Source organism: Vicugna pacos, chromosome 12 (assembly GCF_048564905.1).
Source record: "Vicugna pacos chromosome 12, VicPac4, whole genome shotgun sequence".
NCBI classification, from domain to species: Eukaryota; Metazoa; Chordata; class Mammalia; order Artiodactyla; family Camelidae; genus Vicugna; species Vicugna pacos.
Genome location: NC_132998.1, coordinates 10,688,761 through 10,750,366, shown reverse-complemented (window position 1 = coordinate 10,750,366; position 61,606 = coordinate 10,688,761). Strand labels below are relative to the sequence as shown.

The 61,606-nt window shown below is 45.7% G+C and overlaps 3 protein-coding genes and 1 pseudogene across 3 annotated transcripts; all 4 read right to left on the bottom strand.

Moving 5' to 3' along the window:
* Window positions 1-1,204: 1,204 nt before the first annotated feature.
* Window positions 1,205-11,246, bottom strand: LOC102533079 (keratin, type II cytoskeletal 75). The gene is made up of 9 exons (XM_072972756.1): window positions 10,690-11,246; window positions 9,946-10,160; window positions 8,963-9,023; window positions 8,521-8,616; window positions 7,717-7,881; window positions 5,574-5,699; window positions 5,212-5,432; window positions 3,826-3,860; window positions 1,205-1,898 (listed from the first exon to the last, which is right to left on the bottom strand). Exons 1-9 carry the CDS (start codon window positions 11,161-11,163, stop codon window positions 1,660-1,662), a joined length of 1,632 nt encoding a protein of 543 aa, XP_072828857.1. The 5' UTR covers window positions 11,164-11,246; the 3' UTR covers window positions 1,205-1,659.
* A 12,777-nt stretch (window positions 11,247-24,023) lies between these two features.
* Window positions 24,024-27,402, bottom strand: LOC102525024 (keratin, type II cytoskeletal 6A-like; annotated as a pseudogene).
* Window positions 27,403-32,214: 4,812 nt separating this feature from the next.
* On the bottom strand, window positions 32,215-37,331 carry LOC140685405 (keratin, type II cytoskeletal 6A-like). The gene is made up of 9 exons (XM_072972755.1): window positions 36,746-37,331; window positions 35,588-35,802; window positions 35,186-35,246; window positions 34,943-35,038; window positions 34,653-34,817; window positions 34,038-34,163; window positions 33,221-33,441; window positions 32,967-33,001; window positions 32,215-32,854 (listed from the first exon to the last, which is right to left on the bottom strand). The coding sequence occupies exons 1-9, from the start codon at window positions 37,250-37,252 to the stop codon at window positions 32,619-32,621; spliced, it is 1,662 nt and encodes a 553-aa protein (XP_072828856.1). The 5' UTR covers window positions 37,253-37,331; the 3' UTR covers window positions 32,215-32,618.
* A 14,041-nt stretch (window positions 37,332-51,372) lies between these two features.
* LOC107035370 (keratin, type II cytoskeletal 6A-like) lies at window positions 51,373-56,731 on the bottom strand. Its single transcript, XM_072972754.1, has 9 exons — window positions 56,145-56,731; window positions 54,981-55,195; window positions 54,580-54,640; window positions 54,328-54,423; window positions 54,038-54,202; window positions 53,424-53,549; window positions 52,379-52,599; window positions 52,125-52,159; window positions 51,373-52,012 (listed from the first exon to the last, which is right to left on the bottom strand). The coding sequence occupies exons 1-9, from the start codon at window positions 56,655-56,657 to the stop codon at window positions 51,777-51,779; spliced, it is 1,668 nt and encodes a 555-aa protein (XP_072828855.1). The 5' UTR covers window positions 56,658-56,731; the 3' UTR covers window positions 51,373-51,776.
* Window positions 56,732-61,606: the final 4,875 nt, after the last annotated feature.

Sequence of the window (61,606 nt, the reverse complement as noted above, 5' to 3'; positions counted from 1 at the left end):
GACCAAAATAATAATTGCCCACATTTATTGAGCAGCTGCTGTAAGTAACTGCTTTACACCCATCTTCTCATTGAAACCTCACACAGCAGCACAGGGTAGCTGTTATTAGCTGTTATTATTATTCCTGTTTTGCCCATGAAGCACTTGAGACAGATGTAGGGTAGTGAAGAAACTTGATGGAGATCACATGACTAGTGAGCAATGAAGCCCATTTAGGACCCAGGGGTGTGACAGCAGGGTACTGACTGTAGATCGCAGTACCTGACACCGATGGAGGGGAGGTGGCTTGTCCCCGGGAAGGAGAAAATTCAGGATTTCATTCTCAATTCCTTTCCGCTCTACCCTTCATCCCCGGGTCTTTAACAACTGTTCTCAGTGTCATTTCTTTCCTTCCTGCCATCCTCTCCCTCCCAGCCCTTCCAAATTTTAGCTCCTTGTTTTACATTCATCTTCTCTCATCCTGGTTCATGGCCTCTCCCTTCCCTGCCGCTTAACCTCCTGCTCCTTCACCCTGGACTGCTCTGTTTCAGATTCCTGGTTTCTGCATGTGGTTCTGAGTCCTGACCCCACGCCCTCCAAGCCCACACGGGCTGGCCCCACTCTGGACAATGCCAGGGGCTCACGCCCTATGGGAGGGGTCCGGAGACAGTAAACTCAGGAATGTGGGAGCTTCTTGGGTGTCTCACGCTGCCTGCAATTATGGGCCTAAATGGCCCGTCTGCTGGGCGGAAGCGTTTCCCCCAGGGCTGACTTTTAATTCCTCTTCTGGCCTGTTATTTCCCTGCTCAGGTCTGCAAGTTGGAAGCTGTCAGGGAACAATCGACCCTTCTCTGGCAAAGGGCTGGGCTGCCCACCTTACGTCAGTGGCCTCAGAACACAGTCTGGTTTTGGGAGGGGACGGCACTGCCCTGCATGACAAACAGACTGGGGAGGCTGGGAAGAGCTTCTGCCCAGGGGCTTGGGCTTCTCAAAGGAGGCACCCTTACAAGAGGTAGGAGGATGTGGGCGGAAGCCTGGGGAGGAAGTCTGGCCAGTGCTCTGCCCTCCTGTCCCTCCCATCTCCCCAGTCAGCCTTCTTAGCTCTGAGGGGAAGGGGGAAGTTCTGGTGTGCTCTGAGCCCTCCCTGTCCTGGGAAGAGGTCTGGAGGAGGAGGGGAACTGCTCTGCGCTCCATCACCATTCCAAAGAGAGGGCTGGATACCAAACACATTACACATGCATTTAATAGACACATTCCTGGAGGGGGAAGAGAGGGAGCCCTCACTCCCAGCAGGCAGCTTTTAAGCATCGTGAGATGGGTGGACTGACATGGAGATGGCCTGGGAGAGACAGACTACCCATCTCTGCATCTGGAGGGAGGGAGGGAGTGAGGTGGAGCTGACGGGGAGCCTCCGAAAGATGAGCTGTGAGTTTTGAAAGTGAGCAGGCTTTGGCACAGAGTGGATGCCAGGAGCAGTCTGGGGACTGTCAAGAGGGCAGAGACTGGCTTAGGCTGGGGAATGGGGTTTAGCCAGGATGCCAGGCTTCCTGAGAGCACAGCTGAGCCTCGTGGAAGCGAGGCAGGGAGCAGCACCTAGGAGAGTGGGGACCAGTGCAGGCAGGCCGGGTGAGCTGGCGGAGCGGGCTTTGGGGCAGGGGTGAGGGAACGGCCTGCCTGCCCTTAGTGCTTGTAGCTTTTCCGGCTGGAGGACGTGGTGGAGACAAGCTTGACGCTGGAGCCACTGCCCCCGACGCCCCGGTTGCTACAGGCACTGAAGCCAGCGCCCCCCAGGCCCGCCCCCAGGCTGTGCCCGCCACTGGTGCTGAAGGAGAAGCTGCTGCCCCCACCAAGGCCCAGGCTTCCGCTTCCAATGCCGCTGCCACCGCCGTAGCCACTGGAGACGGTGGAGGTGACCACAGCTGCCGGAAGAGAGGAGACGTGGTCAGGATCAAGGGCAGGAGAAAGGACACTTGGGGCATCAGGGCCAGTGACCCAAAGTCCGCTGGGGTGCGGGCGGGTGGTTTCCCTTCTTCCCGCTCTCCCGCCCACTTGGTGAGGTCACTGCCCTGCGTCCCAGCCCGAACTCCCCTGTGCCCCAGCGCCCCGCATTCTCCCAGCCCAGAACGGCTTCCTGCCTCCTCTCTGCTTCTTGGGCCTCTCTTTTCCTCCCAGAACCTACTGGGGACGTCTCTCCTCTGGGAAGCTGTCCACCTGCCTTCTCCTTTGGTTCCCCCGCACTCTCCCCTGCTGCTCTGTCCTCGCTTGCCTCTGTGGGCCTGGCTCTGGTGTCTCCCCTCCTTCTGGAAGCTCATAGTAGGGCCGGCCTAGGTTTCCCTTTGTGTCCCCTGGTCTATGCTCTGAATCCCAGAGCGGGGCTGGAATATTTTTGACCGACCCATTGACAGGTGACCTGCTGGCCAGCCAGCCAGCTCTGCCCCTTTCCTCCCGCCAACCCGCTCTTTTCCTAACTTTCATAACCACCCATCACCTTAAACATCTAGTACCCTCCCTCCGGCTCTTCAGAAGGAAAGTTAAAACGAAAAATGGGCTCTGTTATGGGATGAACTGTGTCCTCCCAAAGGGTGGGTTGAAGTCCTGATCCTCACTACCTGTCATGTGACCTTATTTGGAAATAAGACCACGGAGATGTAATCAGGTTAAGATAAAATTATTAGGGTGGGCCCCAATCCAGTGTGACCAGCGTCCTTATTAGAAGAGGGATGATGTCCATGAAGACAGAGGCAGGGGAATGGCCACATGATCACAGAGACAGAGATTGGAGTGATGGAGGAACTGGCAGCACCACCAGACGCTGGGAAGAAGCAAGGAAGGGTTCTCCGTACAGGTTTAGAGAGAGCAGGGCCCTGTTGACACCCCAGTTTTGGATTTCTGGCCTCCAGAACTGTGAGACAATACATTTCTGTTGGTTTAAGCCACCCAGTTTGCGGTACTGTGTTGTGGTGACCTTATGAAATACAGACTTTTAGGTACTGTCAAGACAGAGGAAACTTTAGAGGTTATGTCCTCCATTCCCAAAATTAGCTTTGAGGGTCTCTGGAGCCACTAGACAAAGACCTCAGGGAAGCAGGACCCCTGGGTGGTTCAGAGGGATCTGCCTTCTAGAGTCTAGGGTTAATATAATCAATGGCTTTGGTGAATCACGCATAAAGAGAAATGAACTCACTTGCAGAGTGTGAGCTGGAAGAGTCCTCTCTTGGCCTCATGGTGCCAGCACTGAGCTCTGTAAGCGATGACTGGTGCTCTTACCAGCCTGCAAACTAATGCTTCTCCTGTGTCTGAGTAGCTACACCCAACTGCCAGGTTTTACGAAGCTCCCACTGCCTGGAAATCCTTGGTAACTACAGTTACACTCTGTCAAATTAAGCTGAGCAGCAGGGCTTCTCCAGGAAGGGGCGCCTAATTGACAGTGCTCTAGTGCCCAGTGCGAAGGCTCCCTCCAAAGGCTGAGGGCAGATGGCAGTTTTCATAAATCCTGCCTGCAGCGAGCACTCATCTCTGAGCTAGACTTGCAACCCCTGCAAGAAAGGTGTGGAATTCTGGGAGGTGAGGTGCAGCCAGGGTCCTTCCAAACCAGTGCAGAGGTGTTACAGCAACCTTACCATTGCTCCCTCTGTGGCATCGTCTCATTTGCAGAGAGGTAAGAATTGTGACATTAAAGATTCTCTCCTAATGCAGTTCTTTTTAACCAATTCAGAGCCTCGAAAGTGCTCAAAATGAACTCCATCGGTGGGATGCCCTCCAATGGCCCACGCATCCCCACCACCCTCCAGCATGCCCACCACCTCGGCAGCCCCCAGGCACGTACACTCCAAATGTCATACTCACAGATGTTAACTGGAGAAACACCCTCTCCACTCAGCCTGATTGGGAGGAGGGGAAGAAGGAAGGTTACTGTAGCATCCAGCAGCTTGTGGGCATTTGAAAAGACATTTTGGCAATTGTTTTAAATGCACTAAAAAAAAACCCCTTAATTATTGTTACTGTGGAAGTCATGGGTTTGAAATTATTTAAATACCGGTAGTAGTAAAAATTACAAACTAATGAATGAAATCATGCGGAGTTTGAGGTTCATAGGAGTAAAACTTGTAATTTCAGAAACACATTTTTGGTGTAAACTGGGTAGTCACCTTAAGAAAATTAAAACTAAGCGTACACTAGTGTCAGTTGGAAAGGCAGGGCTGTCATCGAACAAGATCTCTTTTTCAACAATGGGCTATTGTCACGCACTGAGGTTATTAACAGGTGTGGAGACGAGTCTGAGTCATACGTGTAACAATAGCAATAATCAGTCTATCATTGTTGAAGCAACTAGAGTAATTTTGCTTTAGCATCTTGAGGACAGAAGTGGCATTCATTCATAATCATACACTTAGGATCTTAAAGAGAGCTGCCTACCTGTTACCGACATTATGGCACTTAATTCTCTCAACAACACCATTAAGGAGGTATTATTATCTTGGTTTTACAGATGGAGAAATTGGAGGTCAGAGATTAATTAACTTGCTCGTGATCACAAAGCTGGATTTGAAGTCAAATGCATTGGACTCCAAAGCCCACGTCTTTGGCCACAAAATCGAAAGATAGCTAACATTTATTGACCATTTGTTGTGTCCCGTGCATTTTCTCAGAGCTTCATGTGTAGTCCCTCACTTTAACCTTCTTAGTGACATGAGATAGAAACGATGGTCATCCCCACTTTACAGGTGAGGAATGGAGAGGTCAAGTAATTTGTCCTTGGTCACACAGCTGGTAATTGGCAGAGCACAAGGTTCTCATTGAGCTTTGGGGATCATGTGACCTGGCCTCTCTATTCCATCACTGAAGAAATTGAAGGCCAGAGAGGAGACACTGACTTTCCTAAGCTTACGTGGCTGGTTAGTGGTAGACCTCAAAGCCCAAAGCCTAGTTTATCTTCAGTCCAGTCTTTCATACCATACATCCAGACCTGCCATGTGACCAGATTTCTCCTTTGATAGAATTTGATTGTTTAGATCAGATCAGGGTCTAGATTTCTATGTGGTGCTAAAAGTAGTTTGTACCTCAAATATGGGAATTTGATAATGATTTACTACCTGGAAAGAAATTGCACCTGTATTCTTTCTCACAGCCCAATTCCACCTACATTTTCCTCCTTTTTCCAGGCAAGGAGGGGCCTGCAGTAACCTCGGAATGCCGAGACAGCGGGGGTGGAGTTGGTGCGTCTGCCCTCACCTGCACTCCTCGCCCTCCAGTAGTTTGCAGTAGGTGGCGATCTCCACGTCCAGGGCCAGCTTGACGTTCATCAGCTCCTGGTACTCCCTCAGCAGCCTCGCCATGTCCTGTTTGGCCTTCTGCAGGGCCTCCTCCAGGTCCATCAGCTTGGCCCGAGCATCCTTGAGGGCCAGTTCTCCGCGCTGTTCTGCATCGGCGATGGCTGTTTGCAGGCTGGAGCACTGTAAAGAAAGGAGAAAGCCATGAGCCTTACTGATAGCCCCTGGAGGTGTGGTGCTTCTTGGGTAGGAGTCCTGTAAGGGTGGCAAATTGACCTGGAAAAAATGAGTGTGTGGGGAGCGCTCGGTCCTGCCAGAATTTACCTGCTTCTTGACGCTGTCGATCTCGGCTCTCAGCCTCTGGATCATCCGGTTCATCTCGGAGATCTCATGCTTGGTGTTGCGGAGATCATCGTCGTGCCGGCCCGCTGTGACCTGCAGCTCCTCGTACTGACAGAACCAGAACCAGAACAGAGTCAGTCACCCCGTACAGTGCTGACGTGGGCACTTCCTGTGTGCACAGCCTGGCCCTCAGTGCCCCGAGCGGGCCATCCATTCACTCATCATCCACACATTCCCTTGCTCATTTCTTTTCTTTTCTTTTTTTCAGGGGCAGGGGAGTATTTATTATTTTAAATGTAGGTACTGGGGATTGAACCCAGCACTTCATGCATGTTAAGCACGCGCTCTACCACTGAGCTATCCCCTCCCCTCGCTCATTTCTTGAGTCCATCTACTTGCCAGCCATGTCCCAGGCTCTGGGAATATCACAAGAGCATAATCAGACCCCTGCTTTTCTTGTTTTATAGTTTATTGGGAGAGATAAACAATAGTCAAGTCAGCATATTATCGAATTTATAGTTCCAGACTGAGACAAGTGTCCCTTAGGAAGTTAGCTGGGGCCTATGAGAGTGTGATAAAGGAATCTGACCTAGATATGGAAGTAGGGGGCAATGGTCAGGGAAGTCCTTTCAGGGGTGGAGATGCTCGAGCCATGTGCTGAAGGAGTGACCTAAGTGATTGGCTTAGGGGAGACTATTCCAGACAAGGGAAATGGCCTGTGTGTGAAGCCCCCTGGGACAGGAAGGAGTGTGGAAAGCTCTAGGGATCAGGGGTGGCTTGGTAACTGTCCTTGGGGAGTTCTTGGTCATGAGGTGTACATCCAGACCAGTTGCGACCAAGAATTTTCCCCCAGGCGCCAGTACTGGGGAAATAGGGAGATGGAGGGTGATGGTGTTGGATGGAGCCCAGGCTATAGAGGACCTCGTCCTGAAGACTTTGTAACAGAATCCTCCATCTCAGTGGCTCTCTGTCTAATGGTGCGGATCCAGGACATACTCATTCAGGAGGAATAAATGCATCCTGTCTCCTCAGACTGGAGAAAACCACCTTTCTCAAAGGAAGAGGAACCCCTGCCTGAGTGAAGATCTGTCCAGTTTTGAAAGTGCTGAATAGCTCAGCTTCTTAGTTTCTAGATATGCACAGTTAAAGGGAACAAGGGCCTCGTCAACAAAAGGAATCATTTACCCTGTGGTAAAGCGCATCCCACCTCCACTCACTGTCAAGGGGCTGCCTCTGCCTCTGCCTCTGCCCTGTGCACCCCTGGCTCCTGACACCCTGCTTCCTTTCTAGGAGGTTGCAGTGGTAGGGACTAAGGCAGTGCCCAGAGCAAGGCAAGGAAGGGAGCCAGCTTGTAGGCGAGCAGCTGCCCTGGAAAATCATCTACATTTGGCAGAGAACTGATCTCATGGGTTAGACCATCCAGGCTACTCCACCCCTCCAAAGTCTAAACCTTCTGGCCATTTGCACCTCTGGACAGTGGCTCTCTATGGGCATCCCAACCTCCCTCTTCTCACTACAAATTCTCTTGCTCAGCAAAGTGCTCATGTCTACCTTCCAGCCCCACAGGGCTGCTGGCTCAGCCTTAAACCTCTCCCTAGTCCTTGACAATCTTTCGTCCCTTGCTGCTTCCAAGACAGACTGAAAGTCCACCCTTTCTTGGAAGCGTTTTATTAATGCTGTCTTTTTCCCGTCTGTGACTGTTCATTCACTTCATGGCCTCCCAGACCTTGGGTTTCTTTGGCAGTTTATTCATTCAGAACTCTGGAACCCTGCTTAGCATGTTGCAAGAGTTCTGTAAATATATACTGAATAAACACGCCCGTTAGAAACAGCTTTATGACTGTTTCTTGGTTGTTTCAGAGTCTCACCCAGCCCCCAACCACTTAGTAAGGGGGTGGTGTCCATTTGAGCACCCAGCATGGACTGACCACATATCAGTGTGCATGTGTATCCAGGTTTCCATGCGCATTTCAAGCTAAGTTTTCATAGCATCAAAGACTCTTCTGCCAAGTTGAAAGAAACGGAAATGGTCACGCTTCCCGGGGCTTATGGCTAGTGGTTAGATGATGATCTGGGGCTTCAGAGAACTAGCCTTGGAGCCTCTCACGGAGGTGCTCATACTCACCTTGGTTTGGTACCAAGACTCAGCCTCTGCCCGGCTGCGGTTGGCGATGTCCTCGTACTGCGCTTTGACCTCGGCGATGATGCTGTCCAGGTCCAGGCTGCGGTTGTTGTCCATGGACAGGACCACAGATGTATCGCTGATGTGGGTCTGGATCTGGGACAGCTCCTGCAGAGCCAGTAAACTCAGTGTCACCCCAGCATAAAAAAGAAGGGGTCCTGAAATCAGGCAGTTGACCACCCATCTAAGCCAGGAATCCCTTCCTTGGCATCCCTGGCAGGGATTCTTCTAGTTCTCATGCCAGCCATTTAGGGGTTCCCATGCCAAACCCTGAGGAGACTCTGAGTCATAGATCAGTGTGATGGGAGTGTGTCCCAGCGTCCCTTCTCAAAGCTCCCCTCTGTGTTTTTACCCTGAGTATGGAAGGTAGGTAAATGTTCTGTGAATCCAAATTATATCAAGTTGAATATGAAATATGTGATTCATATGCCAGCATTAAAGTTTTCTTCAGGGTGATTTTTAGGACCCTGCTGCCCCAGCTCACAGTGTGACTTCATCACTCCCTGCCCCTCGTCCTCTTCCACAGACCCAGGTCTCTGTCTCAGAGTGGCAGTGCCCAGAATGAGACATCTTCAAAGGCCAAGAAGCACCTGACTAATGAACTGAGAGGCAGCTTGCTTTTTGAACTTTCCTGAGATGGGAAGGGAGAGATGGGTCTTGAGCCTTTGGGAATGTTACCCAATAGCCTGGGATTCTGGAACCAGCACTCCCTCCTTGCTACCCTCCAAAACACTTGTAGGCTCTTACTGCCTCAAAGAGCATCCGGAAGAAGTGGATCTCATCAGTCAGACAGTTGACCTTGGACTCCAGCTCCACCTTGTTCATGTAGGAGGCATCCACGTCCTGGAATGATAGCACAGGATGCCCCTCTGAGACCCTGGCCCCAGGCAGCATGTCCAAAAGAAGCTGGGCAGGCTCCTTCCCGGCCCTTCTAGATTAGATCTGAGCAACTCTGGGGTTTGGAATTGGGGGTGGGTGATTGCTGGGAACTGCTGGCTTGAGTTCCCTGGGCTAACAGAAACCCAAACAGGGTCACTGAGGCCATAAATATGAAGGGAGCGTTTTGGCAGATTTGATTTTTCCAGCTATTCTCAAGGTTGCTGTCCCTGTTTTTGGGTGGCCCAAGGGTAGGTCATCTCACACTTCAAGATTCAGCTTTGAATCTTCTTTGGGAGACGTTTCCACCCACCTTCTTCAGAGACACAAACTCATTCTCGGCGGCCGTGCGCTTGTTAATTTCATCCTCATACCTGTGAGCACAGAGAGGGGGCGTGTCGTTGAGCAAGGGCTTGACTGAACCTTAGCAAGAGTTAAGACACCTCAAATCCTCCCCAGCTCTTCTGCTGACCTGCATGTGATTTTGGGTGATTCACCTAACCACTATTCCTTCCTCTATAAAAGGGGAATAATTTCTTCCGCCAGAGTTTTTTTTTTTTTTTTCTTTTGTGAGACTAGAAGGTGAGCCTGGAGCTGATGGGAAGAGAAAGAAGTACTTGGGCAACTCCATCTTCTTAGAGAGGCATACCTCCAATCTTTAAAAACTTTTGCTGCCTCAGGTGCCTGCTGGACCGTGGGGGTAGACTGTGTCTGTTTAGGACGCTGTTCCAGTTGATTTTGATATGTTTTTGCTAAACCTCAGGGCAACCATTTAAATAGTGTGCTTTCAGTAAGCAGGGGTTGCTCTAACTCAGAAACTCAGGGCGAGCCGGCTAAGGGATCGGCGAGGACCATCCTTTCTGTTGGATACCTCACCTACTGCAGCCTGGATGACAGCCAGTCAAATTTGCCTCCTTGAGGAGGATCAGACTGCCTGGTTTATACTCTCAGGTGCATCTCAGAAATGTAAGCATCTCAGTAACAGAACTCATGGCCAATGGAGTTAAATAATATGCTAACTGTAAACTAACACATTGCTTTGCAGAGTAGCAATGTTTTGTTAGATGACACAGATATCCCTTCTCGGTCCTGCAGAGAGTTAAGAATGGGCTTCTTGTTAATAGTGATGCATGAGATGAGAGTCCCCTTGTTATCCCACACCATGCTGTCTTCATCTCTTGGGATAATGACGGCAAGTTCCAAACCTCCCTGACGTGGGCATTTCCTCCTTTGTACCCCTCTGGTCCTAATGAAGAGGGATCCTGGGACGACTGAACAGAAGGGACTCACACTCACCTGACTTTGAAATCTTCCACGACATCCTGCATGTTCCTCAGCTCAGCATCCAGCCTGCCCCTCTCAGTGGTGATGCTGTCCAGCTGCCGCCGGAGGTCGTTGATGTAGGCCTCAAAGAAAGGCTCCAGGTTCTGCCTCACGGTCTTGGAGGCCTGCTCCTGCAGGAGGCTCCACTTGGTCTCCAAGACCTTGTTCTGTTGCTCCAGGAACCGCACCTGGATGGGGAAGGAAGAGAAGAAAGTCTTGAGAAACCAGGGAGGCAGAGCCAGCCATCCCCAATTAAGACGGGAGAGAAGAAAAGTACGCTTTTCATCTGATACTCATCTGCCAATGATGTAATTGCCAACTCCAAGTTAAAGTGGGAAAGCCCTCGAGGTTCCCCTGATGTTCTCTGGGGCTCCATAGAGCTAGTGCAGCGGGGCTTGGAGGCCTTGATAGGGACCTCCATCCCTGGATGAGCATGTCTGCGCTGTCTGCTCTGGGTTAGGCTGGTTTGCCCAGTGGACTCAACAACTCCACTCTTCCCTTGGTGTTGACTGAACCAGCCAGCAACAGTCCCCAGGGGGATGAGGGGAAATTCCCACAGGTCCTGTGGGGCAGGCTGCCCCTACCCCCGCAAATGCCTCTGCCCTCAGGAGATGTTTGTTGAGCGGATGCACTTTTCCCACAGGAAGGATGGGCCATCGGGACTCCGAGAGTTCCAGCCACCCCACCCCCACGGACCAGATGCAGCCCCCGGCTCACCTTGTCGATGAAGGAGGCGAACTTGTTGTTGAGGGTCTTGATCTGTTCACGCTCCTCTTTCCGCACCCGCTGGATGGTGGGGTCAATTTCCAGGTTCAGAGGCATGAGGAGACTCTGGTTGACAGTGACCCCTTGGATGCCTCCAGAGGGGCAGACGGAGAAGCCAGGGCCCCCACAGCCAAATCCACCGCCCACCCCGAACCCGCCGCTTGCTCGGCCACCAAAGCCACTTCGGAAGCTGCTGCCACACCCACCAATGGAGACCCGCTTTGTCCCCCCAAGGTTATAGAGGCTGCGACTCCCAAAGCCAGCCCTCGCGCTGCTGGTCCTTCCCAGCCCCCCGCTGGTCCCCGGGGAGCGGGCCACAGAGACAGAGCTGAAGCGGGCATGCCCGGTGGCTGGGGTGGTGGCCGAGGCTGTGCTGAAACTCCTGCGGCTGCTGGCCTGGAAGGTGATGGAGGACTGCCTGGACATGGTGGCTGCGAGAGGTTGGCGAGGAGGGCTCCTGATGCGGGTTCGTGTTGAGTGGGAGAGAGAAGACAGGGCAGCTGGGGAGCCCCCTGGGCTTTTATGGGCCTCCAGGAGGGGTGGGGCATGTTTGTGCAGGCCTCTGATGGCATCCCCTCGGCGTCTGCCAGCCCTGAACCCACACTCAGCTCCCCTCTGGAAGTAGTGTAAAAGCCGCTGGTTGGTTCCCTGGCATCCCTCCCCTACGTGGAAATGCTTTTCCAGTCACAACTTGATCAGCAGATGAATGAGAGGCACATTAATTGCTGGCAGTCATGTCCTAATTACGCATCTTGTAATGGACTCAGAAAACACTGCCTCATTTCTAAACCACTTTCTTAGGCCTGGGACCAGCTCCCTCCTGTGCAAACATCTTGTGTCAACCCCAGTGACTGCGGCTCACTCTCCCTGTTCCTTCCTGTTCCTTAGGTGCGCATCTTACTCCCGAGCACTTTCCCAGCAATTATTCCCCATTCCTCCCACCACCCCTCTGCCGATCCCACCCCCTCTTGCCCAACATGTCCCTCTGGATCTTGAAAATCCTGCTCAATACCCATCTGTCTTAGGAATCCACTCTGTTTTGATTGCCTCTTTATTTTATTCGGAAGCTGCCATCTCTATTGTGTGGGTCACACATGACATTATGGGTGTGTTTGTGCCCACACATATGTCCTATCTACTCTAGTACAGCGTGACTATCAAGACCAGGCCCCCTGCTCACATGGGGAAAAGTCGTGAGAGTGGGAAGATGAGCTTGTGGGGTTTTTTTTTAATTTTTAAATAATTTTGGGGGGGTGGTAACAGGTTTATGTATTTATTTTTGGAGTAGGTACTGGGGTTAAGATCGAACCCAGGACCTCATGCATACTAAGCATGTGCTCTGCCACCTGAGCTATACCCTCCCCCTGGGAAGATGGGATGGAATCCCAGTCCTGCTGCTTCCTAGTGGTGAACCACGAGCCCAGTCATGAAAGTTCTCTGGGCCTTGATTGGGGTGTCTGGAAAGTGGGGTTTGTGATGATTGCTTGAGTGGGGAAACAAATTTTGCAATGCAGAGGATGCATAAATGCTGAGCCAAATGTTTGTTGAGTCTTCTCTCCTGATACCATCCCGCGTGTGTACAGGAAGCACCAGCAGGGTGTCCGTCCTGCAGCAAGTCCTGTGCAGATTTGGAAGAAGCACAATACACATCCTTTTTCTTTCATAACAGGCTCCTGGTCCTGTTGGGAAAACAAAATAGAAGCACTCTGAATAACTTATGAAAAGGTGGTACACTGTAAAGCACTGCCTTCTGGCTCTTTTCGAGGCTGCCTTGTTCCAGAATCTGCCTGACCGGCTCCTCCTCCTGTTGATGGCCAGGGATTCCAACCCTTCCATCATCCATCAAAAGAGCTCAGTGTCTGCACTGATTAGAGGACTTGTTCTTTGTTGCCCTGTTAGTCCTGTTGACCATGCCTTCCAGCCCCCATCAGTCTAAGCTGATACGGCATCTCCAAGGCTCCTCACTCCCTTTCTTTTGCATCTCACCTCCCCGATCCCACCACTGGGGCGGGGGGGAGGGGGAGTCAGACAGAGAAATTGTTAGATCTTCTTTGATCTTGCTAATTTCTTTTTTTAAAATTGACATTTAGTTGATTTATAATGTTGTGTTAGTTTCTAGTGTACAGCATAGTGATTCAGTTGTATGTACATACATATATATATATATATTCTTTTTCATCTTTTTCATTGTAGGTTATTACAAAATATTGAATATGGTTTTCCTGTGCTATACAGAAGGACATTGTTCTTTATCTATTTTACACATAGTAATTTGTATCTGCTAATCCCAAACTCCTAATTTATCCCTCCCCTTTGGGAACCATAGTTTGTTTTCTATGTCTGTAAGTCAGTTTCTGTTTTGTAAATAAGCTCATTTGCTTCATTTTTTCAGGTTACACATATAAGTGTTATCATACGGTATTTATCTTTGTCACTTAGTATGATAATCTCTAGGTCCATCCATGTTGCTGCAAATAGCATTATTTCGTTCTTTTCTATGGCTGAGTAGTATTCTATATCACATCTTCTTTATCCAAGCATCTGTTGATGGACATGTAAGTTGCTTCCATGTCTTGGCTATTGTAAATAGTGCTGCTATGAATATTGGGGTGCAGGTGTCTTTTTGAGTTAAGAGTTTTCTCTGGATATATGCCCAGGAGTGGGATAGCTGGATCATAGGGTTAAGTCAATTTTTAGTCTTTAAAGGAATCTCCATACTGTTTTCCATAGTGACTGCACCAAACTACATTCCCACCAACAGTGTTGGAGGGTTCCCTCTTCTCTGCACCCTCTCTCTTGCTGCCTTCTTGCTTCCTGCAGTGGGTTTGAAGGATGGGAGAGTGAGAGAGGAGCTGAAATGGATTCAGTCTCTGTTTTGTGGATGAGGAAACTGAGTCCCTGAATGGTTAAGTGAAGCTGACCATCATTGCTGAGCTAGAGAGAAGCAGAGCTCGATCCCAGGGTCTCTCCATACAGGTGTCCTTTTGCAGGGACAACTGATGGGTTGGCAGCAGCTCACCTGCCTGGAATGGCAGCTTAGCCCTTGGAGCGGCATTCTCTGTTCTCTGGACTATTTCCACCTTGGGACTGAGGCCGGGGGGTGGGCCTCTTCTCCATTGAGAGATTGTTTGAGAGTCTCAGTTTCCACAAGGAATCTGTGAATCATCGCTTTTGTTGATACAGGCCAGGAGGAGCACAGGAGTTCTCTCACCTGGTTGCCAATGTGTCCAGGTCCTCCCTGGGGTGGTGCGTGTGTCTGAGGTGGAAAGAATCATTGTCTTTGTTTTCTGTACTCATGGCATGATAATTCTCCCAGAAGAGGGGACACTTGTTTCTTGAACCGTGCTGAATAAACTCTTCAGAGTTCTTTGTGGAGCAAGAGCTGGGGCAGAGTTGAGGCTGGGAGTGCCTGAGCTGGTGTGTCCATGGGAATGGGGGCCCCCGAGCTCCCCGTGTGGAAGCTGCTCCAGGCTGCCTTCCCTCCTGGGTCATGCCTTTCTTTCGCAAGCCCGCTCCTGGGAGCCCATTCCAGGCACCAGCATCTCGTCTCATTTCCACTCTTATTCCCCTCAGCCCTCACCTCTTGGTTGGGGTTGCTCACTTCCTTCCTTCCCTCCTTCCTCTCTCTAAAATTTCCACCTGGACTCCTCCGTCCAAAGCCAGATGGTCTTACTTGCTGACTTTGCTGAAGCAGATAGAAATAGTTAAGTCTTACCTCTCTTCCTCTTTCACTTCCTCTTCTATGACCTTTGACCTTTGTGGTGACCTTTACCCTGATGGATGATGTCTCCATGAATGCCTAGGACACACTGGCCTCTCCAGCAGCCTTTAAAACCCCCAAACAGGGGAGTGGGTCAATCTCAATAGTAGAGCATGTGCTTAGCATGCAGGAGGTCCTGGATTCAATCTCCAATACCTCCATTAAAAAAAAAATAATTAATTAAATAAACCTAACCCCCCCCACACCCCAAAATAAATAATTTTTTTAAAAAAGTTAGAGACTGTGAACACCCTTGCTTTCCTTCCTACCAATGAGGTTTTTTGTTTTGATTTTAACCTCCTTTAGAATTCCGCTTTGAACTCTCCCCTGAGAAGCCTTCTCAAATAAATTGTGCCGAGGACCTTCACCCCCGTTCCCTGAGCAGGCCTGTGCTTGGCTTGCACATTGGCATCCTTTCCCACCTGTTTGGCTTCCTGATGGTCAGGGGTCACCTCTGAGGTGACCCCTGAGGGTTGGGGTGCGTCCTTTCCCCTGCCCTGCCTCCTCACACCTACATAGGATGGGAGAATTCACCTGGCACAGGTAGTCTAACTTCAGGAAGAGCCTTATTAACGCATCCCTCTTTGTTCTCCAAATCTCCTGAGTCTTTCCAACCCTGTATTGTTGCGTTTGTCTGGGAGGAGTCTTCTTGAGGTTTAAGGTGTGGTGGATTCCAAAGCCTGGTATGTGCTCTGGTGACCAAGGCTGGGAAGGCCAGACTCCTCCATTTCCCCGTTCCTGGCACCTTCTGCTTAGGATGGCCTCTCCCATCTCAGAGGGACCCTGAGGCCCTTGGCTCTGGTGGATTTCAAGGCTACTGGGCCAGGTTGGCAACCAGGGCTTGAGGTTGGGGAGGAGGGGAGGATGGCCTAGAGACCTGCCTTCTAAGTGTGCGGGATGCACCAAGGAGCTTTCCAACCAGGCTGGGGCCAGAGGAGGGCAGGGGGGAGGGGGCACAGGGGATCGGGTCATCCCCTAGAGCAGGCTGGCCTAATGCACAGAGCCCTGGGCACAGCATCTGAGGACCCAGGCCCCCTCCCCTCACCCCCAATCCTTCAATATGCTAGATCCCTCCTCGACTGCCCCCTCCTACGGTCTCGGAGAGTCCTGCCTGTAGCTAATACCTACTAGCACCTGCTATATGCCTCCCTGTTCCAGCCACAGCAGATAAAGTAGTGAGCAAAGCAGACCAACCCCTTCCCTCCTGGAGCTTACACTGAGAGAGAAAGGAGGCTGAGGTCGTTGGTAGATACAGTCACAACCTGGGTCTCCCAACTTACAACTCTCAGGGGCTGAGTGTAGAGAAGGTAATTCTGTTGTGATGGTACCTGAGATATCCCACCAGAAACACTCTTCAACCTTGACCATTCATGCCAGGGCAGCCGACTTGGTGTCTCTAACAGGCACCACCCAGCCTGCCTCTACAGGGGTCAGACCTCCACCTCACAGCCCCCTCTGCTCCCACATTCAGTGCCAACAATTCTTCTTTCAACGTGCCAGTTGACCTCAAGTTACCACCAAGATTGAGGACTTGGGACGTGCACTTGCATGTACTAGCCCTCACCTGGTCTGCTCCCTTCCACGGAAACCTGGCCTCTCACTTGGGCCCAGATTCAATAGGCGAGTGCAGAGCCTGGGACAGGTGGGCAGGAAGCCCTCAAGCCCCCTTCATCAATTTTAGCAGCAAAGTGGGATGCTCTTTCCATTCAAATGTGTGCTTAACAGAAGCAAGTTGGAGCAGCCCCTGCCCTCCACGATGAGGAGTTTGAGATACACCTGATGGATATGGATGCATGAAGCACACAGACACACGGACACATACATCTTAAGAACATTCACAAAACGATCATCTACACGTGAATGTGGTGCTGACTGGAGAGGTGAAGCGAAGGAACAGAGTCACTCTTTAGAGCTGAAGGAGCCTCAGAGAGGAAGAAACCCAGAGCAGGAACCATGGAAGGCCATGGGGCCACTGGTAGCCCAGTCGGAGCTCCTGACCGCTCTGACGCCTCATTTGCTCTGAGCCCCACTCACATCATTAGAGCCTGCTGAGAAAAGCCCCTGTCGCCTGGGAAGCACAGGTGGGGTTCTTCCCGGAGGGAGGGGGTGGGACGATGCCAGTGTCTCGAGGGCCCTCACAGTGTGCCCCCACAGTAAGCACCTGGAAGCATCTGGTGTGTCTTGGCCATCAACCTCTGGCCACTTTAATGACCTCCTTTGTCCCCGGAAGTGGGGCACTTCACCAAGTCCCTCTGGTTGGTGCTGAAGAGGCACTGCTGAACAGGACCATTGCTGGGAGGGGAGAGTTGGGGAGGAATGGGAAGCCGGGGTGGCTCTTCCTGAACCGTCTGGGAGCAGAGAAACACAATACCTAGAAACTCCGGCGACGTAAACATGGCAAGTCGCCACAGCCTGTGGGCACCGGCTGGGTGGGCTGAGCGATACTCGAGCACCCAGGGAGGCTCTTTACGCCATCCCATTGGCTCGTTCCTGGGCTCAGGGGCTGCTGCGGAGGGTGAGAGTGTGCGTCATCAGCTGGGAAGCAGCAGCCGGAAGTGTCAGCCTCACCCCCGTGCTGGGCGAGGCCCTGCCTCAGTGTCTCATGAATGTGGACATCATGGAAAGGTTTTCCTCCCTCCTGCTTTCTAATCTCATTCTCTCAGCCCCAGTTACTCTGACCTGAGCCTTCAGGCAAGATGCATTTGTTCATTTCTTCTTTCAGCCAATGTCTGTGGGACTTACAATGAGCTAGTCCCTGGGATAGTGAAGGGGGCCCCGTCACCACCCCTACATCCAGGAAATAGGCCATGATGATAGAATGTCAGCGAATGGATAGAAGTAGGCATGGGACTGGCACCTGGAGCTGTGACACACCCGCTGGGTGTCCAGGAGGCCAGGCTGTGACCTTGGGTCTGGAATCCAGGTGCTTGCTCTTTGCCTCAGCTCCAGAAAAGTTCACGAAGTGCACGTTACAGAGGTCCCTTTTTGGGGGATGAGGAGAGTGAGGCCCAGAGTCCCATGAGAAGTTGAGAGTGAAGCTGGAACTTGGACTCTTGTCCCCTGTCCCCTAGCACAGGGCTGGTGCCCATACCAACCCAATCCCTGCTAGATAACAGGCAGCTGCTCTGCACCATGTCCACCCCCGGGGGCTTGCTGGGCTGTGAGGAAGATCAAACAGATATATATGAGGCACTAAAAGTCATATAAAGTGGCATGAAACTGAATTTCAAAATGTGAAACTCAGACAGTGAGCGGCATGACTGGTCCCAGGATGGCTGCTGAGGGCTGCAGACGTACCTCCAAGGGCCACTGTTCAGGCTCACGCGAGAGGACACAGCCTCCTGAGCACGGGAGGAGAGGAGGGGGAGCCGGCGTGGTTTGACATTTCTCACTGATCTATCACAGAGTGACTCGTCCACAGAGCCTTGAGATGGGATTGTGCTGATCTGCTGAACGCACACCCACCTTGTCTGTAAAGCTGCTTTACTGTCTGAGACATCTCGGTAATGCGCTGTTTACCTGGGTATTTCCACTGGGGGAACCTTCTGGGTGTGGGGCTGTGTTTTCCACTATCCTCCGGAGGGCTGGACCCCTGGTCTCAGAGTCCCTGCCTCTTTCCGGACTGTCTGACACCCTGCTGACCTGCAGGCACCGAGTGAGCACACACTGATGATGAGGATGGTGACAATGACAATGGTGCTGGGAAACCGAGAGCCATTAAGCTGGGAGCGATTGACTCAAGGTAACTAGAGAACAGGTAGCTCTCGGTGCTTTGCTTTAAGAAGGTAAATATTCAAAAGCCCAGACACAAAGGCATGAAAAATTAAGACCCATGACTCATTACTGCCAAAGAATTCACCTCTTGGAAGGATTCAGCAGACGACTCTTCCAGTTGGCCAGCTCTCCTTATCACCCGCAGTGTGATTGACTGATACACAGCTTCCCAGGAGGGCTTTCAGGAAAAAGCCCTCTGCAAAACCAGGTCTATGTCTGGAATCTGATGGGAAGAAATAGTTTCCACAGAAGGGGCCAGCGCCATGTCTGTGATGCAGGTTACAGCGAGCGGCCAGAGCACTGCTCCCACCTCCCTTCCGGGAAAAGGGCTGAAATGGTATATGACCCCACATCAGGGCTCTCTGTGTGATTATCCCCCATGGATATTCGGAATATGCTCCCATCTGGCCAATGAGAGACACTAATTCCTTTTAAAGGAATGCTTCAAAGTGCTTTCCATTTGCCCCGAGCACTGGTTTATTAAGCAAGAGTCCGCCTACCTGGAATGAGCCCAGAGACGAATGAAAATGACAAGCGAATTGGGAAATGGAAGGTGTGTGGAGAGGTGAACGGCATTATGCTAGGAGGCCGATCTGTAGCCACCAGGGAAAACCCTTAAACCTCAGCAAGGAGAATTCAACTCAGTATCAAAGGGTTCCTATGGACTAATGTTAAACGGGAAAAATCCTCTCTCCAGAGAAGCTGTGACATTTCTGTAGATTCTTTCTGGAATGATTTAGAGGGTATGACTCTGCAATGAATGGAGATCTTTTTGTTGGTTTTGTTTTGTTTTGTTTTCCTGGAGCATGTGATGTCTCCATGAGATAAGCACCTCTACGCTCTACCTTGATAAGTTTATTTAGGTATCTATATTCTCTGAATTTAGTTCTAAAATGTGGTTGCCCTACATCTTTTAAAATTTCCCTTCACTTGCAGGCATTTACACTCGCTCAGTCTCTCTGAAGTTGGACCTGCCGTTGCTCACCCACCTTCATACTTGGCACACGTCACCTTTGCCTCCATTTACGTGGGATGTGTGTGTGTCTGTGTGTGTGTGTGTGTGTGTGTGTGTGTGTTTATGGGTGTAGTTCTGACTCTGCCAGGTGAGAGATTTTTTCCAAGAGTAGGCACATAATTCAGCTGAATTCAATCAGTGCTAAACAAATCATCTACCTTCCTTTAAATTACCTGCAGTGTCCAGAAGGTAGCTATGCCGCAGGTGACTTTACACTGCATTGCAGAGTGACTTTGCTGGGTTGCTGTGACACAGGGTGTATGTGAGCATATAATGAGGTTTGGAAAACATGCTTTGAGACGAGTGTCATACAGGCTAAAGAAGGTCACATCCCACTCGTCACTCCCTCATGACCAAGGAATAAGCGAGAAGTCAGAGTAGGAAAAATAAGGCTACAGAGACTGATAAGGGCTCTCAGGAGAAGGGAAGACACAATAAAGCTTGGGTGGCATCCAGGCTGTAGGAGGAGAGAGTGGGATGCTGTGCCAAGTTGGGCAGAGGCAGTCACTCCTCTTCCTCCTAGTGTGGGCTGGGATTCTCAAGCTCAAGGGCAGCACTGCTTGGTGTTTGCCCTTGGTGCTGGGTATGTCACCAGCTGATGTCATGATCCAGCAGATGCCCATTTGAGGTAAGGAACCCACTCCTGTGCCTGCTTTTAGCACCCCAGCCCAATGGCATCTCCACCAGATGGCAAGCAAAGCCAGGAAGGGCTGCAGCATTGAGGGATGCCAGGTCATAGTCCCTCCTTGTCCACACCTGCACCTCTCCATATGGTCAGAGAGGGAAATGATGGAGCCAAGAGTCCGTGGGCGAGCTGGCACCTCCCTAGACCTGGGAAGAGTGCAGATTATGAAAGGAGGCAGATCAGTCCTTGGATCTTGGCTCTGCCTCTTTCTTGTCACTGAATCATAGCTGGGATAAAGTTTAGCAGGGTGGTTGGCGACATAAATCAGAAACTCTCAGGCACTACCTTTCAGTGATTAGAAAATATGTAGAATCTTTAAAAAAGAAAGAAACAAAGGACACTGTTAACTCCTATAAAACAGAAGCAGACTCACAGACATAGTAAAACAATTTCATGGTTACTGGGAAAAGGGGGTGGGAAGGGATAAATTTGGGAGTTTGAGATTTACAAATGTTATCCACTATATATAAAAATAGATTTTTAAAAAGTTTCTTCTATATAGTACAGGGAACTATGTTCAATATCTTGTAATAACCTTTAATGGAAAAGAATAAGAAAACAAATATATGTGTGTATATGCATGACTGGGACATTGTGCTGTACACCAGAAATTGACACATTGTAACTGGTTGTACTTCATTTTAAAAAAAAATATGACAGAAGGAAAGGGTTCTAATTCACAAGGCAAAGACCATTAAGATACCTAGGGAAACCAAATAGCAACAGCAGCCACAAAACTAAATGCACGAGGATAACCAGAAAACATTGAAAACAAATGACAAGTAGAAATCGCTGTATCAGAAACCGTCAAGGAATGGAAAGCCTTAGTAATGACAGTGGTGTGATCACACAAAGAGCTGAATGGAACAGAAGAGAAAATGTGTGAATTTCAGTATGCAATTAAAGTCGTATTTCAATGGGGGCAAATGAGGATATATTTGTATGGAGCAAAAAGGTACAAAAGGTAAAATAACATTTACCCAAACTCCCACTTCTCAGAATCAATCACTAACATTTTGACGTTTGTATCTGCTGTCACCCTTTTCTTCACATTAACATCCTTTAATAAATCACCTACATAATCAACAGTCTATGGCTCAAGTTCTGGCCAAAATGGCCAACTGGCTGTATTGCTGTCTCCTTCCCCCAGGATCAAGCCTGAGAAATTGTAGAAACGCACGGAAGCCATGGATACTAGGAATCACCGATGATGACATGGAACTGCGAGAACCCCCAGAGGAGCCCAGGGCTGTGTGGGCGCAGAGGAGTAGCTGTAGCCTGGGGCTGTGCCTCAGGTAGCAGGGAGGGGGTGGCGTGGAGGGAAAGATCTTAGGTTTGTCCTTGCCTGTAGTCTGCCCCTTCACAATAGGAGTTCGGAGCAGCAGCCTAGTCAGCAGTGCCCTCGTCTGTAATTTAATGCCATTAGCTCAGATATGTCTGTAGTTCATAGGTTGGATTGCCCTAGTTCGCAAATAGGAATCTAACATTTGCAGTTCAATTTTCAATTCAGGTAAACAATACATTTCTTTTGTATAGGTGGGCTCCATACCGTATTTGGGACTTACTTAGGCGAAAATGGTTTTGCTCTTTATGTGAAATTCAAATTTAACTAGCATAGAATAGATAAACAAGATTACACTGTACAGCACAGGGAAATAGACACAAAATGTTATGATAACTCACAGAGAAAAAAATGTGACAATGAGTGGGTATATGTCCATGAATGACTGATACATTGTGCTGAACACTGGAATTTGACACAACATTGTAAAATGACTATAAATCAATAAAAAATGTTTAAAAAAAAGAGAAAAAAAACACAAATTTAACTAGGCATCCTCTGTTTTGTCAGGTGGCCCTATTCACAGGCGACTGACACAGTAACGCCTGCTGGGACTGTCAGGCTGCTGGCATGTGGTTGGCCTCCACAGAACTGGGGACTCATCCGGCCCTCACTCCACGGTAGGGAGGGAGGCCTATAAGTCACCTGCTGTCAAGGAGTTTCTCACATGGGGAGGGAGAACCAGAGTCTGAGCCTGGCTCACTGGGCAGTTTCCCTACCAGCTTTTGGGATTTTGTACAGCCTGGCAGTTCCTAAACTCTGCTTCCATCATGCCTTTGACGTCAAACCCTACAGCTGTGTGATAGCAGGGTAGGAAGGTCACCAATCCTCAGAGGTCTCCTCTATCCCTGAAGCTTCTGTCTAGTGACCTGCTGTAGCCCACTTGTGGACAACCATGGAATAAATTGCTAGACTGCAATTTGATTTGTAACCGGGGCAGTGGGACTCTACCGTAGCTTCACATTAGCAAAAAATATTATAACTGAATCGATTGTTCTTGGTCTTATGGATTTTTTCCTTGCTTTGTGCTATCAGGGAAGGACCTGATATGGAAAGCCTGAGGAACCAGATTCTAGAATAAGCTTGGGTAAACATGGCCAAAAATGCAGAGAGTCTGTTTCTGCCTAAAAGTCAAAATTATAACCCTGACACTGATATCTGGGAAGAATATAATGAACCTCTAACACCCGTTTTGCTTGTCAAAATTTGTATAAAAATTTACACTGAAAATGGTGTTTGGCTATCTCATCACAAAAAAAGAATATTTTCACCCAGGACCACCTCCATGCTAATCTGAGTGTCATCTGTCAACATGGACTATCTTTCAGTCTCATCTTTTGCCAATGGCACTTCAAAACAGAATCTCTAAACAACATGTTTGGAGGTTTTATTAATTTATTTCATTGACTTTTTTGACAGCTTCATTTTGTTTCAAAATTATGGAATATAATTTACAGATGGTACAATCCACTGTTTTTAGGAATACAGTTTTATGAATTTTAACCAGCATTGGTCAAGAGGAGTTCCTCAGTGGTACCCAACTATCTTGGGGTAAAAGGATATCCATTCCAACTCATTTAGTACTGCGTGGCTTTAACTCCATCCCCCAGGATCTGGGGATGTTCCTTTCCGTACCGATTGGTTGGACTGATACATCTCAGATGTATCAAAGCAACAGCTTTGTGGCAAAAATCTGTATTATCATAGAGCAGAATCAAGCATTTTTCCTTCTGCCAACTGGCCTCTGTTCTGTGGGATCAGTGCTGTGGTTTCCCAGTGGTGGGTCGGGGCTGTGGAGGAGGGGATCTCTGAGGGAGTCTCAGAGATCAGGGTGGGGACCAAGCAGCCAAATTATGGAGGTAGAAAAACAAAACCCCTCAGTTATCAGATCATACTGACCCAGCTTCCAGGACCCTGGCTTCCCTTTCTTTCCCAATGCTTTTTCAAGGACTCCATTTTGAGAAATAGCCCCAAGTAGCAGAGGGCTGAATGCTTGCTGGTCATCATCCACCCACAGGATAACTGAGTATCGCATGCTGTTGACCGACAGAGTTGGGTGTGAAGCCAGGTAGGCTGTCAGTGGGGCTGAGAGGGAGGTCTCCAAAGATGAGAATCAGTGTATGGGATGAGAAAATTTCAGAACCAACACGTGATCAGCAGTACAAACTAACACAGAATCTTTATATTAGAAATCTGCTTTATTCAACACAACAAAAGAAAGCAAAGAGAGCAGGGATATAAATGCACATGAGTGGGTAGTGTCAGTACTGTTTTGAGATACTGTTGGGGAGGATAACTTATTCATTCTATGGCGAACTCCTGAGTCTAGTGATAATGGGCCGGACAGTGAAAGTTAAAGGGAAGATTCCCTATTCTATTAGCATGATTCAGACTGAGCTTCAGTTTTCAGGAAGGGCAAAGTCATCTTCTTCCCAGAATCGTGGCAGACTGATATAACTGATAAAAAGATGGGAAAAGCAAAAGGGTATCTACACATCTTGAGATGCTGATTGTTGATCTTCGGATGGTGAGTAATGGAAGCTCCGGTGAAGCTGGCAGGGACAGAGGATGTGAGGATTTAGCAACTTCAGCTCTAACTCATAGACCAAGAGAAGCTGGAGGTAAGAGAGAAGCAGCAACCTGAGGAGAGGGTGATGCAGCTGGACAAGGGGACTGAGGCAATGTTGGACCAAGCACCAACAGGAAGACTTCAATGCTTGTAGCTCTTCCTGCTGGAGGAGGAGGTGGCAGTGTACTTAATGGTGAAACTGCTGCCCCCGGTGGAGCTGAGGCCACTTCCTAAGGCTCTGCCACTGCTGGAACTGAAGCCACCTGCAAGGCTGTGACTGCTGCTGCTGTGGGAGTAGCCACTGCCGACACGGCTGGCACCGCCATAGCCGCCAGAGACGGTGGGCTGCACGTGGCGGTGGTTTATCTCAGATCGGTCTCCAGATCCTGTGGTTGAGCTCAGTAGTCTCTTGCTTGGTGGCATACAGGTCATCCTTTTGTCTGTCTACCTTGACCTGCAGCTCTTATACTGTAGTCCAGAAGGATAGAGAAGCATTGTGCACGGGGGGAGAGGCAGTGTGTGGGGGCTTCCATATATCCAGAATGCCTTCCAATTCCCAGATGTCTGATACCAAACGATGTTACATCTCCTCTAGAAAAAGTAGATGGCACAAGATTGTTTGCTGCAGAACCACTGAATGGTTCAGTACCATCACCGAGCACCTAGTTTTTCAATAAACTAGTGATGTTCTTTCATGGTATCTATGGGATTCACAATCAGGAAGAGGTTGAAGGCAAAACTCAGTAGTGCAGTACCATTAAACTCCTTTTTTATTTTTACTCAATAGGCTTAATTGTCAATTCTTTCATTGTCTACAAGAACTGAGCAATGACAAATCTCCTATGAAATTATCCATTGTCTTTGTATTTCAGACTCCCCTCAAAAAGCTGCAGTAGACTGGTGCAGGCGAGTGTAACCATTTGGGAAGGGCACAGAATTCCTCCCCTGTTGCTGGTGACTTCTCACCTTGCTCTGGTGTAAGGATCTGGCCTCAGCCTGCCTCACGTGAGCAATCTTCTCGTATAGGCCTTTGACCTCAGAGGTGATGCTGTCCAGGTCCAGGTTACGATTGTTGTCCGTGGAGAGGACCACAGAAATGTCTGAGCTATGGGACTGCATCTGAGAGCACTCCTACAAGATATGGATTGTTAGTATGTCTGCTTCCAGTGATACATCTATGAGATCCAACTCCCCAATATTCTATCCACTCAGACTCTTAAACAGAAAAATAAACAAATCAATGATCAAACAGGGTAAAGTGCTCACCATCTCAAAGCAGGAACTATCTGATCCCCAAGGGTATTTATCTTGGTGGACAGTTCAATCTCATCTATGCAGCATCCACATCTTGGGAAAGGAGGAACAACTTGGAGTCAGCTGACCCCCACTCCCAGCTCACCCAGTATCTTCTCCTCCCAGGTGTGGGCTCTTCCAGCCTTCAATAAAGGGACTGGGACACCAAACATTGATCAGGTCACCTTCTGCAGGGTTACAGATGCATTCTGTGCGCTGCAGGCATATTGATTTCTCCTTCACATCTAGAAGGAAAGGATGAGGAGAGGTGCTTGAGCCAGTGAGTAAAGGATTTTGAAAGAGTTTTTCTTGACCCATAATTTTTTATTAATGGATAACTCTTGAATCAAACTATCAGTCCAAGGAGCCTGGGATGTGACTGCTCTCTCATCCTCTCCCCTAGGGTGTACTTGATAATGAAATCCATTGCCCATATTTGTCATTCCAGTTTTTCTTAGACAACAATTTATAATTTTAATGTCCACTGGAAATTTTTTCCTAAGCAATCATGCCCACAACCGGACCTAGTCACTCAATAGACTTGAAGTGTGGGCTTCAGAAAACTGAGTTAATTTTTCTCCTGTAACTCACTTGTCCTTGAAATTCTCCACCAGACTTTGTGTGTGCCTGAGCTTTGAGTCCAGGTGGCCACTAAAGAAGAGAAGAGATTCCTTCTACCTCTTGAGGTTGTTAATGTACTGCTTAACTGTGGGCTCCAGGGTCAGCCTCATGGGCTCGGATCCCGCTCCTGCAGCAGGATCCACTTGGTGTCTTGCCAGACACAGAAAGAAAGGTGTCTGTATTACTAGGTTTCCCAGCAGGCTGGGGTGGTGTCCATGGTGCTGGGCTACTAAGAGAATATATAGAGACTTAGACTGGGGGGTGTGTTCCCATGATCTTTTTCCTTCTCCACCAGCAGATCTCACTGATGAAATTCCCCCACGGACCTTTGAGCTGTTCCTGCCCTATAAGTTATTGTGCTTATCAGGGATTTTTCATTACTTCCTCTCTTTCTCTTGACAAGCAGAATCAAAAATGTAATTTAAAATAGTTTTTATCTGATATATTGTATAGAGCTTTTTTTTCCCCAGAAGATTTCAGTAAAAGGGATGTCAAATGTTACATAATGATTAGATTCTAATCTGAACTCCCATTTAGCACATGTACTGCTTCTAAGCATGTACTTCTTCTAAAACATTTTTGATAGATGGTCATGCTCTGTTTCTAGAATAAATTCTTTTTTAAAACAGGTTTTAGATATTTGTACATCTCAAGTGTTTCTTTTTCTTGTAAGGATGAAAAATGGTTTTCTTTTTCTTTTCTTCTCTCTCCTTCCTTCCTCTCTTTCTTTCTTTTTTTCTTGTTCCTGGAAAGGTAGGCCAGTTCCTCAGAGCAGATTGTGACTGGCCTTTGTATCCCATTGTAGACCCTTCAGTAGTAAATGTTAACCCATTCCACTCTCTCATTTCCTTTTCTTTGCTTCAGGATTATCAAGAGTTGAGAGTTCTTCTTAGACAAGAATAAGAGGCATTTAAGGGACTCAGTAGTCCTAAACGATTTCCATCACCTTCTGCCTGTGGTCCACATGGAGCCAGCCCTGCATCCAAGTGGAAAGCTAGCCTGAATCCCCTCCTCCCTCTCTCCCGCATCTCCCCCCCCAGATAGGGCATTTCTTGGTTCCCTAGTTTGGGGAGTTTGAAATCCCGGTGGAGGGCAGGTGCTCCTGGCTCACCTTGTCGATGAAGGAGGGTCTTGATCTGCTCCCGCTCCTCAGTTCTCACTCTCTGGATGGTGGGGTCGATTTCCAGGTTCAGAGGAGTGAGAAGACTCTGGTTGATGGTGACCTCTTGGATGCCTCCAGCACCCGCATAGCCACCAGCAAAGCCAGCTCCACCACCGAGCCCAGCTGCACCACCAAAACCATATCCACTCCCAGCTCCACCTCCAAAGCCAAAGCCACAGCCACCTCCAAATCTGCTGCCGTATCCACCACCGATGGCAGAGCTGCCCCTACGATGGAGATCCTCTTGGTGCCCCCCAGGCTATAGAGGCTGTGGCTGCCAAAGCCAGCTCCTCCACACACTCCAGCCAGGCCACCACTGCCCCTGGAGCGGGACACCGAGATGCTGCTGAAGCCAGAGCGGCAGACCCCAGGGACTCGGGCTGAGCCGGCACTGAAGCCCCGGCGGCTGGTGCTTTGGCTCCTCACGGTGGATCTGCAAGACATGGTTCCTGAATATGAGAAGGCTGAGGAAGATGTGAGAGGCTGGAGGGCAGAGCTGAGAGGAGTTAAAATATGAGATGGGCTTTCAGTAGCCATTGTGTAGGGAGAAATATTCTGGGCTCAGTCCTGGAAGGTGAGCTTGCAGGGTAGGAAGAGCTGGGCTTTGGAAACAGTGAAATCATACCCAGCTTATTAGAAAAGATATAAAATATGAAGAATGCATTTTTGTCTTCCTTTAGCCAGGGGAAAATTCTCCTGCTTTTGATTTTTGATTGATTCAATACAATAAGACAATTCTCAAATCACTGAGGCTAGGAGTTAGACTCTGTCCCAAACGCAGGTTCAATATATGTTACTTATGTGTCAGAATGTACATGCCCATCACCCAGATTTCACAACTAGTATCTGAAGGCCAGCTTTACTTCATCCATAACTCCAATCTGATCTTTTGTAACAGCTGAGATCTTGTATATCTAAGAGCGATCTATTGCTTATGCCCTAAATGGAAGATCACCATTTTCCCAATGATGACAAACGTTAAATTTGACTTGTTTTCTGGCTATGTAAATTTTTGAACAGATATAACAGTGTAAGAACAACATAACAGACTCTTATTAGTCTATTATGATGAATGCCAGCCACCCAGATTTTGCAATTACTGTCTCAGGATCGGCTTTATTTCATCCATAACTCCACCTACTTTCTTCATCCACCTAAAATTACTTGAAAGGAAATTCCAGAGGAAAGATCACATGACTTCATCAGTAAATAATTCAGTATTTATGTCTAAATGGTAGACTCTTTAGAAAATGACAAAAATGCTATTTTTATATCTAAAAAACTTAACAATAATTCTTTAACATCACGAAGTTTAGTGAACATCCAAATTTCCCTGTATTCTTAGTTATGTTTATAATTTGTTCAATTCAGAATACAAATAAAGTCCATACATGTTTATTCAGGTGCTGTGTCCTTTAAATAATATATCCTTTACATCATTTAGCCCTTCATCTTTTTTTTTTGGCAATTTATTTGTTAAATAAACTAGGTTAATTGTCCTGTAGAGTTTTTCACTCTTTGGGTTTTGTGATTGCATCCTCTCGTGTCATTCCATATGTTACTCTCTCCTCTATTTTCCTATCTGGTACTTAAATCTGGAAGGGTAATAAGTTTATTTAATGTATTTAAGCTTTTCCAGAAGTAGATGTCATTGAAAGCATATAAGATTGAATATTGTTACACACACACGCACATACACACACATTCACACATATACATATTGCAAAGAGGACACACCATTTTGCATTTCCACCAGCAGTGTGTTAGTGTCCCAGTTGCTCCATGCCTTGGTATCCTCAATTATTCTGATGTTATCCATCCTAACAGCAATAGGGTTGTATTTTTGTTCACCTATTTCTCACACCTCCCACACCCAACACCTCGGGCAACCACCAGTCTGATCCCTGTATCTATGAGCTTAGTTTTTAAATTTTTGAAAATGTATTTGTTATTTTAGATTCCATGTATAAGAGAGAGTATACAGCACTTGTATTTCTCTGTCTGACTGGTTTCACTTAGCCTGATGCCCTAGAGGCCCACCCATGTCACAATCGCCAAGATTTCATTCTTTATATCTTTATATTATAGTTACATATTTAAAATATGACTAAATAAGACATGTTTGTCTATCAAAATAAATCTCAGGGCAAATCCCCAGCCACCTAACTAAAGATATTTCTGCACTTTGGAGGGCACCGTTTGTGTCTATGGGTGCGTGCGTGCGTGTGTGTGTGTGCGCGCGCGTGTGTGCGTGTGTGTGAATCTACTCTTCCTTTAGGTGTTTCAATTATGCTTGTGTTGAATCTACTTTGCCTTCTTTACCTATATATCCTCTTGACTCTCCTTTTACTCGCAGTTAACTCCATCTATGACCCCTCAGTACTCTTTTCTTGGTAATTTTTCATTTGCCCTTTTTTATGCATTCAGCATGTCTATTGCCCTTTGTACTGACATCAGTTTGGCCTTTATTTCTATAGTGGCTTTATTTTTCTCTCTGCCTCATATCTGACTTTTGTAAGTCATGTTTTATCTCTTATTGTCTCATAATATGTTTTTTCTTCTCTAATTTTACAGAGAGTTTATTTCATTAATTTTTGACAGTGTTTTATAGTGACTTTGTTCTGTTGAGTGACCTTGATTTGCCTTTTGTTTTTCCTGTTCATTTCATTTTTGAATGTGTGTTATCTTTTGTGGGTCCTGAAATGATTCCTTTCTGACCAATGCTCACCTTTTTATTTTTTAACTTTTTTTATTGAGTTATAGTCATTTTACAGTGTTGTGGCAAATTCCAGTGTAGAGCACAATTTTTCAGTTATACATGAACATACATATATTCATTGTCATGTTTTTTTTGCTGTGAGCTACCACGAGATCTTGTAAATATTTCCCTGTGCTATACAGTATAATCTTGTTTATATATTCTGCATATGCCTGTCAGCATCTACAAATTTTGAAATCCCAGTACTCGCCTTTGAATGAGGTGAACTCCTTGACTAGTCCGTTTGTGTAAAGTATTCTGGGGAGTGAGCTGCTGATTTGTTATTCAGTTCTACTTCACAGTTTCTAGAAACTTCGTGACTAATGGGATCCTGCCTCAGGTCATATTCCCACTTCTGACTGTTGCATACAAGGAACTTTTGGATTTGCACGTAAGGACCTGTCTGTCACATTGATTTAGTTGTGCTAAATGAGTCAACAAATGCACACATGCAGTGAGATCTCAGCATCCGGCTGCTCCTTTAGCTCGTGTTCAGCTACTGTTTTGATGGAGATATCCTTGTATACCAATATCTGAAACAAAACAAAACAAAAAAGCCAAATAACAAAATGAGAACAACCACCTCTCCTCATGTTTACATATTGCCCTTGAGATGGGACACTCCATCACTTGCTCTGAATCTAGAAATCAGCGTGAGGTGAACGCTTAAGACCTTCTCAAGACTTTTCTGGGCATGAGTCTTGCCTGGACCTAGGCACAATTTTCTAAATTTCTCATGCACACAGCTGCTTTTGAATGTCCTCATTCCCCAAAGATTCTCACTCCAGCTTAGTCTCTACAACGTAAGTAGTCAGAGGTCTAATGTATATCTTCTCCCGTAATCTCTTGCCCCAGGACTCTGTGGGTTTGTAGTCTGCCTTATAGTTTTTACGAGCTGTCCCTGCTGCTTCTCCTGCCTGCATTTGGATTTATATGAAACAAAGGTATGAACCTTGCATCATTTCTTCAGGAATCTCCCAAATGTGTTTGAAGAGACTTTCACAGTAATTTGCAAATAGTCTGCATCTGCTCTTTTTGGTTCAAGGTGTATGTGCTGGTGCGGGTGGAGCGTGGGAGAGGGGAGCAAAGGGATTGGGACCGGAAACTGGAGGCTGGAAAGGAAGTTGGGAAAGAGTTCAGGAACAAGGCTGCTGCCTGCTCAAGACCACAGCTGCACTACGTAGAGGGGAGGGCAAGTACTAGGAAAATTGTCACAAAGCTTTGCAGTAATTTTGAAGATGGATTTTCTTGATTGGACATTTGCTTGGTTGTTGTAAACTTTTGACTGTTTTCCAGAGCTCCTACAAAGTTTGTTCCAATAGCTTCTGGTAATTTTTTCAAAGTTTCTTGGGCAGAAGAAGAGCTTGGAGATTTCTAGTCTGCCATTTTGCTATCTGCACTCACACCGTAAGATTTGAATTAGATTAAACCATATATTTTGCAACCTGCTTTTTTGTTCATTGCTATATTCTATATATTTTTCCTGGTCAGTTACTTTCTTTTCATTATTTTTCATGGATATGTAATAATATGATTATTAAGTGGACTTAGATTTCAGAACCCACTAATCACATACCTGCCTTTAGGGAAGTTCTGGGCAGAGAGTGAGGAGGTGCAAACTGAGAGGCTGCCCACTCTGCTGGGGGACTCTTAAGAAGTGAGCGCAGCAGGATACTGATACAACAGGATCCAGATGCTCCCTCTCTAAATTATTGAATCCAAGAAATTTTCTCTTGTGTAAGAGCCTGGAGGCAAGGGAGGTAATGGTCACTCATGAGGAAACAGGGACTGGGGTGGCCAAAAGACAGCACAAGAGAATGATGAGCATGGTACCATAGCCCAAGTTCTCATTACTCATTCAGAAAACTCAAACCAGGTCTGGGCACACCAGAGAGGAGAGGAGTGTTTTCAGTTTTTCCCTCCTGAGAAGATTGTTGGGATCCACATCCACATACAGACACCTTTCTGCATTTGTTCTATTTCCTCAGGATGCATTTCTAGAAGTAGAATTGCCTTTCAGAAGTATGCACACTTGAATTTTTCTAAGTACACCTTGTCAGGCAAGTTTCTTGATCGTAAAGTCCATTCTAAATAAAATCAAATACTTTACTCTTTGGTTAAATGTTCTTTTGCTCTGATTGGCCAGACACATGATTCCCCAAATGGGCATTTAGGATTGATCCCTGGGTTGTGTGAAATGGTCTTACACGAGGGAGAAAGAGAAGTAAGCCATGACTACCTGGTACCGGCAATCAAAAACAGAATATATAGCGATAGTGGACCATATTCCTCCCATTCCACTTGCCAGACATTTAGATGAATTCTTATTGGGGAAGGAGATCGGAGAGTTAGGATGCCAAGCCACTGGCTTTTGTACCACTCTTAAGGATGGGGCAGAAGTATCTGGGGATTGGGAGCATCTTTAATACATGAGCTGCATTTGTCCAATGAAAAGCTCAAAAGTCACTGATGACAAATCAAGGCAATACAACCATGCATTATATTATAAATCTGCTTTATTTAGCAATTAGAATTGAGCAAAGAGATGAGGAAACATCACAGGGATACAGACCCTGCACATCAGAGAACTAGTCACTTGTGCTTTCAATGATCACTGCAAGGGAGGACCCAACCCTGCAAGATGCGGAACTCCTGGGCCAGTGGAAAGCAAGGGGGACTTGCCCTGTTCTGGAGTAGGACCCTGGCAATGACCTTCCCGATGGTGAGTTTGGGAACCTCAGGTGGAGCAGGTATTGGCAGAGAGGAGGTGAGGGCACTCAGAACTTTCAGTTCTAATTCAAGAAGGAAGAGAAGAAGGAAGCAGGAGAGAGAAAGCAACTGGAGGAGAGGGCAGCTGAGGGGGGCCCAGAGACACTGTGGGACCAAGGCTGAAGCCAGGACTTCAGTGCCTGTAGCTCTTCCTGCTGGAGGAGGTGGTGGTGTATTTGATGGTGGAGCTGCTGCCCCCAGCAGAGCTGAGGCCACTTCCCAAGGCTCTGCCACTGCCAGAACTGAAGCCACCTCCAAGGCTGTGACCGCCGCTGCTGTAGGAGTAGCTACTGCCTCCGCCCAGGCTTAAGCCACCGCTGCCACCGCTGGCACCACCATAGCCGCTGGAGACGGTGGACTGCACCACGGCTGTGGAGGGAGGGGGACAAGGTCACGATGAGACATGGTGACTCGTTCTGCCAGACTGAGTCCAGTCAGAAGAGCACAAGGGCAAGGGAGGGAGGCAAGCAAAGGTACTTACAGATGTTGACTGGTACAACGCCTTCCCCACTCAGCCTAGGAGAGAGGAGACACGGCCACCATGAGACCTCAGACAGCCACAGATGGACCAGGGTGGGAAGCCTTCCCGTGAGGAGAGTCCATGGGGAAAGTGCCTTTCAAGTGGTTTTCTGAGGGGAGCATTCTGGCCACAACTAGAGCCCGTTAAACGTGAGCTCATTGGCTGGACATCTTGGAGCTGGACCCAGATGCTGGGGGAGGTTGTGAGGTACCCACCTGCACTCCTCGCCTTCCAGCAGCTTCCTGTAGGTGGCGATCTCCACGTCCAGGGCCAGCTTGACATTCATCAGCTCCTGGTACTCCTTCAGCAGCCGGGCCATGTCCTGCTTGGCCTTCTGCAGGGCGTCCTCCAGGTCAGCCAACTTGTTCTTGGCGTCCTTGAGGGCCAGCTCCCCACGCTGCTCAGCGTCAGCGATGGCGGACTGCAGGTTGGCGCACTGCAAGGGGAAGATGGGCAGATGAACTTGCAACCTGGTCCCCAGGGGAGACTAACTGTGGTTCTCCTTTCCCAGTGAGGAAGAGTTCTAGAGCCCAGATTTCATGGGAAAGGCGCTCTGACAATTTTGTCCAGAATTTTTCCATTCTGCAAATCTTATCTAGTCTAGGAGCCACTTGGAAAACCTACACAACTTTCTGTGAACCACCCTGAGTGAGGACTAGGCTGGTGGCAGATCAGGGGACATGGATGACACGGGCTTGTTTTCAATGTTGACAGTTTGGATAAGTTCACGTGGATGCACTCTGACTTGCAGAAAATAATAAGCATTCTCAGTGAAGTGATGATTTCACATCACACTGTGGACATCTTGCCTTCCTTCTATATCGTATATTTGAACTACACTCATCTTTGTCCTGTTCTTGCTGGATTTTGATCCATCTCTCTGATCTGTAGGAACTCACTAAAGGTAAGAATTGCATGTCCTGCCCTCCCTGCTGTTCCCTTAGCATCCAGGAACTTCCCAAATAATGGTTGATGACTGCCTTGTCGCCTGGAAAGGGAAGACGTGTTTCTCCTCCATGGTCCCCACCATACCTGCTTCTTGACGTGGTCGATCTCAGATCTCAGCCTCTGGACCATGCGGTTGATCTCAGAGATCTCCTGCCTGGTGTTGCGCAGGTCGTCCCCGTGTCTGCCTGCCGTCACCTGCAGCTCCTCATACTATAAACCAGAGGGACAGAAGGGGGTGTACGTTGGCTTCATGTGACAATGACGACTGTCACACTCATCAAGCATTTAACAAACTGAAACTAATGGTTTCTCCACAAGGTATTTTCCCATTATTGAAGGTACAAGGTCATTGATACTATACACCCATCACAGATCACCCTGGTTGGGACCACTGACTGCCTGGTTCCCTTTAGGACCAGCAATGTTCTGCACGGTTTCTGAGAGCAAGCATCAAGGTGAAGCTGAAGCAAAGAGCACGAGGTCCTTATGTGCAGTAGCTTTCGTCCTGCATCAGGTTCTTTGACTTACTAGACTTGGACATAAATACTGTAAAGGGCTACTCTGTTAATGCAGGGGACACATTCTGTGAAAGGACTCCAGCTTCCTAGAAATAGATTTCCCCAGTGATGTCTGTAGCTTTGCTGGTGTTCAGGGAAAACGCACGAGGGATTCTTCATTTGCCGCCCCCACACTGCTCACCTTCGACTGGTACCAGGACTCAGCCTCAGCCCGGCTTCTTTGAGCAATCTCCTCGTATTGGGCCTTGACTTCGCTGATGATGCTGTCCAGGTCCAGGCTGCGGTTGTTGTCCATGGAGAGGACCACAGAAGTGTCTGAGATGTGGGTTTGCATCTGAGCCAGTTCCTGCAGAACATGAGGTCGTCAGACCATCTTTTCCTGTGATGTTTACAGACGTACCCAAGCCCAAGATTTCCACCCTTTGCACAATCTTATACCAGTGAATAACATAGGGTGAAGAAGATGCTTACTGCTTCATAAAAGGCTCTTAGGAAGTTGATCTCATCTGTGAGGTTATCTGCCTTGGCTTGTAGTTCAACCTTATTCATGTAGGCAGCATCCACATCCTGGAGAATAAGCCAATAGACTACAGTCAGATGAACCCTCCTTCCCAGTCTGCACCACCTTATAGTCTCCCTACTTATTCTTTTCTCAGATATGGGCAGGAACCCAGGGTCTTCTTCTGCAAAGAAACATGAACCCCCTGATCTCACCTTTTTCAGAGTCACAAATTCATTCTCTGCTGCTGTGCGCTTGTTGATTTCATCTTCATACCTGGAATTAGAAAGGATAAAACATAATCAGCCAGTTGGGAAAGGGATACACACAAAGCAGCCTGGGATCCCAACTTTTCATAATGAGATATCCAAATGGAGCGTTCCTGCCAGTGTACCTAAAAGATGTATTTCGTGGTCTCTAAATTGTTTACTTCTTTTCTCTCCTCATCAGCCCACAAGACCCTTTTGTCCTGGGGGGTTTGTGTTTAGGCAATAACTGTGATTTCATTTCCGTGGTCATGGTTTACTAGCAATCATGCCCTCATCTGGACCTGCTCTTCCAATGGACTTGAAGTGTGGGCTTCAGGAAATGGAGCCCATTTCTCTCTTTCAACTCACTTGTTCTTGAAGTCCTCCACCTGGTCCTGCATGCTCCTCAGCTCCGAGTCCAGGCGGCTTCTCTCCCCCAGGATGCTGTCCAGCTGCCTCCTGAGGTTGTTGATGTACTGCTCGAACAAAGGCTCCAGGTTCTGCCTCACGGTCTTGGTGCCCTGTTCCTGCAGCAGGGTCCACTTGGTGTCCAGGACCTTGTTCTGCTGCTCCAGGAACCGCACCTGGAGGAAGCCAAGGTGGTTATTTTCCAGATGAAGAAGGGAGACAGAGATGTGAGTTGACAGGTCCCCAAGCAGACGTGGGTGGTCCCCATGGTATTGGGTGACTCCAGTGCATGTACAGAGGCTCAGGGTGATGGTTCTTCTCCCCCAAACCCTTTTCCTTTACAGCACACAGATCTCACCAACCAAATTCCCCATGGAACTCTGAGCTATTCCCTCCCACTAAATGATGGAACTTGTCAGTGAGTAACTTTCAACATTTGTTCTCTCTTCCTATTGATAAGCAAAATGTAAATGTTTTTAAAATAGTGTTTTCTGGTATGTACAAGGAGTATTTTTTTCCAGAGGATATCTCAGTTAAATTGATGTCAAATGTTTAGAATCTTATTATTCACTTTTAATCCTATTAATGATTGGATTTAATCGAACTTCCCATTTAGTGCATACGTCTCCTCTAATCAAACTCCCTTCATGGTCATGATCTGGTCCTAAAAGTTGAATATTTCTATGGACTTATGTTCTTGTTTCTGAGTCTTAATTCCTAATCCAGCTACAATTTCCTTTTCTGTTGTATTTTCTACCCTCACCTCACTCCCTGGGGTTCTAAAACATTTTCCATTGTAATTCCCTTTTTAATTTCTTAAACCCCACAGAAGTTCATGCTAACCCATTCAATTCTCATTCCCTTTTCATTGGGTCAAAGTTATCAACAGTTGAGAATTCTTTCTGGCAGGAATGAGAGACATGGGAGGGATCAGTAGTTCTAAACGATTTCAGTCACCTTCTGCCTGTGGTCCACATGGAGACAGCCCTGCATCCCACTGGGGAGCTAGCCTGAGTCCCCTCCTCCCTCTCTCCCGCATCTCCCCCCAGTAGAGCATTTCTTGGTTCCTTAGTTTGGGGAGTCTGAAATCCCGGTGGAGGGCAGGTGCTCCCGGCTCACCTTGTCGATGAAGGAGGCGAACTTGTTGTTGAGGGTCTTGATCTGCTCCCGCTCCTCAGTTCTCACTCTCTGGATGGTGGGGTCGATTTCCAGGTTCAGAGGAGTGAGGAGACTCTGGTTGACGGTGACCTCTTGGATGCCTCCAGGGGGGCACACAGGGAAGCCAGCACCCCCATAGCCACCAGCAAAGCCAGCTCCACCACCGAGCCCAGCTGCACCACCAAAACCGTATCCACTCCCAATTCCACCTCCAAAGCCAAAGCCACCTCCGTATCTGCTGCCGTATCCGCCACTGATGGAGATCCTCTTGGTGCCCCCCAGGTTATAGAGGCTGCGGCTGCCAAAGCCAGCTCCTCCACACACTCCAGCCAGGCCACCACCGCCCCTGGAGCGGGACACCGACACGCTGCTGAAGCCAGAGCGGCAGACCCCAGGGACTCGGGCTGAGCCGGCACTGAAGCCCCGGCGGCTGGTGCTTTGGCTCCTCACAGTGGATCTGCAAGACATGGTTCTGAAGACGAGAAGGCGGAGGAAGATGCGAGAGGCTGGAGGGTAGAGCTGAGAGGAGCAGATGTGTGCAGGGAGCTTCCAGGTAACTGCTTATATACAGAGAAAAGGGGCTGGGCTCAGTCCTGGAAGGTGAGCTTGCAGGTTGGGAAGGGCTGGGCTTTACAAACAGTGAGATCACATCTGGATTATTAGAAAAGTTATGAAATATGAAGATTGCATTTTTGGCTCCATTAGTCAGGGAAAATTTCTCTTGCCTTCCAGCTTTTACTAATCTCAGTACAATGAGACTATTCTCAATTCATGAGAGAGTAATTAGTCATCGTCTCAGACAAAGGTCCCACAGGTTACACTGGTGTGTGGAGCTGCTCTGAGACTCTCCTCTCCACCTGGTGTTTCTTCCAGCTGCGATACTGGAGTTGAAAATAATCCATTTCATGTGTCTCAGCCCAAGATTATTAATCTTCTTCATAGATAACGAAATTGAAATATGACTTTTTCTTTCATTTAAATTTCACACAGGTAGATGAGGACAGCAACATAATGGGCCTCTGTGTACCTATCACTGAGCTTTATAAACATCACCTTCTCATGGTCAGCCTTATTTCTTCTATACTCCCACCCATTTCCCTGTTGACCCTAAGATATTTGAAGGCAAATCCCAGAGATCATATTATTTCATTGGTATATAGTTTTATATTGGTGTCTAAATGACAGACTTAAAAACTTAACCAAAATACGTTTTTATGTCTGAAATTTTTATGTGCTCATTTGCATCAGGAAGTGTCTGTTAAATCTGCAAATAAAGCTGTTTGTGTGTTTTTGTATCTTATATTTTGGTCACACACATTAGATCCAAGTAAGCGCCCATATGTATGGTACTTGGGTAATTCGTCTTTTAAATACTATGTCTTTAAATCATTTAAATCCTTCAATCCATCATCACTTTTTTCTTTGGTTTTTATTTGTGAAAAAAAGCCAGGTTATTTGTCCCACGAAGTTGTCAACTTGGAGTTTTCTAATTCCATAGTAACTGATGCTTGTTTGTGTGTGTGTGTGTGTATGAGAGAGAGTGAGAGAGAGATGGGGGCGGATATATGTAGACAGCCAGTCCACATTGTTGAAACATATATATTTTATGCATATACATATTTATAAAACAGAAACATGTATTCTCTTTTGCAATTATACCTGTGGTAGATTTACACTGTCTCCCAACATCTGTGTTTTCTCTTCATATTGTGTAACACTCTATGATCGCGGTTTCATAACTGCTGTTTTCTCCACTTTTGCCTGTGTCCCTGGTTGTGATCAGCAATATATCCCCCTCAATGTTACTTTCAGGTGTACAACAAAATGATTCGGTTATACATATACATACATATATTTTTTTTCTTTTCAGATTCTTTTCCATTATATGTTATTACAAGAAACTGAATGTAGTTCCCTGTGCTCTACAGTAGGTCCTTGTTGTTTATCTATTTTATGTATAGTAATGTGTATCTGTTAATCCCAAACCACTAATTTATCCCTCCCTGCCCTTTCCCCTTTAGTAACCATAGTTTGTTTTCTATGTCTGTGAGTCTGTTTTGATTTGTAAATAGAATTGTATCCTTTTTTTTTTTCAGATTCCATATATCAGTGACATTATATGATATTTGTCTTTCTCTGTTTGACTTACTTCACTTAATATGATCGTCTCTGGGTCCATCCATGTTGCTGAAAATGGCATTATTTCATTCCCTTTTTTTAATGGCTCCTTGCATTTTTTAAATTTAAAGTATCCATTGTGGGTCCTGGAATGGTTCCTTTCTAACAAGGGCTTGCCTTTGAGGGAGGTGAGCTCTTCCTGGACCGCCTTGGGCAGACAGAATTCTAGGAGGAGGGGCCAGGCCACATCAGGCTGACAGAACTTATTATGACACAGGGTGTGTGAATACGTCTTTTAATTTTAATTTGACCAAGCCAAGGACGATCACGGCAATGTGGCTCACAATTCAGTCTCAGCTGTTTTTGCTTCACCAAAAATTTGCTGCCAATAGGCCTTGCCTCGGATTCCTTACTCAACTCTGTCTCCACTGAGTTTGCTGTGAAATTTCACAGCAAATAGGGAAAATTTTTTCCTGCCTGCAACCCACACACCCACTTTTGGCTGTTGCAAACCAGATTTGCACCTGAGGACATGCCCTTTACATTGACATAGTAGGAGGTTCCTGAGTAGCAGTGCCTGGCAGTAGGAGAACCTCAGGGTTAGCTCTGTGTGCTGTCTCTCTGTGGTTACCACGTTGTTTAGTTTTTGTTTGTTTGTTTGAGAGTGTTTTTCATGGGGGTTTTCTGAGATCTGCACTGAAGGCATCTTCTTTCTGAATTTTCTTAGCAACTGTATTTGTATTGCTCTTTCTCTCTGAGATGATTTCTTCTTCTTCTCCTCCTCCTCCTCCTTCTTCTTTTCCTTCTCCTCTTCCTCCTTCTCCTGCTTCTTTCCTCTTCCTCCCTTTCTCCTTCCCCTTCTTCCCCTTCTTCTTCTCCTCCTCCTCCTTCTTCTTCTAGTCTTTCTTTTTTTGATTGAGGGATTTTAAGATATTTTTTCCTTTTGGTGGTTGAGGGTAGAGGTTACTTTTGTTTCTTGTTCTCCTTGTTTGTTTTTAGGTAATCTCTGCGGATAAATGTCTTCCTTTCCTTCACTGGTTAAATTTCAGAGGTCTCCCATCCACCTATTAATATTTAAAATGCAAAGTATTTAAATATTAAACTAATAAATTAAATTAGAAATATTAACATTCCTCTCTCATACTTCACGGACACTATTTGATTCAATGACACGTCATTGTCCTCAGGGCCTCTCCCTTCCCTCAGTCATGTTGACAGTCACCTGGAAGTTTTCTATGAGACATCATATTTACCGTCACCAGAAATTTAATCCTAAAACGTATTTGTGCTCTCTTTAGTATAATACCCTACCTTATTGTTTAATCAAAATGTGTATCATTGAAAATCAAATGAATACAATTGAAGAATAGGATATAAACCACACCACGTACCAGTCACCCAGATTAAACAGTTATCAGCATTTGTCATTATTGTTTCATCTAATTCTCCTACTTCTTTTGTTGATATATCTTAGAAGAATCAAAGCATCAAGTCATTTCACTTGTAAATATTTTCATGCATGTCTAAGTAATAATGGTTTTTTAATCTAACTATGTAACAGTTTTCTATCATAACCGACAGTCTTTTTTTTCCCTGTGGAAAAGCATAATTTTATTCATTATTGAGCAAAATATAATCATCGGAACACATCAAAAAATCACTATACTTTTTGTATTTATGAAGTTATTCTTTGCTTCATTGCAACAGCTCTAGATTGATTCAAACCCTAGCTGCCTAACTTCTGACATGTTACATAATCTCTTTTGCCCTCAGTCAACCCATCTGTAAAATGTAACTTTCAAAATAGGATTCTTGAGAGACTAAAAAGTGAAAACATGAGTGAAGTGCTCTACAGGTGCCAAGTACACAGTAAATGAGATAGGCTGGGACTGGGACTCTTCACTGCAGTGCTTTTACCTGGACAAAAGTCTCCACAAATCAATTGCCAGTTCTGAGGTGCCAAGAACAGAAGCCAGGGTACTGTGCATGATCCTGGCATAGTGCACCACCAACGGGGTGGGCAGATCCCCTAAGCTCCACCTCCTGCCCAACCCACCATTCTGCCCCTACCCTCACCCCATTTGAGGAACCTGCTCCCACCTCTTCTGAAGCTAGTACGGGCACCTGTTTCTTGTTTTCCCTTCCTCCTGTCATAGCACGAGTCCCAGTAAAAGCTTGGTGTGAATTTCTCATCTGGCCTCTTATCAATTTTTATTGATCAAAGGGTCCGAGGACCTGGGTTGATAACATACACCCTCCATGCCTGAAGTCACACACCACAGAGCTGTCACACACCTGGTCTTTGTCTATCACACCTATGTACTCTTTGACCCTTAAGCACGGAGACTCCAAATTTGCTGTCTTCCATCCTCTATTTCAGCAGCCCCAAATCACATCATCCGTTGCATTTCTTGGTTTTTCCTAGATGCTCTCAATGAAACTAAATTTTCACATGGGGTCTTCTCCCCTAATACAGGGGGATGCTGCAGTTTCGGCAAGCCAGAAGTCACGCCGGCTCAAGCTGTTGAGGCTCACATCACCTCTTGTTCCCACCTAGGCCAGTCCACTTCCCTATCATCCTTTTTTTTTTTTCGCTGTTAAAATTTTTTAAAACTTTTTTTATTGAGTTATAGTCATTTTACAATGTTGTTTAGTTTTCATTTGTTTGTTTGAGAGTGTTTTTCATGGGAGTTTTCTGAGATCTGCACCGAAGGCATCTTCTCTCTGAATTTTCCTAATAAGTGTGGAAATTCTAATTTAATTTATTAGTTTGATATTTAAATTCCAGTGTAGAGCACAATTTTTCAGTTATACATGCACATACATATATTCATTGTCACATTTTTTTTCACTGTGAGCTACCACAAGATCTTGTATATATTTCCCTGTGCTATACAGTATAATCTTGTTTATCTATTCTACATATGCCTGTCAGTATCTACAAATTTCAAACTCCCAGTCTGTCCCTTCCCACCCCCCACCCCCTTGGCAACCAAAAATTTGTATTCTATGTCTATGAGTCTATTTCTGTTTTGTATTTATGATCTTTTTTTTTTTTAGATTCCACATATAAGCGATCTCATATGGTATTTTTCTTTCTCTTTCTGGCTTACTTCACTTAGGATGACATTCTCCAGGAACATCCATGTTGCTGCAAATGGCATTATGTTGTCAGTTTTTATGGCTGAATAGTATTCCATTGTATAAATATACCACATCTTCTTTATCCAGTCATCCATTGATGGACATTTACACTGTTTCTGTGTCTTGGCTATTGTAAATAGTGCTGCTATGAACATTAGGGTGCAGGTGTCATTTTGAAGTAGGGTTCCTTCTGGATATATGACCAAGAGTGGGATTCCTAGGTCATATAGTAAGTCTATTCCTAGTCTTTTGAGGAATCCCCATACTGTTTTCCACAGTGGCTGCACCAAACTGCATTCCCACCAGCAGTGTAGGAGGGTTCCCTTTTCTCCACAGCCTCTCCAGCATTTGTCATTTGTGGACTTTTGAATGATGGCCATTCTCACTGGTGTGAGATGATACCTCATTGTAGTTTTGATTTGCATTTCTCTGATAATTAGTGATATTGAACATTTTTTCATGTGCCTATTGATCATTTGTATTTCTTCCTTGGAGATTTGCTTGTTTAGGTCTTCCACCCATTTTTGGATTGGGTTGTTTGTTTTTTTCTTATTAAGTCATATGAGCTGCTTATATATTCTGGAGATCAAGCCTTTGTTGGTTTCATTTGCAAAAATTTTCTCCCATTCTGTAGGTTGTCTTTTTATTTTACTTATGGTTTCCTTTGCTGTGCAGAAGCCTGTAAATTTAACTTGGTCTCATTTGTTTATCCTTGCCTCCATTTCTATTGCTTGGGGTAGACTGCCCCAGAAGAACATGTTTGAGATGTATGCCAGACAATGTTTTGCTTATATTTTCCTCCAGGAGGTTTATTGTATCTTGTCTTATGGTTAAGTATTTGACCCATTTTGAGTTTTTTAAAACATTTTTTATTGACTTGTAATCATTTTACAATGTTGTGTCAAATTCCAGTGTAGAGCTTGTAAGTTTCATTAGGTCCTATTTTTATTCTTGCTTTTATTTCTATTGCTTGGGTAGACTATTCTAGGAGAACACTTTTTAGCTGTATGTCAGATAATGTTTTGCCAATATTTTCTTCTAGGAGGTTTACTGTGTCTTGTCTTATGTTCAAGTCTTTGATGCATTTTGAGTTTATTTTTGTGTATGGTGTAAGGGAGTGTTCTAGCTTCACTGATTTACATGCTGCTGTCCAGTTTTCCCAGCACCATTTGCTGAAGAGACTGTCTTTATTCCATTGTACATCCTTGCCTCCTTTGTAAAAGATGAGTTGACCAAAAGTTTGTGGGTTCATTTCTGGGCTCTCTATTCTGTTCCATTGGTCTATATGTCTGTTTTGGTACCAATACCATGCTGTCTTGATGACTGTAGCTCTATAGTATTGTTTGAAGTCTGGGAGAGTTATTCCTCCAGCCTCTTTCTTTTTCTTCAGTAATGCTTTGGCAATTCTAGGTCTTTGATGGTTCCATATAAATTTTATTATGATTTGTCCTAGTTCTGTGAAATATGTCCTGGGTAATTTGATAGGGATTGCATTAAATCTGTAGATTGCCTTGGGCAGTGTGACCATTTTAACAATATTGATTCTTCCAATCCAAGAGCATGGGATATCTTTCCATTTTTTAAAGTCTTCTTTAATTTCCTTCGTCAATGGTTTATAGTTTTCTGTGTATAATTCTTTCACCTCCTTGGATAGGTTTATTCCTAGGTATTTTATTACTTTGGGTGCTATTTTAAAGGGGATTGTTTCTTTACTTTCTTTTTCTGTTGATTCATCACTAGTGTAAAGAAATGCAACTGGTTTTTGAACGTTAATATTGTGACCTGCTACCTTGCTGAATTCTTCGATCAACTCTAGTAGTTTTTGTGTGGACCTTTTAGAGTTTTCTATATATAGTAACATGTTGTTGGCATATAGTGACACTTTTACCTCTTCTTTTCCAATTTGGGTCCCTTTGATTTCTCTCTCTTGCCTGATTGTTGTGGCTACGACTTCCAAGACTATGTTGAATAGGAGTGGTGTTTGTGGGCATCCTTGTCTTGTCCTAGATTTGAGTGGGAAGCTTTTGTGTGTTTCACCATTGAATACTATGCTGGCTGTATGTTTGTCATATATAGCTTTTATTATGTTGAGATATGTTCCCTCTCTACCCACTTTAGTGAGAGTTTTTATCATAAATGGGTGTTGAATTTTCTAAAATGCTTTTTCTGCATCGATTGAGATGATCATGTGGTTTTTGTCCTTTCTCTTGTTGATGTGATATATTACATTGATTGATTTGCGTATGTTAAACCATCCTTGTGTCCCTGGATGAACCTCACTTGGTCATGATGTATAATCTTTTTTATGTGTTGTTGGATTCTGTTTGCTAATATTTTGGTAAGGATTTTTGCATCTATGTTCATCAGTGATATTGGTCTGTAATTCTCTTTCTTGATGGTGTCTTTGCCTGGTTTTGGTATCTGGGTGATGGTGGCTTCATAGAATGAGTTTGGGAATATTCCTTCCTTTTCAATCTTCTGGAAGAGTTTGAGAAGGACTGGTATGAGTTCTTCTTTGTATGTTTGGTAGAATTCCCCTGTGAATCTGTCCAGTCTTGGACTTTTATTTGTAGGGATGTTTTTTATTACTAATTCAATTTCATTTCTAGTGATCAGTTTGTTCAAGTGGTCAGTTCTTCTTGATTCAGTCTTGGTGGACTGTATGTTTCCAGAAACTTGTCCATTTCCTCTAGGTTATCCATTTTGGTTCCATATAGTTTTTCATAATATTCTGTATTTCTATGTTATTTGTTGTAATTTCTCCATTTTCCTTTCTTATTTTGCTTGTTTGTGCTCTCTCTTTTTTGTTCTTTGTGAGTTTGGCCAGAGGTTTGTCAATTTGATTTACTCTTTCAAAAAACCAGCTTTTGGTTTGATTGACTTTTTCTATTTTTTTTTTAATCTCTATTTTGTTTATTGCCTCCTTGATCTTTATTATTTCCTTTCTTCTGCTGACTTTTGGGGTTTTTTGCTCTTCTTTTTCTAATTCTTTTAGCTGGTGGACTAGACTGTTTATTTGAGATTATTCTTCTTTTTTGAGGAAGGCCTGTATCGCCATAAGCTTCCCTCTTAGCACTGCCTTTGCTGTGTCCCATAGATTTTGTGTGGCTGTGTTTTCATTTTCATTTGTCTCAAAGTATTTTTTAATTTCATCTTTGATTTCATCATTGACCCACCATTGGTTTTTTAATAGCATGTTGTTTAATCTTCATGCTTTCCTTTTTTTCTCCTTTGTTTCTCTGTAGTTGATTTCTAGTTTCATGGCATTGTGGTCAGTAAAGATGCTTGAGATAATTCCTATCTTCTTAAAATTGTTGAGGCTTCTTATGTGCCCAAGTACATGATTAATCCTAGAAAATGTTCCACGTGCCCTTGAAAAGAATGTATATCCTATTTTGGGGGGTGTAATGCTCTGAAAACATCCACCAAATCTAATTTTTCTTTCGTATCATTTAATTTCTCTGTTGCCTTATTTATTTTCTGTCTGGAAGATCTGTCTAGTGATGTTAATGCAGTGTTAAAATCTTCGACAATGATTGTATTTCCATCAATTTCCCCCTTTATCTCTGTTAGTAATTGTTATATGTATTTAGGTGCTGCTGTATTGGGTGCATATATATTAATGAGTGTAATATTCTCATCTTGGGTTACTCCTTTAATCATTATAAAATGTCCTTCTTTATGGCCTTTGTTTTAAAGTCTATTTTGTCTGAAATCAGTCCTGCTACACCTGCTTTTTTGGCTTTTCCATTTGCATGGAATATCCTTTTCCATCCTTTCACTTTCAATCTATATGTGTCCTTCTCCCTAAAGTGGGTCTCTTGTATGCAGCATATTGAAGGTTCTTGCTTTATTATCCAGTCTGCCACTCTATGTCTTTTGATTGGAGCATTTAGTCCATTAACATTTACAGTAATTAATGATAGATGTGTGTTTATTGCCATTTTGAACTTATTTTTGTAGTTGATTTGGTATTTTCTCTTTGTTCCTTTCTTCTCCCTTTTGTGGTTTGGTAATTTTCCTTTGTATTATCATGGATTTTATTTAGTTTTTGTGACTCACTTGTATGTTTTTGGCTTGTGGTTACTCTTTTTCTAAGTCTATTAACCCATTACTATAACTGTTTGTATTAAACAGATAGCAATATAAGCTCAAACCCATCCTACCGAGAATAAAAAATTTAAAAAAGAAAAAAAATACTATGTATTTTCTTGCTTCCCTCTCCTACTCTTAATGATTTCGATGTCTTCTTTTACAAAATTGTGTTTATTCTATTTGTAAATCATGATAGTTATCACCTTTCTAGTTATGAGTTTCTCATTTTCGTAGCATTCTACTTCTTTTCTATTTAGAGTAGACCTGTCAGTATCTCTTTTAGCATGGGTTTAGTGTTCCTAAACTCTTCTAGTTTTTGCTTGTCTCTAAAATTCTTTATCCAACAGTCATTTCTTAATGAAATCTATTAATACCCACTTATGGTCACATTTCTCTGATTATCTCAAAGTTGTCTTTTCATGCTGGTTTGCTTGAAGCAACACTCTACGTATGTTCACATATTGCATTTGACCATTGTGTTTCTTAAGGTTCTTCCATTCTGTAACAAACTCTTTCTGTTTTGGTTATATACATTGATTTGGGGAGAAATTGCTTTTTTGATAGAATGTCTACATTCTGGATTTGGCTCATTATTTCCTCTTGGTGCCAGATAACTTCTTCTATACACAATTTTCCTATGTATTGTAAGTTGTTATTGAAGTTGATAACATTTAGTTCCATTGTTTCCCGCAAGATTATGTACTAGCTGGTGCTGTGGACTCCCTATGGCCTCATATCATGAGGTATATAATACTAGTTGTCCAATTTTAGTGATTTAAGACTGATGCGGGTATATCTGTAGTTTCTGCCTTATCCCTCCATTAAAAAGTGCACAGGAGAATTGTCATCTAATATTTTAATATTCATTGATCAATTCCCAGATTTTCTGTTTCATTAGGGGTTTCAAAATGGTGATATTAATTGAACATCCTGCTTCTGCATTTACCAACTGGAGTCATCTGTAAAGAAGGACTCTTCATTGTATATGTTTTAAGTAACCTAATGTATATTTCATTCATACAGGAAAGGCAGAGTAAGTGCTTGATTCTTTCCCTTTATTTTGCAGTTTTCACAATAGTGGGTTGGTACTCCAGCAAGTTTTTTGCTTGGTTATTTTGCTTTTGTATAATTAAAAATCCAAATTTTAAAAAATATATTTGATATGTTTCAGTCCATTGCAGTCATTAATCCTTTGGGTGCTAAAATTGTCCCATTTTGGGGCAATGGGAGCTCTTCAGATTGACTTCTCTCCCTTTTGACAGGACCCCATTTGGCTTTGAAACTTCCTTGTATTTCAGGATGAGATGTCTCAAGGTTACCTTGTACTTATCTTGCAGCAGACATGGAATCAGTCATTTCTCTGAATGGCTCTGTTTCCTTTTATTGGGAAATGATATTCATAAGGCAGAATTTGCATGCCAGGGCATCATTGATACTGGGTTGTTCTTGCTTTGAAAACTTTTCAATGGACAGAGTAAGGGAAAAATATAAAAATATGTTTTAAAAATCCTCCAAATCAGGTTATACTGATATTTCCATTTTAAATAGAAGAATACAGGATGGTTGTAATTTTACTTACTCTGAAAAGCTTGGCTCCAAATGGCATAAAATATTACGTATTTGCTTTATCTTACAGTATACCTATGACAGCATCAAAATAACAATACTTATTCCTGTTAAAATAGGTCTCCTAAATGCAGTTTCTGATTTCTTTGTGGCTACTTCCTCTCAGTACTGTGAAGAAAATCAAATAGGCAAGGGAGATGGAGAGTTAGAAAAAGGAGATGAAGGAAAACTTTCATGAGAATTCAGATAAACTCCAGGCTGGCAGCTTCCAAAAGAGCAGGAAAGAAAATTCTTTTGTTATTACAACCGATGGAGAAGTGAGGGAGTACATATACAGATGACAGTGGCCTTAAAGAAGGCGCTGCTACAGTTGCACGAGGAGATTGGGGGCGGTAGAGTGTTAGAGGAAATGGCGCATCTGAGTGGACACATACTTCCAAGACCCAAAGAGGGTGGTTTTCCTGCCCTGCTCACTTTCTAGTACCAAAGGAAAAGCCCTGGAGTCCAGGAAGTGAAGCATTGAGGAGAAAGGACTGCCCAGCAAAAGTCATGGACCAAGGGATCCAGCTGCTGTCAGAGACGGACGCCTCAACTCCTTTCTCCTCCCATACTGGAATCTACTCTCAGCTTTTCTTACAATGAATAGTAGGCTCTCTAGGGAGACTGTAGTGATGCCTGCTGGGGCATGGAGCAGGGCAGAGATGAGGAGCCTTCTCTCAGCACCTACTGAAGCATTCTCTCCCCTGACTGTGCTGCATCCCTGCCCCCACCACGAGCTGTGATTCCATGCATTGGGTTGTGCTGGGGAGTCTAGCCAATGCAGCCAGAATTCATGTTGTATGGCTCACAAGTGATCATCCTGCATCACAGTGGATTCAGATAAGGTGAACTATGGATATGACCTCTACCTGGCAAAAAGTTCTTCTATTTGAGGGTGTTATTAAAAAGATGTATTCCCTATATTTTCCAGATACATGGACTCCATACTGGAGAAGGCGATTATCCAGCCTCCTTAGGAGTCAAATTCAGTATCTACTGACCATTGGTACTGCTGAGTCCTTCCTTGCCTCAAAAACAAGTCAATGCTGTTGCAAAAGAAATCTATTTCTTTCTTTTTTATTTTTAATTTTTAACACATTTATTGTGGTATGGTTCCTGTACAGTAAACACCACATATTTCAGATGTACACTTTGATAAATTTTGATAGATGTATGCACCAATGAACCCACTACCACAATCCAGATAGCTAACAAAAATCTATTTCTTCTTATTCAGTCCTCAGTGGGTAAAGGAATGCAATCCAAATGTTTTATTCTCATGGGCCTTAAATCTAGAGATAGAACCTTTTTTTCCCTCAGTATCAAAGAGTGTAACCACATTTCGTCTATGTCCTACAATTCTGACATCATCAGGGGACATCCTTTCTCTTTTGAAATAACATTTTAATGATGAAAGTAATGCATATTCAACATCAATAATTGTAGGAAGTACACACTAAAAAGAAATGCAGTTTACTTGAGTTAACACCAACTTGAGGTAACCAATGTTACTATTGTAGCATTGGTCCCTCAATTACTTCTCTGTCTCTGTCTCTCCGATTGTCTGTCTCTGTTTCTTTGTCACTCTGTCTCTTTCTCTCTCGGCTGCACTTGTTTTATAATTTTGTGTACAAAATTAGTTTAGTTAAAAATACAGATGTTACTTTGAGCTCCACTCCTTAAGTGTTTTTGTAATAAACTTTTTATTTTAGAATAGCTTCAGATTTACAAAAAGCTGTGAATACAATACAGAGAGGTCCTGTATACCTTACACACCTATTTTCCCCTATTATTAATACCTCACATTAGTTACATTTGTCACAATTAAAGAACCAGTATAAACATATTATTATTAAACTATTTCATACTTCATTTAGATTTCCTTACCTTTTACCCAGTATTCTTTTTTTCTGTCCCAGAATCTCATCCACAGTACCACTTTACATTCAGTCGTTATGTCTCCTTGGCTCCTCTTGGCTAACACAGTTTGTCAGATTTTCCTTGTTTTGATGACCTTGAGATTTCAAGGAGCTCTGCTCAAGGGTATTTTCTAGAAGGCCACAGCTGGACTTTGTCTAGTGTTTTCTCATGATTACTTTGGGGTTATGGCGTTTGGGAGGAAGATCACTAAGAGGAAGTGCTGTTCTCACTACATCCTATCCGAGGTACCGGCTATCAACATGTCATCACTGTTGCTGTTAGCCTTGGTTACCTGGCTAAGGATGTGTTTGATAGATTTCTCTACTGTAAAGTTACTCATTTACTCACTTTTTATGCTTTACTCTTAGGAAGTCACTGTGCACAGCCCACAGTTGGGAGAGAAGTTATTCATCCTTTCTTTGATTTGGGAGCATCTCTGTCACTAAACAGAATTCTTCTTCATGAGAATTTTCAATCATCCCTTGTTAATTAGCTTATTCAATCACTTATCATGTTATTCTCGGCCATGAATACTATTTTATGCTTTGGAGTATAATCCAATACATTATCTATCTATCTATCTACCTATCTATCTATCAATTTATCTACCTATCTATCTACCTACCTATCTATCTATCTATGACTCAAATTGTTCCAATTTGTCTACTATCAGCTCTTTCAGTGGGTTTTTGGAGTATTTCCTTATTTTTTAACACTCAAAGATGCTCTAGGATCATCTTATATGTATATTCCACCCTTTTCCTAGAATCAGTCATCTCCCCTTCTTTTCTAAGTAGGAAACTCATTCCTTAGAACAGGGTTCTTCAGAGAAATAGCCTGGGATCAGAGAATGGACCAAACAGAGACTGGAAACAATGCCTGGCTCTCAGAAAGAAGTTGACCTGCATCCTGAGTGTTCCATTACCCATTTTTCAAAGCCAAAATGGGCCAGGGCACACATGAGAGAGGATGCAGGACCATTTCTTGAGCAACATGGACTCAACTTCCTTGAGTCTATGTGAGAGGCTTGTGGTATAAAAAGGAGGGCATTTCCTTTCTTATTTTGCCTCCACACTTCAAAAAATCAGCACCTGCATTTTGTGCCCGAGTCTTTAGATCCTGAATTTGACCAATGTATCCAATTTTTCCCTGTTGAAAGATTATGGGATTCACATCCATGAAGTACAACTTCCTGCATTTTACTCTTTCTGCAGGATACATCTCTAGGGACATAATTCCAGTTCAGGAGTATGTTCATTGTAATTACTCCTGATACATATTGTGAGACCAGTTTCTTGGTCATGAGGCAATTTTAAGAATCAATCAAATATATTACTGTGTAGCAATGTTCTTCTGATATAATTGGACTGTAATATGATTTTCTAGGGATTATGTTTCACCCCTGGGGCAGGAAAAGGTAGAGTCTTAGAGACCAAGTCAGAGATACTAAACAGCTCAGACCTGATACCGGCGGTAAAAGCAGCCTTTACCATGATGACGGACCAGATCCTTCCCACTCCACTCGCCAAACTGACCTAGGAGAATTCCTGAAAATCAGGATGCCAAACTACTGTCTGTTAGAGTTACCTAAAGGAGAAATGTGAAGCACTGGGGGTGGGGAGCATCCTTCATTCCTAAAAAGGCATCTGTCAGGTGAAAACCTCAAGCACCAATGACAACAAAGCAAGGCAACCTGAAACCATGCATTATATTATAAATCTGCTTTATTTAGCAATTAGAATTGAGCAAAGAGATGAGGAAACATCACAGGGATACAGACCCTGCACATCAGAGAACTAGTCACTTGTGCTTTCAATGATCACTGCAAGGGAGGACCCAACCCTGCAAGATGCGAAACTCCTGGGCCAGTGGAAAGCAAGGGGGACTTGCCCTGTTCTGGAGTAGGACCCTGGCAATGACCTTCCCGATGGTGAGTTTGGGAACCTCAGGTGGAGCAGGTATTGGCAGAGAGGAGGTGAGGGCACTCAGAACTTTCAGTTCTAATTCAAGAAGGAAGAGAAGAAGGAAGCAGGAGAGAGAAAGCAACTGGAGGAGAGGGCAGCTGAGGGGGGCCCAGAGACACTGTGGGACCAAGGCTGAAGCCAGGACTTCAGTGCCTGTAGCTCTTCCTGCTGGAGGAGGTGGTGGTGTATTTGATGGTGGAGCTGCTGCCCCCAGCAGAGCTGAGGCCACTTCCCAAGGCTCTGCCACTGCCAGAACTGAAGCCACCTCCAAGGCTGTGACCGCCGCTGCTGTAGGAGTAGCTACTGCCTCCGCCCAGGCTTAAGCCACCGCTGCCACCGCTGGCACCACCATAGCCGCTGGAGACGGTGGACTGCACCACGGCTGTGGAGGGAGGGGGACAAGGTCACGATGAGACATGGTGACTCGTTCTGCCAGACTGAGTCCAGTCAGAAGAGCACAAGGGCAAGGGAGGGAGGCAAGCAAAGGTACTTACAGATGTTGACTGGTACAACGCCTTCCCCACTCAGCCTAGGAGAGAGGAGACACGGCCACCATGAGACCTCAGACAGCCACAGATGGACCAGGGTGGGAAGCCTTCCCGTGAGGAGAGTCCATGGGGAAAGTGCCTTTCAAGTGGTTTTCTGAGGGGAGCATTCTGGCCACAACTAGAGCCCGTTAAACGTGAGCTCATTGGCTGGACATCTTGGAGCTGGACCCAGATGCTGGGGGAGGTTGTGAGGTACCCACCTGCACTCCTCGCCTTCCAGCAGCTTCCTGTAGGTGGCGATCTCCACGTCCAGGGCCAGCTTGACATTCATCAGCTCCTGGTACTCCTTCAGCAGCCGGGCCATGTCCTGCTTGGCCTTCTGCAGGGCGTCCTCCAGGTCGGCCAGCTTGTTCTTGGCGTCCTTGAGGGCCAGCTCCCCACGCTGCTCAGCGTCAGCGATGGCGGACTGCAGGTTGGCGCACTGCAAGGGGAAGATGGGCAGATGAACTTGCAACCTGATCCCCAGGGGAGACTAACTGTGGTTCTCCTTTCCCAGTGAGGAAGAGTTCTAGAGCCCAGATTTCATGGGAAAGGCGCTCTGACAATTTTGTCCAGAATTTTTCCATTCTGCAAATCTTCTCTAGTCTAGGAGCCACTTGGAAAACCTATGCACCTTTGTGTTAACCACGCTGAGTGAGCACTGGACTGGCAGAACCTGGAGATACTACAGCAGACACAAGACCAGGGGACATCAGAAGAAACGGACCAATGGGCTTGTTTTGAATGTTGATATCTTGGATACTTTCACGTGGATGCACACTGAATTAAACAAATCACAGACATTCTGGTGAGGTGATTTCACATTAAACTGCTGAGACCTTGCCTTTGTTCCACCTCACATTTTTGGACAAGATTCATTTGTTCTGTGTCTTTTCTGTTTCTTTTTCACAGTAACTGAGCAGATTTGCAACAATCTTTCTCACACTCTCTGTCCTGCCTTTTCTTTACCAAGTTGTGTCTTAATTCCCAGAGCAATCATTCCTTTTATGTAATCTCTTCTCCACACCTCTAGACCATATTTTTACATCACTGACTGTCGGAATTGGTCCTGTTGTAAGTTTGTTTCATGCTCCTGGGCTGGGATCCATCTCTCTAACCTGTAGGAACGCACTAAGGGTAGGAATTGCATGTCCTCCCCTCCCTGCTTGTTCCCTCATCACACAGGAACTTCCCAAATAATGGCTGATGACTGCCTTGTCGCCTGGAAAGGGAAGATGTGTTTCTCCTCCATGGTCCCCACCATACCTGCTTCTTGACGTGGTCGATCTCAGATCTCAGCCTCTGGACCATGCGGTTGATCTCAGAGATCTCCTGCCTGGTGTTGCGCAGGTCGTCCCCGTGTCTGCCTGCCGTCACCTGCAGCTCCTCATACTATAACCAGAGGGACAGAAGGGGGTGTACGTTGGCTTCATGTGACAATGACGACTGTCACACTCATCAAGCATTTAACAAACTGAAACTAATGGTTTCTCCACAAGGTATTTTCCCATTATTGAAGGTACAAGGTCATTGATACTATACACCCATCACAGATCACCCTGGTTGGGACCACTGACTGCCTGGTTCCCTTTAGGACCAGCAATGTTCTGCACGGTTTCTGAGAGCAAGCATCAAGGTGAAGCTGAAGCAAAGAGCACGAGGTCCTTATGTGCAGTAGCTTTCATCCTGCATCAGGTTCTTTGACTTACTAGACTTGGACATAAATACTGTAAAGGGCTACTCTGTTAATGCAGGGGACACATTCTGTGAAAGGACTCCAGCTTCCTAGAAATAGATTTCCCCAGTGATGTCTGTAGCTTTGCTGGTGTTCAGGGAAAACGCACGAGGGATTCTTCATTTGCCGCCCCCACACTGCTCACCTTCGACTGGTACCAGGACTCAGCCTCAGCCCGGCTTCTTTGAGCAATCTCCTCGTATTGGGCCTTGACTTCGCTGATGATGCTGTCCAGGTCCAGGCTGCGGTTGTTGTCCATGGAGAGGACCACAGAAGTGTCTGAGATGTGGGTTTGCATCTGAGCCAGTTCCTGCAGAACATGAGGTCGTCAGACCATCTTTTCCTGTGATGTTTACAGACGTACCCAAGCCCAAGATTTCCACCCTTTGCACAATCTTATACCAGTGAATAACATAGGGTGAAGAAGATGCTTACTGCTTCATAAAAGGCTCTTAGGAAGTTGATCTCATCTGTGAGGTTATCTGCCTTGGCTTGTAGTTCAACCTTATTCATGTAGGCAGCATCCACATCCTGGAGAATATAAGCCAATAGACTACAGTCAGATGAACCCTCCTTCCCAGTCTGCACCACCTTTCAGTCTCCCTGCTTATACCTTTCTCAGATATGGGCAGGAACCCAGGGTCCTCTCCTAAAAGAATTATGAGCCCCTGATCTTACTCAGCTCACCTTTTTCAGTTTCACAAATTCATTCTCTGCTGCCGTGCGCTTGTTGATTTCATCTTCATACCTGGAATTAGAAAGGATAAAACATAATCAGCCAGTTGGGAAAGGGATACACACAAAGCAGCCTGGGATCCCAACTTTTCATAATGAGATATCCAAATGGAGCGTTCCTGCCAGTGTACCTAAAAGATGTATTTCGTGGTCTCTAAATTGTTTACTTCTTTTCTCTCCTCATCAGCCCACAAGACCCTTTTGTCCTGGGGGGTTTGTGTTTAGGCAATAACTGTGATTTCATTTCCGTGGTCATGGTTTACTAGCAATCATGCCCTCATCTGGACCTGCTCTTCCAATGGACTTGAAGTGTGGGCTTCAGGAAATGAGCCCATTTCTCTCTTTCAACTCACTTGTTCTTGAAGTCCTCCACCTGGTCCTGCATGCTCCTCAGCTCCGAGTCCAGGCGGCTTCTCTCCCCCAGGATGCTGTCCAGCTGCCTCCTGAGGTTGTTGATGTACTGCTCGAACAAAGGCTCCAGGTTCTGCCTCACGGTCTTGGTGCCCTGTTCCTGCAGCAGGGTCCACTTGGTGTCCAGGACCTTGTTCTGCTGCTCCAGGAACCGCACCTGGAGGAAGCCAAGGTGGTTATTTTCCAGATGAAGAAGGGAGACAGAGATGCGAGTTGACAGGTCCCCAAGCAGACGTGGGTGGTCCCCATGGTATTGGGTGACACCAGTGCATGTACAGAGGCTCAGGGTGATGGTTCTTCTCCCCCAAACCCTTTTCCTTTACAGCACACAGATCTCACCAACCAAATTCCCCATGGAGCTTTGAGCTATTCCCTCCCACTAACTGATGGAGCCTGTCAGTGTCTTTCAACATTTTATCTCATCCTCTTGATAAAGAGAATCACAAATGTAGTTTAAAATAGTATTTTTCTGATATATTGCACAGAGTCTTTTTTAAAAGAGTACCTCAGTTAAAGTCATGTCAAATGTTTAGAATCTCATGATTCAATTTTAACCCTATTAATGATTGGAGTTCATCAAACTTCCCATTCAGTGCATACGTCTCCTCTAAACAAATTCCCTTCATGGTCATGATCTGGTTCTACAAGTTGAGTGTTTCTATGGACCTATATACATGTTTCTGAGTCTTTTAGTTCCTAATCCACCTAGAATATATTTTTCTGCTTTCCATCTTCCCATTGCATCCCTCTGTCCCACTTCCCTGGGCTCTAAAATATTTTCCACTGTAATTCCCTTTTTAATTTCATAAACCTTTACAAGGTTATGCTAACCCATTTAATTCTCATTCCCTTTTCTTTGGGTCAAGGTTATCAGCAGCTGAGAATTCCTTCTACAGGAATGAGAGGCATGGGAGGGATCAGTAGTTCTAAACGATTTCAGTCACCTTCTGCCTGTGGTCCACATGGAGCCAGCCCTGCATCCCACTGGGGAGCTAGCCTGAGTCCCCTCCTCCCTCTCTCCCGCATCTCCCCCCAGTAGAGCATTTCTTGGTTCCTTAGTTTGGGGAGTCTGAAATCCCGGTGGAGGGCAGGTGCTCCCGGCTCACCTTGTCGATGAAGGAGGCGAACTTGTTGTTGAGGGTCTTGATCTGCTCCCGCTCCTCAGTTCTCACCCGCTGGATGGTGGGGTCGATTTCCAGGTTCAGAGGAGTGAGGAGACTCTGGTTGACGGTGACCTCTTGGATGCCTCCAGGAGGGAGCACAGGGAAGCCAGCGCCCCCATAGCCACCAGCAAAGCCAGCTCCACCACCGAGCCCAGCTGCACCACCAAAACCGTATCCACTCCCAATTCCACCTCCAAAGCCAAAGCCAAAGCCACCTCCATATCTGCTGCCGTATCCGCCACTGATGGAGATCCTCTTGGTGCCCCCCAGGTTATAGAGGCTGCGGCTGCCAAAGCCAGCTCCTCCACACACTCCAGCCAGGCCACCACCGCCCCTGGAGCGGGACACCGACACGCTGCTGAAGCCAGAGCGGCAGACCCCAGGGACTCGGGCTGAGCCGGCACTGAAGCCCCGGCGGCTGGTGCTTTGGCTCCTCACGGTGGATCTGCAAGACATGGTTCTGAAGACGAGAAGGCTGAGGAAGATGTGAGAGGCTGGAAGGTAGAGCTGAGAGGAGCAGATGTGTGTGAGGAGCTTCTAGGCAGCCGCTTATATACAGAGAAAAGGGGCTGGGCTCAGTCCTGGAAGGTGAGCTTGCAGGTTGGGAAGGGCTGGGCTTTACAAACAGTGAGATCACCCCCGGCCCCTGGAAAGGTATAAAGTATGAATATTGCTTCTTTGGCTTCTTTTAGTCATGGAGAAATTCTGGCTTCTAGCCCTGACATGATCCCAACACAATAAGACTGGAGGTAAATTCTCTGAAGTCATGAGTTAGTCATGTTCTCAAACAAAGGAGACAAGGAGCTGATCTGTGATAATTGTCCTGTCCTTCTGCTTACTCAGACACTCTTCTGTGTGCCCCCTTCCCACATATGTTGTCTCTTCCACCAGCACCACCCTTCCCATCAGGGGCGACTGTTTCTGAGGGCTTGTGAGCATTTGCCCCGTGGCCTGAGCAAGAAGTGGCCTGTGCTGTTTTTTCACCCTGTTTGAACGTGTCCTTCTGGAGCTCCTGGTCGCCTTCCTGGTGGCCTGGCCATGGGAATGCCGGCCACTTTGGAGACATGATTCTACTTTGAAAGGCAAGAGGGACAAAGGAGTTGCATTTTTACAGGGTAAGATCAACTCTGTCCTGTGTGATAAGCTGCCCAACTGACAGTTTCATGATCGGGTAGATCACCCTAGCCCACTCTGCGCAGAGATCTGACCCCTCCTCGGGGATTTTACCCATGCCTGCACCCCCTCCCCAGTGTTTGCTTTTCCCCTGGGCCAATGATCATATAGGTTTTTTTTTTTATCAAATGAAATTCATAGATGTCTTTCTCTTGGTCTTTTGGAATGTTCACTTAGAACTTAATGTAAAGAATCTAAAATGAGTAGGTCAGAAGTCATTAAGGGAATTCACTGAATTTTGCTTCACATAGATTCTGACATTTCTTCAGAATCAAGAATCAGACGTCTTAATAGACTGTGTACAGAAAGTGGAAGGACATATAGCAGCAGTGAATCATAAAAAATGTGTCTTTACAAGTGTGATGATATCACAAGGAAATCCTAAACTTGTATTTCTAATCTCATGCTTGAAATCTCAAATCCCCATACACCTTCTTGAAGAGGGGGAAGGCTGTGAAATGAGCACAGCACTTGGTGTAGAGGGGAACGAGCTTTCTTTTTTCTAGTCCTGAGCCAAAGGGGCACTGAGAGCAATTACAGGCATGTGATTTTAGGAGAACATCTGGTTAAACGTACAACCAGGGGAGGAAAGACAAACTCCCACGTTGATGATGAGCCTAAGGAAAGCTCTTGCAACTGTCTGAGAAGCAGTCCCATCTCTCCAGCATTTGGTGGGGGGCACAGCATCCAGGGAGGCAGGGCATTCCCTCTCCAAAGGAGTGCTAATTCAGCGTCTGGCAGGGAAGAGATACCTACTCGAGACAGTGGAAGCAGCTTCCCTTCCTCCACCCTGATTGCTCAATGCTTGACCAAGAAATGTGCTTCCACCCACTTCTGGGAAAGAGGCATTCCTTCCCATGGAACAGTGTTCTGATCAGCTCTCTTGAGATAGAGTCTTTAGGTTTGGCAGGGATGAGGCCAGGAGGGGTAGGAAGGGTTAGCAAGTCAGGTGGGGGCAGCATGCATTTGTCCGATGTCCTGTGTCCATGTCAGTGTCCAGTGTGTGTGGCTGCTTTCACATGGCCATGACAGAGTTGAGTAGTAGTTGCAACAGAGAGCATGTGGCTGGCAAAACCTAAAAGATGTTTTAGATGGTCCTTTAAAGAAAAAGCTTGCCAAACTCTGGTGAAGAGCAAGGGGCTCTGGAAACATGCTCAGGCTCACAGTCAGGCTCCCCTGTGTCTTTATGCAATTACTCATTCTTAGAATTGTAAAAAGGGGTGGTGAGATGAAAATTGTCCCTTCCTCACAGTGTTGTGAGGATTACACGAAATAATTACTGCAAAGATCTAAGCACAGTGTCTGTGCATAAGTTCTCAATGAAGATGAGAAAACTTCATTATGTCATCATTGTAATGGACGTATGGAGAGGCTTGGTGTGTTCAGGGACCCACAAGGAGCTTCAGGCACAGCTCGTGTGTGTTAGGGGTGGAGAGTGAGAGAAACAGTCTTGCAGGTTGGTGCCACATTAATAAGGACCAGAAGCCACATGCAGAGGTTTGCCCTGACTCCCGGAGGCCATGCAGAGCCGCAGAAGGCAGGAGAACAAGATGAGAAGTACGACCTGCAAGCTTGCTGGCACTCCAAGCAGCAGGATGGGGAAGAACTGTGCTCCGGGGCGAATGCAGCTCCTTGCCCAAGTGAGGGAGGATCTGAGTCCTTGGAGGGAGCCTGACAGGCTGCTCTCTCTCTCGCCTGTAGAGGCCAGCTCCCCTGTGTCACCCTCAGCTGGGTCCTCACCTGTCCCCTGCACCGTGCACACAGGGATGGGCTTCTGTCATCCAGCACAAGTGAGCAGATCATTTCCTCTTTTAGTACTGACTGTAGATCTTTTCCAAGGTGGGAGCACACTCATCCCCGAATGAAGTATATTCAATGGTTCAATGTCAGCAGGAACCTCACAGTCAGCCATTTAGCCTATCAGAGCATGGTTTAACTTCCACATAATACCCAGTCCTAAAGTTTGGTATGTGCACCAGATGGCATCAGTGATATAAAGTACCATGTTTCATTTCCTGACACAAGTATTTTTCCTATTGCTAGTTTTAAAAGTTTCTCTCAATGTAAATATATATATATATTCTATAATATATTATATCTAATATATAAGATATATACATATCTTTTTATTCCTCAAATCTGTTACCACCTGCCAGGGAATGATGTCCTGGGAACCAGTTCCAGGGACCCTGACCATGAGCGAGGTCACAAAGAGGGCTCATGAGAGATGATGAGGGCTCCTGAGACAGTGGAGGGGGGATCAGAGAGGAGGGACCCCCGTGGCAGATTCATTTCTGATTCCACTCTTTCCCACCACTCTTAAAAGGTCAAGTTTGCACTTGATTCATTTGCCCGTGATTTTCTCTATCTTTCTTGGTCTGGGTGTGGGAGGGACCCTGTGTTCCCTAGCCCACTTTCAGACTGCTGCCTTGGGCTACGCTGTGCATCTTTCCTCCTCTGGGGTCCGGTCCTCCACCCTCTACCCCTGCTTTTGCACCCAGAACAGGGTGTGTTCTTCGGCAATGAGGACCCACCGGATGGTTACAGAATTGACCTTTCAGATGAAATCTCCCTAGCGATGCTGAATTGTGTCCCGAGGTAGAGCCCAAGGAAGTTATATATTCCCAGAGGAGCAGGGCAGGGAAGCCAGACCTTCATAAAATTAAAACAAAGGGTGATAGCTCAGGTGACTATGTGAAAGAAACTGAAGCAAAGCAGCATGAGTAACTTCGGTGACAGCCAGTCTCTTCTCTGCCAGGCTGCGGAGACTGGCCGCTCCTCTCTGCCGGGGAAGCCTCCATCCAGTCTGCTGCTGTGTCTGATGGCTGGGGAGCGAGGAAAGTCTTCATTCTAGGGCCCAGGGATTAATGTGTACTTCTTGCATTTTTCCCAGTTTCCCAGCAAAGAGAAAGGCAGGAGTCGTCCCCTGGAGCCTGAGCCCATGGAAATTCTGCCTCAAGAGGATTTACCTTGTCTTTCTGCATCCCTGGGTGGAGCTGACAGATGAGAACAAGGAACAGGCTATTAGGCTATTATCACATTCCATCAAAAGCTTAAGGCCAAGTGCCTAATCATCAAGTCCCAGTGCAGGACGACGCCGTTCAGAGGGAATCCCACAGACTCAGTCCTGTCCCTGGGGAGCACCCATTGAAAGAGAAATACGTGCAGCCACACGTGTGAAGGATGGAGACAGTGGCACCAACTTCGGAGCGGAAAGCGCAACCTGCTGTGATGCATGGAGTAGTTCATAAAATACTGAAACTTTCAAAATCATTACTTAGTAATCAGCCTTGTGGAATGATGTCCTATTACATTCGCCTTCTGGTTGAACTCCCTTTATTTCAGTGAAAGGGAAATATTGGTTAATCACGAATGTACTGGGTAATTCCACCCCCCCTCCCCAACTCAGGATGATCTGGAGTAATTCCTACCCAAAAAATTCATCTCAAAATCTTCTGAATGGCCTAGAGAGCAAATGTGCCTCAAACTGTCTCCTCTGAGACATCTTGGCAGTCAGTGGCTACTGCCATTTGTTAATCCTTTATAATCTTACTCTAAGCCTAAGGTTGGAATTAGTGACAGATCGTTTATTCTCTGGAACTAATGTTGGGAAGGAGGCCTTAGGGGGGTCTGATACATTTAACTTCCTCCCTGTCTTCCTCTGCTCGTCCCTCAGCCACTTCTGGGAAACAGCTTGGATTTTTTTCAATAGGACCAGAAGAACACTCAAGATGGCTAGGAAAGCTTGGACCCTGTGGCAGAAATTGTTAATTTGGTCAATCTAGATTCCATTCCCAATTTACTTTTTTCTTTCCAATTTCCACTATAGAAACATGAAATGTGAGATACTCTTTCTCTTAAATGTTTTTGTTTATTGGCATATTATTTATATACAGTGAAATGCACAGATCTTAACTGTAGTGTTCAGTTTTGACAAATTTGCACACTTCTGTTATCCACATAACATCAAGACGTAGAACACTTCCATTCCTTCAGAAAATTCCTTTGTGCTTTTTCCTTTTAATCCCACTGCCCCAAGCAATCACTGTGTTTGATTTTTCCACCTTGAATTGTTTATTTTAGAATTTTATATAAATGGAATCATACAGCTTATACTTACATATTTATAAATATATGTATACATTTGTGTATGTCTGGTTTTTTCAGTCAGCAAAATGTTTTTGAGATTCATCCAGATTGTCATAAATAGCGGTAGTTCATTCTTTTTTATT

Coding starts and splice junctions, on each gene's coding strand:
- LOC102533079 (XM_072972756.1), bottom strand. CDS start 11,163: ATGTCCAGGCAGTCCTCCATCACCTTCCAGGCCAGCAGCCGCAGGAGT. Junction 7,882..8,520: donor TCCGGATGCTCTTTGAGGCA/GTAAGAGCCTAC, acceptor CTGGCTCTGCAG/GAGCTGTCCCAGATCCAGAC. Junction 5,700..7,716: donor AGTCTTGGTACCAAACCAAG/GTGAGTATGAGC, acceptor TGGTTCTGTCAG/TACGAGGAGCTGCAGGTCAC.
- LOC140685405 (XM_072972755.1), bottom strand. CDS start 37,252: ATGTCTTGCAGATCCACTGTGAGGAGCCAAAGCACCAGCCGCCGGGGC. Junction 34,818..34,942: donor TAAGAGCCTTTTATGAAGCA/GTAAGCATCTTC, acceptor CATGTTCTGCAG/GAACTGGCTCAGATGCAAAC. Junction 33,442..34,037: donor TCGACCACGTCAAGAAGCAG/GTATGGTGGGGA, acceptor TTCCCCTTGCAG/TGCGCCAACCTGCAGTCCGC.
- LOC107035370 (XM_072972754.1), bottom strand. CDS start 56,657: ATGTCTTGCAGATCCACCGTGAGGAGCCAAAGCACCAGCCGCCGGGGC. Junction 52,600..53,423: donor TCGACCACGTCAAGAAGCAG/GTATGGTGGGGA, acceptor TTCCCCTTGCAG/TGCGCCAACCTGCAGTCCGC. Junction 52,160..52,378: donor CTGGAAGGCGAGGAGTGCAG/GTGGGTACCTCA, acceptor CCTCTCTCCTAG/GCTGAGTGGGGAAGGCGTTG.